This window comes from Cibotium barometz, chromosome 43, assembly GCF_041138505.1.
Source record: "Cibotium barometz isolate CiBa-2024 chromosome 43, ASM4113850v1, whole genome shotgun sequence".
In the NCBI taxonomy this organism is placed as follows: Eukaryota; Viridiplantae; Streptophyta; class Polypodiopsida; order Cyatheales; family Cibotiaceae; genus Cibotium; species Cibotium barometz.
In genome coordinates this window covers 26,852,850-26,924,938 of record NC_141088.1, presented here as the reverse complement: position 1 = coordinate 26,924,938, position 72,089 = coordinate 26,852,850, and the positions used below count along the sequence as shown (strand labels likewise).

Here is a 72,089-nt window from a genome sequence, read left to right as displayed (position 1 = left end):
GACAATCAGAGGACTCAGAGGAAGAGGAACGTTCTAAAAAGAAGAGGAATCATCTCACCCTACAGTAGCAGAAATAACCAAAGGATTTTCTTGGAGCAAAGATGAATCCCCACCCAGATTACCAGTCAAGGCAAAAGGGAAATTCCATAGCAACATGGAAGAAGTGAAAAAACTCAAAGTAGAATTGGCTAAACAATCAAAAGAACTAAGACATGTGACCTACTACTACAACCAGGCCATAATGGATAATCAATCATCTGCCCAAGATAATATGCAGCTGAAAGATGAACTTGAAAAGTACAAAAAGGCACTTGCCAGACAACAAGAAGATCTCAACTTTCTACTAGAAAAGAATGGTGAGCTCCTGACCAAAAAGGAGCTACTATAAATTCAATGCACAGAAGCACTGGCCGATTCCTTCGAATCCAGATGGTCAGTAGCCCTCTCGATCAAATAATTTTGGGAACAAGAATCAGAACATAGATCACCAACAATCAATCTTCTTTCCTTCCCCTTGACATGTTCATCAACACTGGTGCCACAATAAGCCTAATCAAGCCTAGGCTCATTCAACCCAAAAGGATGAATAAATGCAGAATAGATGTCACTTATGCAAATGGCACTAAAGGGCTAATCACAAAGACATTTGTCACGAACATCCTGATCAATAATCTAGCAGTTCCCATCATATTGTATGTCCATGAGAAGCATGACTACGATATCCTGATCGGCACTGACTTTCTGCACACCTTTGAAATGTATGCAGTATATCCCAAAAGGAATATCTTCATAATCAAGATTAAAAAGGGACATTATGAAGATCTGAAGATAAAAGGAGTAGCCGCCCTTAGAAGTAGCCCTATCAAGAAGGTAGTCAAGCTACCAAACAAAAAGGATTCTACAGACGCATTCTTTAACACTGAAAGGCAAAGGTATGCTGCAAAAATCGATGCTATGCATAAAAAGTATCTAACCCTTTGCTCTGAAGATCCCCTTGCCAGATGGGAGAAATCAAAATTTGAAGTCGAGCTACCACTTAAAGAAGGAGCCACTCTGACCAAAGCCTCTCATCCTGGAATGAATCCTGATGATGATCTTGAAGAATGCAAGAGCCTTATCCAAGAAATGCTAGCCAAATGATTAATCAAAGAAGCAGATTCTGACTGGTCCTCTCTCCTACTTTCTTCGTCAACAATCATAATGAAATCAAAAGAGGGAAAAAGAGAATGGTGATAGACTACAGAAAGCTGAACCAGCATCTGACAGATAAAAGGTATCCTATCCCCAACAAGGATAATCTGATCAGGTCAACCTCTACTACTAAATGGTTCTCGGCGACAGCTGGACATGAAGTCCGGTTTTCATCAAATCAGGATTGCCGAGAAAGTCAAACACAAAACGACCTTTGTAGTCCCACAAGGGCAATTTCAATGGAAAGTGATGCCATTTGGATTAAAGAATGAACCCTCAGAATTCCAAAGATGCATCGACTCGGTCTTCAGGGCGATTCAGGAAATTTGCAGCTCCTTACATCGACGACATTTTAATTTTCTCAAAATGTCTTAAAGAGGACCTCGAGCTTTTGGAACAGGTCTTTAATAAACTTTAGAAATCTAGATTTGTGATTTCTGAAACAAAGCTTCACATGTTCCTTCAGAAGATAAATTTTTTAGGAGTAACAATTTATTTGGCACAGATAATGCTCCAGGAACATGTTATACAAAAGATCTGCAATTTTTCCAAAAGATTTCCAGATGTCAAGGTTGCACAAAGGTTCCTTGGATGTCTCAACTATGTCTCTTGGATCTACCCCCTCAACCTCTCCAAAGATCGGCAACCTCTCCAAAAGTTCTTAACTCACAAGTCTGAATGGACTAGCAAACAAACAGAAGTGGTCAAGAAGATCAAAGAAAAATGTCTCTCTCTTCTAAAGATGTGTCTCCCCACGGATGGACATCTTACAGTCTATTCAAATGCATCTGTGAAATATTGGGGTAGCATTCTCACGGAATCGAAGGATGGGAAGGAAGAAATTTGCAAATATGCTGCAGAAAGATTTCATGATGCACAATTAAATTACCCTTCCATCCACAATTAAATTACCCTTCCATCCACAAGGAAATTCTATCCGCCAAAAATTGTTTTGAGAATTTCTGACTGTTTGTTCTTCCCGTGGAATTCACACTAAAGACAGATCTCAATAATTTCATGGGATTTCTCTCTTCAAAAAATGTGCAAAAAATTGGCAACGGTCGACTTCTCCAGTGGGCAAGATGGTTTGCCTGCTGGAAGTTCAAATGCGAACATGTCAAAGGCACAAATAAATGTGTTGCTGACATGCTAACTCGTGAAGGATCGGTGGAATCATTATACGCACATTGCTCAAAAATTGATGTAACGTAGCCCACGTGGCCATATTATTGATTAAGCTTAATAACATCTTTGACTATTAAAGTGGATTTGAAAATTGATGTAACGTAGCCCACGTGGCCATATTATTGATTAAGCTTAATAACATCTTTGACTATTAAAGTGGATTTGAAAATAATATCATTTAAATATTAAGGAGTGTCTTCTTGTAATAAAGAGGTGTGGAGGTGGTGGATATTGACTTGAGAGTTATCCCATTCACACTCTACTCCACTTCTATTTTCCACATGTATGAATTAGCTTCATCCGCGTCACCTTATCTCCTATGTGTGTATAGATGCCATAGCATCTATCCATGGGCTCTTGATGCCTCCATTTGCATATCCACCAAGTGTATGGATTAGCTTCATGCACTTCACCTTGTCTCCCCCATGTGTGCATAGGATGCCATGGCATGTACCCATGGGCTCATGATGCATGAATTGCTATATGAGGAGGACCATTTCTTTATATTAAATCATGTTGATTAACAGAGAAATAGGAAACCCTATTTTCTTCACGTTGATGTGTGTGTGTGTGTGTGTGTGTGTGTGTGTGTGTGTACATACATATATATGTGTTGTCACAAAAAAAAAATGACACAAGGTTTTTTTAAGTAAAAAGTTCCTGACACAGCGTCGAGATTTATCTTTGACTGTTCATTGCAACTTTCACAAACAATGCTCATATTTTTCATGTTGCCTCCCTTGTCTTAATCTTCTTTCTTCTCTAAGTACTTGCTCCTATCTCGCTCTCTGTTTCTCTCTCTCACACACACACATAGAAACACACGATGTGTGTGTGTGTGTGTGTGTGTGTGTGTGTGTGTGTAGAGAGAGAGAGAGAGAGAGAGAGAGAGAGAGAGAGAGAGAGAGAGAGATGGAGACTTATACACACAAGCCTTTGTGCAAGCACAACAAAATTAGCTAGAAATTGCTAATTTGTTAGGGAGGATTACCTATTTCAAGGTTCTTTGGAAGCAGAATCAAAGGCACCATTATAAATCTTAGCTTCCTTTACTGGTGTAATTGTTTTTTGTATGGGGACTAATTCAAGAACAAGAATTTCAATTCCTTATCAATAGCCTCTTGTCCCACAATATTCCAATCTCAACATCCCTTTCCACTAAATCAACCATTCGAGCTTTAGTGTTAGATCTCAATCAACATAATTCTAGACCATAAATTTCACTATCATCAAATGTTGGCTCTCTGGAGCACCAAGAATGGCAAAAGTAATGTAATAATATCTTGAACCACTCATCCTTCCCAGTTTAGAGTACAATCGCACTTGGGACATCACCATCCTCATTTTATTATAATGACCAAATGGTCGTTGCACTTTGATGGGGCTTAAAGATCAAAGGGGGTTTGGGGTAGCTCTTACATGTCTAGAAGGTGAAATCTTCACTTTTTTAGAGCTTCAAAATCCTCTACAACTTGCAACCAAGGAGAATACCAAGCCCTCATGTTTGGCATGGAGAAAGCTAAGGATTTAGAAAGTAGGAGATTAAATGTATTCGGTGATTTATAGCTAATTTGTAGACAAAAGAAGAGCGGAAAGTAAGAATCTCATCTCTTGGATCACAACTTGATTAACAAGCTTTGGAGCTCTCCTAGCAATTCGAAGCCGTACATATCAACCATATTCTTGAGATAGTTATAACATTGAGCAGTTAGGACCAATGAGATGTGGGCCACTTCCATGCTATGACAACAAAGGTACATTTACTTAAACTCACATACAGATAGTGGATTTGTGTTCATGAGGCCATGACTGATCCCATCGCATTATAATAGATAGTAGATTTGTGTTCATAAATAAACACAACATCATTCCTATCAAAGCACCATTATAGTAGACACTAAATGGTGATGTGTTCATAAATAAACATAGCACCATTCCTATCAAAGTTCCATAAACTTTCATATAGATAGCACATTTATATTCACAAGGCAAAAATATCACTTTAAAGTAAACTTATATGCAAAACTTGTCTTGCAAACAAATACATCACTTGAAATCAAATACATCATCATTCTACATCATCACTTGAAATCAAATACATCATTATTCTACATGAAAATTTTATAAATACTTAAATATAGATAGTCCACTTGTGTTGACATGGCAAAATTATCCCTTCAAAATAAACTTATATGCAAAAGGTCTATTGCAAATAAATTATTGAGTACACCATAATTGCAAAAGTTTCACGAACTACTTCTATTCAACTACCCACATGAGGACTCCTCATAACCAACATCAATCCAACCCATATGAAAACTCCTCACAACCCACACAAATCCTCCTCATAGGAGGACTCCTCACACTCACAATCTAGAAAAGGATATTGTGGAACATGCAAATCCTTTCTAATGACACCATAATGCATGTGATGACATCTTCAATGCCATAGACTCCTCATAACAAGGAAGCACACTACATACAAATTAACATAAATACAAATGTAAGATAATATGATATCTCAAGTCTATCCCAAAATGTAGCATGCTAACAAAAACAATGACCAAACAAGATAAAGTCTATCCCAAAATGTAGTGTAATAACAAAAATAATGACCAAGCAAGATAAAGTATCACAAGATGGTTACATGAGTAGTACTAGTCAAACGGGTTCCCTAGGGGTCATATAGCATCATCACATCACCCACATCCTCACATGAACACATGGCTCAACATCTATAGTTGATGATGTAAACACTTTATTCTTACATAAAGGTAAGATTTTTATTGTATCTACTATGTAGAATACTTCAACTTACAAATGGGCTAATGTTTACTTCTTTATACGTAATCAAATTGGCTATATCAAGAATTTAACATTGAGAAAAATTGGCCAAATGTTCTACACTTTCACCTAGTGTACCTCTTCTTGAATTTTCTAAGCCCATGTCTCTCTAGTTTAATTTGCCGCCACAGTTTGTTAATTGAGACTCGTTCCTAATGTGGATAAGAGGTTGTTCTCAATTGGATGAAGCTTATTCTCACCTAGACTAAGTTTAGTCCAAGTTCAAATTTTCATCTTAAGACTGTTCTAAGATCAAATTTGTATCTTAACGGGGTAATTTTGAGCATATTTTTCTGTACTTCCCACAATGCTCATTGCTTCTTATGGCATGCATGGTCCCAAGTAACCACTCAAAAGTCTAATTTTCATGTGTGTCGTGTACGGTTATTTGGGTTGGGTTCTAAATATCATGCTCTAGTTTAATGATGCTTACATGTTCTTTAGGCCCATATACCAAGTAGAGGTGTGGCACCAACCTAGTAGGCATGTAGTGAACTAATTTAATTAGACCATTCACTTGTGAATACATGAGATATGAACTAAGCCCCGTTCCAAATAAACAACATATTAATCACTAAAAAGGGAAACACTCTTTAATGCAATAAGTACTTCAAAAGGTAAGTGTGCCAATAAATCATAGATTAAACCATGCTTTAGCTTAACAATGCTACATAAAGACTACAATCTAGATAATTTCATTGGACCATTCACTTGTGGATGCATGAGAGATGAACTAGGCACCATTCGTACACACAAAGGAGCACAGATGGAGAAATGGGACCAACATGTTCTTGGAAATCCAGAGTCTATCATGCTCTGCACCCATAAGTGATTTTACAGATGTATATTTTTCCTAAAATTACGCACGGTCCTTTCTTGTAGCCTTCTATGTTTTGAAGTACCCCACTATACCTATAATTTTTATCCATTTGATCAAGTAATTTCTTCACTCTAGCTTAAAATTATCGGTGTATGGAAGAAAAAGAAAGTACAACGAACATGTATAATATAATGTCTATTTGAAGAGAATGTCTATTTGTCTCCTTGTTTAGTGTATGATATGAGTACCTCATCTGACAATGGAAAGGGTTCATGTGCCATTCCACTCTATGCTTTTGTGCACATTAAGAGGAACCTCTTTAAGCTTGAACTCACTTCCTCCTATGCATTGTTCACTCACAGTAGGCCCAAGAGGTTTTATGTGATTGTTATATTCTTATACTTGATCATGAAGAGGAAGAAGGGCGGCACATACCCCCTAGGACTTCATCTACAACAAAACAAAACCCACTCTTATTTTCTTTATTGTATTCTTGTTTTGCTTCTTCACCCCACCACCATCATCATCTTCTACTTCTTCCTCATTTTCTTCATCATCATCATCTTCATCTTCTTTGTTATCTTCATCTTTCTCTCTTTCACCCAAGCTATATTCCAAATAGAATCCTCCTCCATAGTCTATTCTAGATGAGTACTCGATGTGTATGATTGAAAATGTAAATGTTTACATACGCAAATTGGATAACACATATGGTATGTTCAAACAAACATGCCTAACAAGATTAAGGGTTAAAAAACAAAGTTGAATCTTTATCGATTATCCAACATATGGCTATAATTTTTTGATAGCTCTCTACCACAGAGCATAAGCTTTGGTCACTAGCATCTACTAACCCCCTTCAGGCCCTCCCCCCTCTCAAGACTCATTCCACTTCTCCACCCCTCTTGAGTCTCAGACTTTAGGTATGTGGATTCTTTGTTATGATCTATTCTTACACTAAGTGTATGGATTCTTTTTCAAAAGTCACGCCATGAGTTTTTCTTTTTCTTTTTTGGTCATGTTTCTTTCCAATTTTTGGGTTAATTGTCACGTTTTGGTTCAGGTTTGGTTTAGAATTTTTGCCAAGTTTATATAGTATGTAGTATGTAGGGTTTTTTTGACAATTAAGGGTCTCCTTTTTGTCTATAATCAGGTTTGAAAGGATTTTTTGTGTTAGGTCATGCTTGAACTTTGAAGCACTTACTATGTGCACACTTTTGAGTATTCTGGAATGTATGTGTATGTGATAGCATTTTGTGCTAAGCACAAATAAAACTGGGTTCTTGCTTATCTTTGTAGACTCTTTTTTTGTTGTCTTGCTAATACTTTTTTGTTGTCTTACTAATACTTTTTTGTTTGTCAATCCTGTTATGTCTTTCTTCAAAATGCACGTGCCCTTTTTGTGAGAATTCGCACGTATGGGATCTCCCGTCTCTCTTCTTGTATCATTTTTCTTGATCTAATTTTTACTTCTATGACTTCCATTTTCTGAAAATAGACTACGTAAAAGATGGAGAACATTTAAGGATCATTTGTGAGCTTGTGAGTGAGACAAACACTCACATGGTAACTACAATCTTGGTGGATTGTAGAGGCTTAGAGCATGTGTTGGATTCATTTAGTGAGCTAATAAGCTATCTTTGCATTGCGAGTGCATTACATGCTTCTATCTTCTTGGAATCTGACTCTACTCTCATCTTTGGTTTCTTTAAAGGAGGCATCTTGAGAATCTTGAGATGATAAATTGTGTTATTAGCCTAAATTGTAGAAAATGCTCACCGCAATTTCCAAAAAGCTCACCATAGCGAGCTCACCAAAAATATGCACCCCTCAGGGAGGCTGTACAACACTCTACAATTTTTGTTATAACTAATTATGATTTTTGTGGGGCAAACACCCTTGATGAATAGTGTGCACCATTGGGGTGGTGGTGTATCGACTAGATGTGGCGATTAATTATGTTGTTTTGTTTTATTTATTAATTGTCCATTCACACTCATACACCCCCTTCCATAAGTATCTGCAAGACGAGTGCATAATTTATGCTTTGCACAAGCCATCAGTTTGTTGAGGAAGTCGGCCCAATGTGTATGTATGTGTTAATGTGAGATATAGGGAGTTCTTGGAGGACACCCTCCGTGAGATGGAGGAACAGCTGGATGCAACAGAAGCCAAAGCCGCGCACAGCCACCACCACCGACACCCTCTAGTCCTTCCTCCAGCGCCACACAGAACGCAAGGTGGACCTGCTCATGATATGGCCATGGAGCTTCCCCTTCCAACTCCGTGACCTCCACTATAGGAGTGTCCGGCTCAACCTGCTCTAGCACAACGTTTTTTTGGACGAGCCCATCACCTGCCAAACCTATACCTATATCCTCATAAAAAGCTCCCCCTCGCCAACATCACCCTCATTCCCCATTTTTTCTTCCAAGGGCTCATCTCTTTCACCCACCCCCACACCTTCTATGAGCTGCCTCCCCATGCCACTCTGATCAGCTGGGGTCATCTACTCAGATTTGGCCAACCAGCAGACCCACCTGATCCTATCGACCTCTCCATCCCTGAAGGCATGTGTCTATACCCCTACTCCTCCCAAAGGATAGTTGGCACTCTGCAACATCTCCACAATAGGGGTTGGCACATGGTCGATGCCGCATACCGCTCCCTCCACAGCGACAAACTTCCTCCATACTCTACAGCTGGGCTCTACCCCCATAGATGCCATGTCCAAATGGAAGTCATAAAAGCCACGAATCTACCAACTCAATGACTCGCGCACCTGGCCTTCCCCTTGGACTTCAGACCCAAGGAAGCTGCAGACGCAAAGGAAATTTTCAGATCACATGGCCCATCAAACACTAAAGATGAAGCTCATGACCACGACGGGCATGACGGAGGCAATGACAGCTAAGGTGGCCTCCCACCTCCACCCCCACCATCCTCATATCCCCCACATCAACCTCCACCCCCTAGCTCCTCTCACCCAAGCACTAGCACACCCAACCACCACCCCCATCTGGTTCATCAACACTACCCCTCTTCCCTCGCCAATTCTCTTCCCCCATTCATTTTCCTACCCCACCCCAACCCCACCCTCACTGCCCTCTTTTTCCTTAAATTTAGGAATGCACACTGCATTCCGAGATATCCCTTCCACCTCAGCAAAGCCCCCACTACTCCTTGATGCCAACCTCACCACGGGAGCTTCTTCATCGACTACCCCTCCACCCTCGTCACCGACTCATCACCCCTCCCCCCCAACCCTAGAGGAAGGTGAAATTCCATCGCCCCTCCCCCCCAACCCTAGAGGAAGGTGAAATTCCATCGCCCCGCCACCACGAGAAGGTCAACCCTCGGCTTTTTAATCCTCTCAACTGGCGGGGCCCCCTCAACTGAACGAAGTTCGAGTAGGCAATATAAATCATGCTCGATCGAGAGCTCCAGGCCATGATGATCACCCACATCACGGATCCCATGGACATCAATGTCCTACATCCTTACATTCAGGCCAAGCATCGAACATGGCAGCGAGATAAACCACCCATACAGCGTTGAGGATACCACTCACCACCCATCGCTACTCACCCCATCACTTTCAAACTCATGGGCAAGCACTCGACCTAGAGGCGTCTTTTTCTATTGAAGCCATTCATCTAGGAGACATACTGCAAGGCACCGCGACCCCTCCGCATTAACCTAGAGTACCTGCCAATCAGAAGATGAGGGGCATGGAACGTCTTCCACGAGGAGCAACAAAAGAATCCCAATCTGCAGTTTAATTTTTCATGGTTTTCTCCTCCGACATCGTAGCAGCCCTACATGGAAGAGACAATGATCAAGCGCTTCCACGAGTTCATCCGCTCGCTATGATCAAGTACCAAACCCAACCGCGCTTCACATCGAGGAGTTAACCCTCATTAGGGTTGGCTAAGTGTACCTCTCTGGACTACACAATCCTTGCATGTTGTTTCTCTTCTCTTCTCTCTCTCTCTCTCGCTCCCTCTATTGTGTGCAAGGTAGTATGTTAGGATTGACATGTGAGAAAAATATTGGTCTTTGGGTTGAGGTGCAATGTACCAATCAACCTCTCAGTAGTCAACCTTCACAATTTTTTAGGTTGACGTGTTACTAAATTTATATATAAGACTCATAATGGTTTATTGGTGTACACTAGAAGAATTTTTAATTACCAAGTGCACAATATGTATATACATCTTCACAATTTGTAGAAGGCTTGTTGACCAAGTGCACACTATATGTATATATATCTTCTTAACATTTTTTCTTGAATAGTAAGGCAAGAGTTAGACAATCGTGTAGGGTGCATGAAGCTCTAAAAATCATCAAAAGATAAGGAAAGAGAGTGTGATAATATGCAAGATACATTTTCTCTTGAATAGTAAGGCAAGAGTTAGACAAGTTGTGTAGGGTACAAGCTCTCAAACTCATTAAAAGAGAAGGAAAGAGAGTGTGATTATCTATAAGATACGATTCATGAGGTGCAAATAAAAAAAAGCTCAATCATGAAAAGAAGCATCAAAGTTGCAAGCTAAAATAAATTATTACACATCATTGGGTCCACTAGTAGCTAAAGCCAATCAAAAGTCTCATTGAAGGTGGTCAACAAAAGCATCAAATTATGCATGCAGGTAATTTGTTATTCTTTCTTTATTCATCATCATTTTTGTGTTAAATCTAATGAAGATAGTGTGTGCTAAATAAAATCTTTTTTATCAAGAACAATTAGGCAAATGTTCACGAGTGTATAGTGTGGATATTACAACAATTGGAAGAAGATTGAAAAAAAATATGATAAAAACTAGATTCCAATGCCCTAAAGTCAAGTCAATGAATGAAGAGATTGTTTACACAAAGTAAGGCATTTACAATAATTTCAAGGTATATGAGATAAAGTAGGAATGAAATCTCAATCCTATGAAAGCAAATACTTGGAAATGCACACGGTACATTCAACAATGGTAAAATTCTACAACTTAACCCCAACAGAGTTTGGTGGTGTACTAAATTTTATTTTAAAGCTAGATGAAAGTGAAGTATTAAAAGGCCAAAATCTTAAAAGAGTTAGTTTGACATTGATGAATAGAGGACTAGATCCAAACATTTCTACAACAATTTATTCAAATAAGAGTGAATACGTCAATGTATAATTAGAGGATTAGATCCAAACATTTCTACAACTGATTCAAAGAAGAGTGAATACTTCAGCGTATAATTAGGGATGAAATATGGTGGCTTATTGCATTTGAGGTAACTAAAATACTAACACTGAAATCTTATCCTATTTTCAACCCCTAATTCCGCGCATGAAGGTACTTATCTCTTCAATTCTTATTGATATTGAAATCTTTATTTTGTTTTTAGACCTTGATGCTCAAAAGAATATCATGAGATTTTGAAGGGTTTTTTTTTTATCTGCAGATATCCTTGATGTGGTGAGATGCCAAAAAAAATGGAGAACTCCTTACAATTGAAGATTTTGGTGATTATTCAAATTGAATGGCATATAACAGATATCCTTGATGTGGTGAAATGCCAAACAAATGGAGAACTCCTTACAATTAAAGATTTAAGTGGTTTTTTTAATCTAACAAATTTCTTTGATGTGGTGAGATGCCAAACAAATGGAGAACTCTTTACAATTGAAGATTTTAGTGATTCCTCTAATTGAATGGCATCTTACAAGAGATATGAAATCAATGAAATATATGTTTTGTGTGTCAAACATAGCAAGTGCAAAATTTCCTTACTTATACTATATGCATTCACAAAGTAAACATAGCAATGGGAGGAAACATTACATGTATGTTCCCCAATTTGCACCAATGAGTGGATCCAAAATACTTAGCATACCCTTGTCAAGAGTTTATTTTTGTACTTTGCATGCTATATAGAAATTAGTATTTAAATATGTAAAAAAAATCATACAAGATGCAACATGCATCTAATGCCAAAGCCACATGATGCAAAAAATAGAACAAGTTGTTTATCATAGATTGGATTGCATCAAGGGCAAGTTGAGATCAAGAAGGATAAGAAAAAATTAGGGGCAAGTGAAAATTTATTGTGCAAACCTTACTTTGGTGGGGCAAAGTCAAGAAAAATCATTGTTAATGTTCAGCAAACCAGACAAGACTCCATGAAGCCGCCAATGCCTCCTCAAACTAATGTAACAGATAGCAAACGTACAAAATTGCATTAACCAGAAGCACCTCCTTTGAAACCCTACCTTTAGTACCAACTCACAAGAAGAGAAGACAGAGACTAGACATGGTTACCTTGCAAAAGAGATTAGAAGGTATCAAAAATCTATTGATTTGCCTTGCAAGAGATTAGAAGGTGTCAAAAATCTATTGACTTACTTATACCTACGGCAATTTTTGTAGGCATTATTAGAGAGATTTCACAATATATATGCAAGTCCCCACTTTTCTACTGATTCGAGTGTGATCAGGTGAATGGTCAAGTCAAGCAATGCTTGCTATTCAAATAGCAAGCATGCTAAAAGTAACTTACTGGGCATGATGTGTGGATGCTAAGGCAGTAGCCGTTCACAGAAAGTAGATCACTATCAACGTGAATTCAGGCTTGTGTGATGAAGATGCACGCCAGACCAATGATGTTTTCAATCTTAACCCCAACTTGAAATAAAGTCTTAAGTACTATCGATTTTAAAGTGTGATGGCTTGTTTTCACACTTGGCCCTTCTACTCAACTTTATGTATTTTTTTCCATATCTCGAGTATTCCTATCTTGTGATGGCTCTAATCTCTTGGAACTTGGCAGTTCCTACTATAATATATTCAATGTTTTATTTGTCATTACTTTCTCGTGTAAATCTTGTTCATGTGGTTCTATTGTAAGGGTTGTTGATTTTTTGTAAGTTTCCAAGTCAAAAATTTATGTTGGGGTGTAATAAAAATTTAAGCAATATTTCTTAGTTGAACAAAAAAAGTACATATAAAATTTTATAAATGGGTAATAATGATCAATTTTATAAGTTGGAACATAACAACAAAAAAAAATACATATGAGAAAAAAAATATAGAAAAGTTGACGTGCGACAAAACTTAGTGTGCAGACACGTAGGACCAATGCAAGTGCCCCAATAAATTTTGGCCAAAAAAAAACCCATATGAGACCCAACCGTAATAGCTAGTGTCTAGAGCCATTTTCCCTAGGCGAAGGTGACAACCTAATGGCTAGTGTCGTCTAAAGCCATTTCCCCTAGATGCTAGCCATTGGGCTAGGGCCCCATATCTGTTGTAGGTGTCTATCCCATATTGTGAGTGAGAAGCTAGACAAGAACACCTTCCAAGCATGGAACTTCATGATGACAAACTTCCTCATTTCATGAGATATTAGGAGTTTATTAACAAGTGACGAGAAGGAGCTCCAGCTTCCAAAAAGAAAATCCCACTTCACAACAGATACAAAAAAGTTAAGGCATGGCATGACAAGGCTAGCAATGGTTATGTATTGGCTCTCTATTAGTGTGTTCGATTCTATGATTGATAATATACAAGATGCAACGACACCTAAATATGTGTGGGATAGCGTAGTTAAGTTATTTGGCTAAGTTGCATAGTACAAGTACCAAGGCTAGGAAGAGTAGTTAAAAATGAGAGCTACATAATGTGTGCAAAGGAATAAACTATGTATCAATGATTACTCATTGAAGATTAAATAGCCTACAAATGCCATCACTTCCATTGGAGCACTAGTTGATGATTACTCATTGAATATTAAATAGCTTGCAGATGCCATCGCTTCTATTAGGGCGCACTAGTTGATGATGGCAACTTGGAGTCGATCACTTTAAATGGGCTTGGAAAAAAGTATGATTAATTTTTGACATCTATCGAAACTCAAGGAAATTTCCCAAACTATCAAGACCTTAAAGCCCATCTAATGAGGAGACAAATCTTGGGAATAAATCATCCTCCAATAATATACATGAGCAGGCCTTCTACACAAACACAAGTAGAGATAGAGGTAGATCTTCATTTAGTGGCCAAAGTGCACGCCGATATGAAAACATGAATCATGGAATAATAATAGGATTCCAATTCACAAATAGGTGGAAGAGGCCACCCTACTAGAGGTAGGGGAAGCCAGAGAAGCCGAAGTGGATGGCAAAGAAGTTAGAGTGAAAATAGCATAGAGTGCCATTGCTATGGCAAACCATGGTATATAGCAAAGAACTACTATAAAAAAGCAAAATGACAAGAATCCAATAGAGCACAACAAGCAAGAGTAGAGAAAAGAAGAGCTCACAACACAAGTATTCTATTACAAGGGAATGAATGGCTATTTACTCATATACAAGTGACTAGTTTTCACACTAGGTTGGCCAAACCTAAAAATGGCTCAGCCTCTATTAGTATAGTCTTAAGCAAGTATGTACACTTCATAGTCCTTAGACTTTCCCTATTTGACATTAAGCTAAAGGAAAGCCTGCTTTTTATGTTTGAGAATTGTCTTACAAAAGATAAGTGCCCATTCAACAGGATAAGATTGCAAGGTGCCTTATGGTAGGTCGGGTGAGTGAAACCATGTTATGACCTATGGAGTGGTTAACACCTTTGCATAATATTTTTTATTAAAATGCTAATGATATTTTCTAACCCAAAATGTGCTTGATAAAGTATTTAAAATAGTATGCATTTAATGAGGCATATTCTGAGGTCCTTATGTGGCTTTTCTCATGCAAATTTCTTCTTCAAATAACATTGTTTGTTTATGTACCATCTTGGGACTTTTCCATGCCATTTATTATATAGTATATGTGGTATAATAAAGTATGCATATCATAGTATGCCATGAATAGTGTGTAAATTTTTTATAATATACTATGTAAAGTAGTGTAGCATGTATTATAGTATTTAATATTGTACATATAGCATGTATATTCAAGTATAGCATGTATAAGTGGCTCTCTAGTAGGCCTTGTGCTAGATAGCTCTCTTTACCTAGTTACTCAATGCAAACGCATCTCCACCTCCTTCATAGTTCTTAGTACTATGTAAAAATTTCATAAATATTATTATTTTAAGTATAGTATATAGTATATGTATAAGTATATTATGGTGTGCATTATGTCATGCATTTAGATATGTATTCTAGTATCTATAATGTTAACCTTTTAAATATTATTGTAGTGATATAGGATTTGGTATTAGCTTATAACTCACTATCATGTCTTTGACCCTTTTTCAGCACCCTTGTTGTGTCTTGAAATTCATGTACTTTTTCAACACCCTTGTTGTGTCTTGAAATTCATGTACTTTTTCAACACCCTTCTTGTGTCTTGAAATTCATGTACTTTTGAGTGTTTTGACATGTGTTCTCATTGGTTATTTTATTCTTATTTTCTTTGTCTTTTTCCATGAGGTACTAGTCTCATTAAGATGTTTTATTTTTAATTTAGAAAGAAGTGGAAGGATAGGTGCAAATACAAGGCAAAGTGGAAAGGTGTAGATTGTAGCTCCACCAAAGAGAAGGTCATCAGGAAGACACATACTATAAAGTACATGATATCAAAACTTCCATGAGGAGATGGAAAACATGTTACCAAAACTTCCATGAGAGAGACAAACTACAAAAGAGAATGGTAAGGATAAGAAGTCGCGTGATCACCACTTAAAGTGGAGGAGAATGGTAAGGATAAGAAGTCTCGTGATGGCCACTCTATTGTTAAAGTGGAGGCTAATGTGGGAGGCTTGGGCATGTCTAGGTGGGGTAACATAATTGGGAGGTACAAGATTCTTGGTTCTCTTAGACATGGCATTTGCCTAGATTTGTGGTCTTAAGCACAATGTATGCGCATTCAAGATTGTTGGTTTTATGTTCCAAAGAAGAAAGCCTTGATAGATGGTATTGAGATGGATGTATTTGATAAGATCATGGTCTCTTTGTCACCATTATGGACAGAGATTGATGATAAGTTTGATGCCAAAATCTAGGCCAACCCTAGTTAGAAATTTATGTTTGGCAAGCTCTTTCTACCCTAAAAGGGAAATGATAGAACCATAGCATTGATGTTGTTCATTGCACATTGCACATGCACAATATCCACAATAGATCCCACTTCAATATCTGTACTTATAGTATTATAGTGGAGGAGCTTGTGAATAATCCCATTCACCTTATTTACTTGGGAAATGATTATTTACCAACACTATTCATTTCAAGCTTCATCTAATTACAAATTAAATGATGAATGAAATGAATAGTGTTTTTTAGGATTGATGAAAGAGCATGCAGTTGTACTTCTCAGCTTAAGGAAAAAATTTCTTGGTGCTCACTTACACATGGATGCATAGCTTGTTTCATGTTCTTTCACACAAGTCACATTATTCTTTTTCTGATATTGTCAATATTTTTGTGGGCATTTTCTTGACATTAACTCTCCTAATTGTATATGAATAATCAAATATGACTTGTGGTTCTAAGGTGGAGTAATTGACTAATCTAAATAAGAAACTTGAACTATGGAAAAAAAACATTCTAACTTGGGGGAAAAGAGAAAAACACCTAAGAGCACATCCAAAGAAAGTGGTTTAACAAGATGAGCAAGATAAATATTTCATAACTCAAAAGCTTCACATACTAAACAATTTAGGCCTCCTTATTTTCTAAATTTCTCATGTTAAAATCCATGCGTCTCCAAGGGCACGGGGCGACCAAGTCAACATGCACTTTTTTAACCCAACCACACAAAAAGCGAATGCTGATAATGTTGGTACCCTTAATCCCCAAGCTAGGGGGATGTGCGGAAGCGCAAAGGCTATGATCTCATATTTTATTAGCTTCTAAAATATTTGATATAAGGATAGCTTAGCAGCAATAAAGAAGCTCATTCTCATATCTATATGGCAAGTGTGAGCATTGAGTTGTACAACATATTAATGGTGGAGATGACTATTTACGACAGGTAGTTTTTTAATGTGTAGATGGATATGATAGAGATATTTGTTTGCAAGAAAGTGAGCGCACATGCTAGTCCCATGATTGAAGAGGTATCGACCAATGCCTTTATTCACCACCCCACCATTATCCACATCATTCCCAGTGTTAGTGTCATAAAAAAACATCCTTTGGTATAATTTTTACGACTCAAATTGAGAAAAACTGATTGTGATTTTGCCTAGCCTTGAATTTAAAAAGTCAAATTTTTTATTTTTTCATTGGTTAGGAAAAAAGTTTATTTTTGACACTGATCAGCACTTGTGGGCCCATTACAAAAGAAAACAAAGCTGACAAAGAATTTTATGGAGGTGGAGGAAAGTGTGCCTTGGCTTCCTTGTAGGGTGGTATCTAAAAATCCCTTGAAGTGTGTATCCATGTGTTTGCGATTGGTTGAATGGGTGAGTCTTATGTTGTTGGTCATTTTGTAGGTACCTCTTACATTTTCTCAAGGGAAAGCTAATCCATGAGATCCCACAACAATGAAGGGTTGGGTTAAGAGATCCAACCATGAACTATGCATGTATTTTGAGAGTGTGAATGCTCTTTTACCATGGAGTTTACATGACTAGTTTAAAATATCTTATTTGAGAGTGGAAAATGTATGAGAAGATACAACCAGCAAGATTCTATGAGAAGAATCAGCCTCTTTAAAGAGAGAGAGAGAGAGAGAGAGAGAGGGAGAGAGGGAGAGAAGGAAATTCACACAAAGAGATCAAAGGTAATTGTACTTTAGACAAGTACGATGGTGATCATGGGTGATATCAAAGCATGCATTGACTCTTTGATTTATGATTGCATTTTGGTTTTGTATAGGAATTGGTATTCCGCAACCTCTTCGTGTGGGCCTACCAGCCCCTGCTGCCCCTCTCTTGTTTTAAGGTGTAGTCAAGAGGTCACTACTCAAGATGACCGTGATGACAATCTAGGTGTGTTGTATTTGGCTTTGACTTGGATTTAAGATGATACATGATCGTATTCAATGATTTTAAGTGACAAATTTCATATATTAAACACGGTGTTAGTGGCAAAGATGAAGATAGATTTTGTGGTTCCAACCCTTATTCATGCTTGCATGATAGCCAACTACACTGCCATAGAGCAAGACTTTGCAAACACATTGACATGAAGGTCCATAAATTCTCCTTATCATCCAAGCTCGCAAATAGAGAAAAATGTTGTGGTGGGTTTTAAGACCGAGTGAGAAGCAGTCTTTAATTTTCTTAATCATCAAGTTGATGGCTTTGTGCACCGCTTTAGTGAAAGGTTGTGGTGGAACATGTTTGGTGAAGATCATGTGAAGCATGGGATGGTGGTTGTTACCACTTCTTTGGTGGATATATTAAAATTTTCCATAATGCACATTGTGTCATTCTGTGGGAGTATAGTCCTTGGTTTTTAAATGTAAGATCTGAACCTGATCTAAATCCCCTAACTGTGAAGGTTATTTGTGGTGTAATCACTGATATAAGACCATATTAGGGAGTTTAGGAAAATCCCATTACTTTGGAAATTTTCTTCTCAATCTAATCTTGAGTATACCAACTCGAAAGTTGTCAGAGAATCTGGATTTAGAACCTACTCTTCAAGAGCTTCCAACGATATGTCACATGAGGGGGTTTTGACAAATCTTAAAAGTGTTCACCATGCCCCCCATTTTTTGATCTAGCAAAATAGAAATTGGGATTTTACCAAACTCCCTAATATGGTCTTTGATCCATCTAAGGGTGTAGGAAGATAAAAGGAAATATCGATGAGTGAGATCATTGATGATGCATTGTGGTTCATGCCATAGTCATATTGTGTCTCACATGGATAGATCAACACAAGTTTGGTAACCTAACATGACATTAAAAAATGTCATTTTTAGGGGGTCACAAAATATTTTTTGCAATGTGATTATTTCATTAATGTTAATTTCCTTCAAGGCATGTAGCATACATTACTAAAAGTACATAGAAAAGATACTGGAAGAAAAAAGAAGGCTCAACGATAAGGCCTCATGTATCCTCTCAACAAATGAAGGGGTACCATGCTACCTATATTTTCTATAAATACTTAACATCTAGTGCTCACAAAAAAAAAAGATGCTACACTATAAAAAATTTTACAAGTCATTTAATATCATAATAAACAAAAGCTAGTTGAGTTAGAGATACTAAAAATCATTTAAGTTCTAATGAAAATCAATAAATGTGTACATGATCCTAGCATATGAAGTAAGCATTCCCACATCCACACAAAATTTACATTGGAGAACCAAGAACGCATGGGGATAGCATCAGTTCACACGTTAGAGCTTTCTTACGTACTAGTTCTAGTCAATGATATAGACCTTACAAATCTACATTTTTATAGATTTGGTAGTCACCTCTACAAAAGTATGGCCTACATAAAAAGATTGAATAATGCAATGACTTTAAAACCACATACATTGGAAAGAAAAACTTAAACTCCTACCAAGTCAAGCAGATACTTCACTCCATTTATGTAAATAGAACTCACTTTGAGGGTGTTGGTAGCAAGAAAATTTTCTTAGAATGGAGGTCACTATTGTATGAAAGAGCAACATAAGCAAAAAGTTGGGTTTTCGAACTCATTTCACTACCAAACCCTCCATGTTATAGGACAAATGAGAGCCCTTGAATCATGTAAGATTGATTTTCATTAAAGGGCTTTTAAAAGAACATTTGTACCTCTCATTTCTCCAAGCATGTTTTTGCTCTCTTTTGGGCCTTTTTATTACCAAGAAAGTAAGCCATATAGTTTTGCATAACTCTTCCTAGAAATTCAAATCTAACCATACTACATTGGATTTTGAGGCATAAGCAATAGCATGCAAAAGATAGGATGTGAAAATTCATTAAAGCTAACTCACAAAAAAATTTTGCAGCTAGCCACTCTACAAGACCCAAGACACTACTATAAGTCATATTGTCAAACTAGTGTTTTAAGGTGCAAAGTTAGAGATACTTAGTGATGATGTATGGAAATGCTCTTTGGTGCTATTATGTACTTGGGGGGTCGCACTTTTGTGAGTGATCTGCAATGGCATAAAACTTTGTGGTAGAAACTTTTTATTTGAACTCTACAGTATCCTTATAACCTCCCAATAGGATTTTGGGTTGCTTTTACCCGTCTGCTCAGCTCTTACACGTTTGTCCTAAATAAATCAACATTGGATAGCTTCAATGTAAATTAGATTGGCTTTCAAAACTTTAAGCATTGCAAAGAAGCTTGCCTACTTACTCCGCTCTAGCATTGGTGACATGAAAACGGAGGTGAGGGTTTCTGCTTCTCATTAAGTAGGTGTAAGGCTGTAAGACTTGTGTTTTGATTTTAGCATTTACATATCTTTTTTTGGTGTTTTGATTTTAGCATTTACATATCTTTTTTTGATATGGTGCTGCTAGCCCTATGTTTCATCTGCATGAGAGTACGCCATTATTATGGTGCATTAGGTAGATGCTAGCCCTATGTTTAATCTACATGAGAGCACGCCATTATTAGACTGCTACGAGATTGGACAAACTACAAACACAAACACCCACTACTTCATAGGCTCTCATCTAGATTTCACGTCTGTTCATGACACCTCTCCAGTTGACTTATCATTAAGGCACTCGGTAAATGCTATGTGAGAAAGAAACGAAGATCTATGGACTCCAAGCTCTTCAAGCGCCTGGCCTTCGACGACTGCATCATCAAGAACAGGATTACTATGTACAGATTCAATCACAGTAGGATGTCCTCCCTTTAAGAGCCCAACTATCAGCCTATCTGTAGGGTTATTAGAGCCCAACTACTAAACACAAATGGGTAAAGAATGGCTCCACACCTAAGGTGTGTGGAGTTGGCATCTAAATTGTGCACCCATTTTTCAAAATCTGCAAGCTGCTATTTAACTAGCTGTTACCACATTGAGTGAGATCACAAATGTGCTTTTTTCCTCGTTGGTTAGTACTCAAAAAACATTTGGCAGGCCCCGAGTGGCTACCAGGGCACACAGCTAAATATAATACATCTACTTTCACCCAAAAAAAAAAAAACCATGTGCACTATTATAGATATGTACAAGCTTGTCATTATGACACTTGAGTGTCTTCAATATACAGGTAGGACATCTATAGCCCTGACAATAGTAAACATGTGCCTACTTTTACCACGTTCCCCCGAATACAGAATATCCTGGAGGACTAAGTAGGAAAAGCACTCGAACCCCTGGTACATACAGAACCTTAACAGAAAGTTGCACCTCGTGATAAGGAGCCACATTGATCGATCTTGTACCTACAAATGCCCATTCTTGAGCAGCAAGGGTCCACCATCAACTCCGACATGTGCGTCACTTGAAGTGCCTACCTCGGGCCAGCCGTTGCTGCCGCAGTTTGAGGGCCTGCTCTGGCTCTTGAGGCCTTGGCCTGGGCAAGCATCTCATCATAATTCTGTAAAAAAGCACCCAATTACATCAGTCTGATCCATGAAAAAAGCAATACAGCCCCCCAAAAGGAACATTTTTTCTCATGAACTTGAATAGTTTAATGTTTAAATGCATACCCTTCTTTCCATGGCTACACCTCGGCTCTCAATGATCTTATCAGCTAGACCATAATCGATGGCCTCCTGAGCCCTAAAATACTTGGGCCTTTGGATGTCCTTACGAATCTCATCCAGGGACTTTCCAGTCCCTTTTGCAAGCAGTTCAACATAGTAATCGGTATTGGCATCCAATTCCTTTGCCTGTATGAAAATTATCATGGCCAAAAGAACACATGGCCACATTATGTAAAGAGCAGCTAACCTTTGCAGCTCTCTTAATCAACTACAGGAATGAATGCACTATTGATACCTTTATCCACATTTCAGTTGCTGCGCCACTTGACTGGTTTACTTTGGGAGAGTAAAGTTTGGCTGGAGCCAAACTATCAAAGTTAGTCAAGTTTTAATCATAGGTTGGGATGATCGACCGAGTCCAAAAAATAGCTTCAAAATCTAGCATTGCAGCTTGCAAATGTATGAGCACTGTTGAAAACTTACTAACACAGTTGGGCTGGACCGCACGAAAGCCTTTTTCACCTACAGAAAGCAGCATGGCTGCTTGCCCAAAGGCCATCCCACAATTTATCGTGTACACTTTGGATTTTACATACTGTATACAAGGCAGATCCAAGGTCACATTAAAGTATATCCAAAAGACAAGTAAACAGATTACATGCAAAGCCAGAGGCTCTTAGCTCTTATCAACCGTCAAGAAACAAAAGACTCTGAAAAACATGCTCACCGCAATCGTATCAGCAATAGCGTAAGCCTCAGTCTCGAACCCAATGCTCTCCCTTTTATCATTCTGAAGGCAACAACGAGAGAGCATCAAAAACTGCTATCTAACTGAAAACAGACCCTTATCACTACACACAAACAAGAAGAAACTAGAAACAACCGCCATAGCAATATGTATTAAAGGATAACTATTTACAAAAGACTCTTATACAAAGTTCTAAGCTTACATGCCAAACTTACTCTTCATGGGCCAAAAATGATAGGCATCATCCCTTTGCTTGTCACCTTTAATCCATGTGATGCAGCTTCACATGCTTGCTTAAATTTAAGGGCTGCTAGGACCCCATTAAGCATTTGAAACTAATAACACTACATTTTATGCCACTGCAGTAACCCCACAAAGAAAGAAGCGTCTTGAAGCTCGTGTTGGGTTTACAAAAGAACTCAAACCCTCCGTGTTAAGAGGAGCACTACCTTGTATGCAGCCTTCATGTGTATCCACACCTGATGCTCGCCTTGGTATACACATGCTGTCACGACTTTCTTGCTATTAATGCAAACAGTTGTGCTTGTCCTTGAAATTATACTTGTATATTAGTAGAATGACTTGTGTACTTGATGGTTTGCTGCTCTACTTGCTGGACATCCGATGCTTATCAGCTAGTACGCATACCTGGTGTTGTCACCAGCCTGGACATTTCCTAGTATGAAAGGGGTCTGGTGGACCCCATGACGTCTAAATATTGGGAAAGTACAAGCTTTGGGAATGGGGGATTCTCCAACACAAAAGATCTAGCACCTGAAGCTTGGTTTAGGCGCTCGAGATGGTTTCTTGGACACAAATGGGAAGTGTCAAGTGGAAAGCATGTATGGCGAGCTCCCGAGGATTTGGGAAAGATCTAGTATTGAAACATGGTTCTACGTGGTACCCACATACATTCCTAATAAGGTGGAATACAAAGGATCACACTCCTAAAATCTAGGATGGTTAACAATCCCCAATGGACATTCAATTCGCATCATTATCTCCACTAGGCAAATGGGGGGACTTGTTGAAGCATCTTTACCAGAATGTCTACGAGTTGAGAAATTTTTACAGATGAAGTTTATGGGTAGGAACAATCTCCTAAATTAGGACATGTGACAAGACAATGGATCAAAGTGAGACATCTCACACTTGTCACCTCATCTCTACACTTGTCATTACAGCTTTTACTTGCCATTCTAGCTCATGAAAGCCCCAAATCTATAAATTGGAGCCCTCTCTCTTTATTTGAGCAGACTCTATTGTTGCAAACCATGTTGGAAACTCATCTCTATTATTGGTGGTTCTCTACTCCATGGTTATGCCTCTCTACCACCGCTATAGCCTGCCCTAATGATGGTTGCTCTCTTTTCTCTCTCTTGAAGGTTGAAGGCAAGGGTATTTGATCATTATATTATAATTTTTAGCCATTGGGCAAGTGTCTTTTTAATTGGTTATATATGGACAGCCATTGAGCACTTGCTACAAAAATTGGGCACGTATTTGAGCCATTGGGCACTTGCTATTGCCAAAGGGAATTGTATCTCAACCATATTGTCGTATGGACAGCTTTATGGTCTTATGATTCAGCCATATGGATTTATGGACAGCTTTATGGGCTTACGATTCAGCCATATGGGTTTATGGACAGCTATGTGGGCTATTGGATAAGCTATGTTGGCCGGTATCCACATGGAATATACATATTCTTGGCATTTTCATGGGGCTTTTTGATAACAGCCCATGTTATTCATGGTTGTATGTGGATAAATTTGGAGCGTGTGCTCCCCCAAAGCTTGTACATGATAATATTCTCCTTGGATAATAAAATGCTCAAGCTAGGGGGCAGGGGAAAGGGGGGGCAATACCGGCCCCTACTTGGTGTCAGATGAGCCTTTATAGTTTTGTTGAATTAACTAGCCTATGTTTAAGGCTGTGGCCAATTTAAGTGTTTGATTGCATTAACGGTCAAGTGTTTTGAGAAAACCCTTTCTCTTGCCCCACTCGGAGTGTAGTTAAACACTACTTATGAGACAAACATGCATCATGAGCAACATCAGGAGAAGAATGTTTGGCTTATGGATATATGAGCACGTGTAATCTATTTTGGAAGCACAAACTTCGCTTTTGTGCCGAGACCAGTTTATTGGTATTCAGGTTATTCTATCGAAGCCCATAGCAATCTCTTCCAAACTCATGACAAACTTGACAAACAAGAGATATGTACTTTTCCATTATTGTTTGTTTTGTGTTTAGCAAATATGCATTTTGGATAAGTGCTTACCCTTGTATCAGTATGTGTGTAAAAGGAGAAGGGTGAATTGTTTGCCTTGAGTTGTTTCAAGGAAACATTTTCAATGGTTAAAAGCCTGGTATCTATGGTATACATGATTATCATATGGATTTATGGCTCACTTCACTGGGATGTATTGGATTCATGGAGTGCATGACAACTCATGAATCAAGGATTTTTCTATGGATTTCTATTGGTTGAAATGCCTATAAACTAAGACTTAAGGTAACAGAAAAACCCACCACAAAGTAAAACAACTGCACTATTGAGTCTTTTACATTACAATAGCCAAAAGACATTAAAACATTCAAACTCTTGCTTAGGAAAAGCTCGGTAGAAATTATGTGCAACTTGGGGCTTTTCTAATTTGGGGATTCTTGAGCTTCTCAGCATCGCCTATCTACAGAGTACTATTTCGATGTCAACAAACTACATCTATAAGTGCAAAATCAAGGCTTTTCTGACTCTTTCCTTCAGTTTCTTGCAATAGGTTTGCACAAGACAAGTACAAGTGACTACATTTGGTGGCAGTTTGTGCTCATTGTGCCTAGCAATGCACATAAGTGCATATTTGGGTTGTGTATGCCTCTTGTCAATTCTTGTGAGTTGTGCATTTTGCAAAATGGCAAAGAATGCAGCGTATGTATTTGATGTTTTGTCCCAAGAGGACAAACTTGATGAAGGCAATTACTCCTTGTATGGTCAAGAATTTGCTAGTGGCCAAGGAGTTATATAAACAACAATGATGCCCGTCCCGCAAACGTTGCACCTACCACACCTCAAAGGAGTGAGCAAGATGGTGCCGAGCAAGCTCCAGTACCTGCACCTACCACTCACAAACAAAAGACGTGGGATGCGCATGATACCCAAGCTATGGCTTGGATCTCTTTGTCTATCAAGAGGTTGATTATTCCACACATCGGGTCATGCAAGGCTTCACAGTGTACATGGGATGTATTGGAAACTATGTACCATGCAAAAAAAGAGGCCAGGGTAGCCTGCTACTTAATATTGAGAGGTCATTCCTGAAAAGAAACTTGTATCCAAGACGTTACTGTCATTGCTCTCTTACTTTGTCTCTTAAGGGTAGCCCACAACCCCTACAGTTTGACGAATTGGTGGGTTTGTTGTTGCAAGAGGAAGAAACGAGAAAGAATTAAGTCTTTGTCACATGTACACCCGTGGCATGTCTAATCTCCAGCATGAACAACCTAGCCCCTAATTACATCAAGCATTAATGCACATCCATAGGTGACCTGTGAACAGCAAAACACAGCCATACAGGGCAGCTAGGAGCAGCTTCAAGACAGCAAACGCATATCGAAGAGGCAACCCAAATCAAGTCGTGTTCTGATCCTAAGAGTCTCGTACAGGTGTAACTATTTGGCCCTCCTAGCTCTTTTCACATGATAGAACTCATGCACAGACATACGGACAAGTTGATGGACACATGGGAACAAGGTTCCTAAAGTCGCCATTGGAAAAAGCACCAGTCTTGGTCAAAAAGCAAGAAAAAGCAAAAAGTCAAGCAAGGTTGACCGCCGCGAGCCAAGGGCACCATTGGAAAGAGGAGACTGAGCCGGACCAAAAAGCTAAAAGGCGCTTTCTTAAAAGTAAAAAGAGCAAAAGCAAAGGCAAAAAGGGAAAAGCAAAGCATAAAAACGCAAAGCAAAAGCATGATGGCTTTTTGGCAAAAAGCCAGGCACTCCCCAAGTATAAAAGAAGCTAGAGCCCTCTTGTTTTCGGCATCAAGCTTGTGGACAGCAAGGAGACCCTCATCTTCATCCACCCACCACCGTCGCCCAGCTCAGCCCGGCCCCCGCTCAGCTCAGCCACCCCAGAGCCGCCGTTGCTCAGCTCAGCCACTCCAGAGTCACCGCCATGGCCCAGCTCTGCCCGGCCGCCACCCAACCTCTGCCTAGCTTTGGAAGCTCGAGCTTGGGCATGAAGCTTGGACATGAACATGGAACTTGGGTATATAGCTTGGGCATAAAGCTTGGGCATGAAGCATGGAACTTGGATATATAGCTTGGGCAAGAAGCATGGAACTTGGATATATAGCTTGGGCATAAAGCTTGGGCATGAAGCATAGAGCTTACACATGGAACTTGGATATATAGCTTGGGCATGAAGTTTGGGTATGAAACATGGAACTTGAACATGGAACTTAGACGTTGGACTTGGACTTGGATCTCGACTTGGATTTCGACTTGGATTTGGACTTCGATTTAGACTTGGATCTGGACTTGGACTTGGACTTGGATTTGGATTCATTGGATTTGGATTTGGATTTGAGATTTGGTACTAGACCGGTGAGAGATACTTGTGGGATCATTTCCCTGGTGTACTTGGCATCAAAGATCTCGTGCCTCGACATCGACATCGACATCGACCTGGATATCCTGCATTAGCATATCTATTTGTTTTGTATTCACTGATTGTATTGATCCTGGCTAGCGTGCCCGTGGATTGTTCCTGAATAAATTCCTAAAAGGGGGTGGGGCCTATTCCCCGCTCAATGTGGTGTACTGTGCAAGATCACTATTCCCTTCTATCTCTCCCTCCTCTCTATATATCTTTATCTCTTGAACACATGGTTGAGTCTGTCATTGCATGCCCGCTGGGGTTACAGTGGTATCAGAGCAGGATTTCTCTTGAAGAAACTTTCTTGGGGTGACAAAGCCATGTCAAGAGAAGAGGGAAACCAAGGATCTAATGAAGGGAACAACTTTCAGGCCGATCCAGGACTTCAGGATAAGAACCAGGGTCGTTGATCCATTATTCATGAGACCGCAGCCATGTCATCAAAAGAGTGCCATGACTTTCAACAGTTCAAACAATTTCTCAGAGACGAAGAATTCCTTGCTTGGAGAACCAAGAGGCAACGGAACCAAAGGACTCAGATGTTTGAAGATTTCATTAACTATCAAGCCACCAAAGCCGAAGGAGTTGAAGCTGCTAAAGCTTATCTCAGAAGGATTTAGAGCTACATGGTCTATTTCTCATGGAGGAGACAAGGAGCCTACTCATAGGCCTGCTATCTCAGATGCCGCTTCTTCGGAATAGGTAAGGAAAAGAAGGGACACTTGGCTGCAAATTGTCCCAACAAGCCAAAGTAAGAAACCAGAGAGATTGGAAGATCATCAGATTGACATCATGCCAAGAAACTCAATAAGAGGAGACCGTGAAGCAAATGATCGAGCTATTGTGTAAGATTCCTCCCCCACCCCCTTTTTGATGTCTAGTATCTTCCCCTGTAATCAATCCCTCTTCAGAAATATAAAGACCTTGTTTTTAACTATTTTAACTTAGAGAGAGAAAATATTTTAGAGAGAGAATATTTAGATTTTGAATATTTTTGGATAGAAAAATATCTATTATAATTAAGATGAATTCCCTTGAAACAGAAATTCAAAAAGAATTTTCCAATGTGCAATTGGAATTAAGTGGAAATGTGTATAAAGGACCTTAGCCTAAGGGTCTAGATTTTCAAAAATCTTTAGACTATGGTCCAATTAAGGTTCCTATGGGCCAATAGCATCAATCCATGTGTAGGGAAGAGATAAATCCAAATTTGTAAAAAGAAGATACCCAAAAATGAGTAAATGCTCACATAAGGTGAAGAGTTGAAAATGTACAAGGTTTATTAGTAAAAAACTATGAGCAATATTAAAATGATTCCATTATGACACATATGTAAGGAAGGGGAATTCTTTAAAGGAGGTGCATATTTCACATAAGATGAAGAGTTGAAAATGTACAAGGTTTATTAGTAAAAGACTATGAGCAATATTAAAATGATTCCATTATGACACATATGTAAGGAAGGGGAATATTTCACATAAGATGAAGAGTTGAAAATGTACAAGGTTTATTAGTAAAAAAAAACTATGAGCAATATTAAAATGATTCCATTATGACACATATGTAAGGAAGGGGAGTTCTTTAAAGGAGGTGCATATTTCACATGCTTGAATGAGTTTTAAACTCATAAAAATTGAGATATTTCATCTCTCCTCTCTCCTCATTCAAGTCTAGTTCCAAAAAGTTAGCTTAACTGACCTAAAAATGGTCAAATATTGACCAAACTGATTTAGAAAATTCTAGAATCAGTTTGTTTGGTTAGGAGCTCAATTTTTCCTATAAATAGAAGCCTCCTCCTTGTTGAAAAATAGTTAGTGTTTATGCATCGTTACTCTACTCCACCTAAGCCAAGAACTGTGAATTCATTTAATAATTCACTAGTTTTTGGAGCTTCCCTCTTTCTTCAATCCCCATTAGTGGCTCCATCAACATACTTAACCAATTGATTGGTTGAGGACCTCTACCGTGAACAAAGAATCAAGCAATTTGTAAGGTAATTAGTGAATATTGATCTTTCTATAATTTCTCAATGTTTCTCTCTTCTCAACCCCTCTCAAGCTTGAGAAGTTTAATTGGTATGGTTTTTTTAAATGCTATTGAAGTTTGAATAGTAGTGAAGAGTTACATAATTTAATAAATGCTATTGAAGTTAATTTTCATTTATGTTTAAATTCTAATGATTCTTATGTAAATTCTCTCTCTCACTCAAGAAATGGTCATACTCATGACCCATTCTCAATCCAAATCAAGCTTTTCCTTAACCCAAGATAAAGCTATGCTTGAGGCCAAATTAATGGCTTTTTCTTATGCTTTTAGTTTATGTATATTGATGATTCAATCCATTATGGATTAAGGATCCAATTAGAGAATCATTTTAATTATTTCCTTAATGATAAGCTTTATCCCTTAGAAAAATTGAGATTTATCAGTCATAGCAGCGGAGCTATGGCAAAATTTTTATAAAAATTATGCATAAAAAATTTTCATTCAAAGCATAAAAAGAGGACTTCCTACCATATTCTAGGAATCATCATCCTAGATTAATTGAAAGAATTTCATTATAATCATGGAAAAATTGAATTTTAATATTATGCATAAAGGATAAATTTTTATATCAAAAGTGTTATTTTTACCATTTTTATTTTCATGCATAGAAGTATGCATAATGGATAAATTTTTATATCAAAAGTGTTACTTTTATCATTTTTACTTTCATGCATAGAAGTATGCATAAAGGATAAATTTTTATATCAAAAGTGTTATTTTTACCATTTTTATTTTCATGCATAGAAGTATGCATAATGGATAAATTTTTATATCAAAAGTGTTACTTTTATCATTTTTATTTCATACATAAAAGTATGCATAAAAGAAAATTTTTATATCAAAAGTGTTACTTTTATCATTTTTAATTTTCATGCATAGAAGTATGCATAAAGGAAAATTTTTATATCAAAAGTGTTACTTTTATCATTTTTAATTTTCATGCATAGAAGTATGCATAAAGGAAAAATTTTTATATCAAAAGTGTTACTTTTATCATATTGGATTTCATGCATATAGGTATGCATAAAAGATATTCTTTTTATACTAAAAGTATGATTTTCCTCATAAATGGATTTTATGCTTAACTTAGATGCATAAGAGAAATTCTTTTATTCTAAAAGTATAATTCCCTACCAAATTGAAATCATGCATAAGAAGATGCATAAAAGATTGATTTTAATTTTGAAAGTGTTAGTCTCCTTAAATGGAATTTATGTATAAATAAATGTGTAGAGAAATCTTATATCAAATAAAAGAATTCTCTTTTTAAAAAAAGAAAAAAAAGATATGAAATGTGATAAGATGTGATAAGAGGTGTATGAGATGTGATAAGAATTGATAAGATGCGTATGGAAAGTGATAGGATGTGATAAGAGGTGTGATAAGAGGTGATAAGATGCTTATGAAATAAGTTAGGATGTGATAAGATGAATTAAGATGTGTATGGGGGGATGAGGTAAGAAGTGTATGTGATAGGATAAGATATATATGGGTTGTGATAGGGCGAGAATGGATGTGATGTAAAAGATTAGATGTGAAAGTATATGGGGTTATATAAATGGGAATGTGAAAATGGATGTATGTATGTGGATGTGTGGATATGGAGATGGGAGTGTGGATGTATGAACATGAAAATGGATATATGCATGAAGATGTATATGCATAGATGTAAATGTGGATGTAGATGTGGATGTAGATGTGAATGTGGAATGTGGATGTGGATGTATGTGAATGTGAATGTAGATGTGGATGTATAGATGTGAATGTGGAATGTGGATGTGGATGTATGTATGTATGTGGATGTAGATGTGGATATATGGATGTGTATGTATGAATGTGGATATGGGATGTGGATGTATAAATGAGGATGTGAAAATGGAGATAAGCATGTAGATGTGGATGTATGGATGTGAATGTGGATGTGGATGTGGATGTATGGATGTGGATATGGATGTGAATATATGATATGTGATGTGAAGGAATCTGAAGTGAAGAGATGGAAAAGGAGGTGATTGGATGAGTACACATATACATGGAATGTGGAATAAGTAATGTGGATTAATGAGGGATAATGTGGAAAAATGAGAGTTAATATAGAAACTGTATTTGTAAACTGTTTGTAAATGCTGTTTGTAAATGGCTGTTTTATGTCAAGAATGCTGGGGAAGCATTTTGACCGTCTTGTGATTAAGGTCGTGGAGACCTAACTGATAAAGTTGCAACTGCTGACGGAGAGTCAATGGAGGACGTCTCGCGTAGCAAGGTCGACCGAGGTCTTGACCAGCCTCGGTTCGATTAAAATGGTGAGCTTCCGGTACGGTGGATGAGGGACCAAGGAAGCGGCCTATGAGTGAAGCGCTAGGTCACCTGCGAAGGATCCTAGAGGGTGCTGACCATACGGTGCTCGGGCTCTGGGTCGCCTAGGATACCCACGCGTGCGTCGAGGAAGATATTGGAACAAGGAGTAAGAGTTGTTTTCTGGAACCGGGCATGGATCTGGTTGACTGACCTTGCTGGTCCTCAACGGATGAGTCCATGGCTCTTTTATATGGATCTGTTGGTTGATCTTGCTGATCTTCAACGAGAGTCCATCTTGATAAGTGATTATATTGTTGAGTATTATGGGCTAGGAACTATTGGAAACGGCCCCTGTGTGGACAGGTGGTGAGCGTTCTAGTTGCCAATGATGCCATAGATACTCTGATGAAGGAATGATGGGAAATTATGAATCAACTGGATAAATTGGGAGATTGTGATCACTGGTACTATGATTTCATTAAAGGATTGTTTTAAAGTTAGCTGATGCTAAGAAAAAGGCAATTTTCATATTGGGTGTGTAAGTGGTGTGGCTAGTTTTATGTTTGCATGAAATTCCGGCTAGGGGGCCTTGGAACTCTTTTCCTTGGTACCCGGGACAAAACCTAACCAAATTCCAAATTGGATCCCATCACTACAGTGGTTGGGCGGTTGGCTAACCCATGGGATCGGATGGGGTTAGGCTGGACTGATGGATCCGTAAATCGAGACTCAATTTCTGTTATTACGATAGATAAAGTAAATCCCGGATAGTAATTGTTCTATGGATAGGAATCAACGGCTGTGCCTCCTTGGTGGGGAAAAAAGCGTTGATCCCAATGATCCAAGTGCAAGTTTCTTCCTTGATCTGACCAAGTATCTTTATAGATGCAGTCGGATCTGTTTGATCAGTAAGGGTTTTGACTACGTTAGAGTAAAAATTATCCTGGTGGAATCGCCCGTGCTTTCCGGATAAGGGAAGTTTTTCCGGGTCTGGTTTTGGAAAAACCGACGGATTAGTCTTTTGTCCGGATATCCGTGGACGAGGCCCCGAGTGTGGGACCCTGCCTCGCGCTAGAAGTGCTACTCCCGCTGTTAGTACCCCGAATCCGTTGCGCGGTGGAAATAGGGATCTCACATATTGGAAAAGGGTTTGATTAGACCTAGCTCAACATCTTTTTGCTCCCCAGTCTTATTGGTTCAGAAATAGGATGGTTCTTGGCGTATGTGTATTGATTACAAGGCTCTTAACAAGATCACTGTGAAGAACAAGTTTCCTATTTCTAGGATTGATGATATCCGAGATAGATTGGATGGAGCCACTATCTTTAGCAAGATCGACTTGAAGAATGGTTACCATCAAGTCAGGATTGTTCCGGATGACATTCACAAGACCGCATTCAAGACTACCTTTCGACTCTACCCTTTTGGTCTTACCAATGCCCCAACTACTTTCAACCGAATGATGGAAAGAATATTTCGAGCACATAGAAAGTTTGCAGCTACTTTCTTTGATAACATTATCGTGCATTCAAAGAACGAAGAAGAGCAATGAAAGCACTTAGATATGGTATTTCAAGAATTGCGGAAGCACAAGTTGAATGTGAACGATAAGAAGAGTGAGTTCTTTTTGGCAAAAATTCACTACTTGGGCTACATAGTGTCCAAGGAAGGGGTCAAGATGGATCCAAACAAGGTCAAGGCTATTATGAAATGGCCAGAGTTGACTAGTGTACATACAGTTCGAAGTTTCCTTGGTTTATGCTCTTATTACAAGAAGTTCATCAAGTGATTTGTCGTGGTAGCAAGTCCACTACATGATTTGACAAAGAAAGCTGTGCAATTTCAATGGGCCAAAGCTGAAAAAGAATCCTTTGAAGCACTAAAGTTTTATGCTAGCAAAGGACCAGTATTGATTATTCCAGATTTACCAAAACCATTTATGGTAGAGTGTGATGTCTCAGGAGATTGCATTGGAGCAGTCTTGAACCAAGAAGGCCATGTCGTGGCCTATGAGAGTCGATGACTTGAAGAAGCTGAAAAGACCGCACCCACTTATGAGAAAGAATTGATGGCTATCATTCATGCTTTAGAGATTTGGAAGCACTATCTTATGGGTGTTGAGTTTGTTATTAAGACAGATCATCAAAGTCTTGGGTATTTTATTGTTAGAAGTCATCTCCTGTCTATACATATACACCACGGCCTGTGTTGTGGGTGTGCCAGCCCTTATTAGGTGTTTTCTCATTTTTCCCCACTCTCCGTATTTTTCCCCCATTTTTTCCTATTTTTCTGTGGCATGGGAGGCAGTCTTGTAGTGGCAGGAGGACCTTGAACTTGGCCGACTGCATCCGTGGAGACCCTGCTGCTAGCCGACTGCTCTGCACAGGTCGTGGACCTCCTTGATGCTGGCTGACCCCCCATGCTGCTGGCCAACTGTGCATTTCAGCAGTCGTGGGGTTTTTTGGTCCTGTCAGCTGCCCTACAGCAGGCCGACTGCTGTTGGGGGGCATATAAAATGGCCCCCAGTCCCCTTGTCACCATTGTATCATTTCTGGGATTCTTTTGTGTATATAGAGCAGAGTTACACGCCTCTACCTCTCTATCTCTTGTGCTGTTATTTTCTGCATTGCGTTTTGAGGACATGGCCATAACGTTGCTGTCACACTTGCCCTCTCAGTACTCAGCATTTTACTCGTCTCTGATTACCAGTGGTAGGCTCAGCACCATCACGTGGGAGAAGCTTGTGCCCATGGTCTTGGACCAGGAGGAACGATTCACGAACCCTCCACAGGGTGGAGGTTTGGAGGCCTTAACTCGCCAACGGTCAACAGGCCGTAACACGAGCAAAGGGAAGGCTTCATCGGAGAAGTCTTCTGAGAAGAAGTCCGTTACTGACCACGAGAAACTAAAGGCAGAGAGGACCTGTAATGATTGTGGCGAGAAAGGCCACTATTGGAGGTAGTGTCCCAAGCGGAAGACCAAGAAGAGTGAAGATTCCTTAATAGCAATCATGAAGACTCCGGCTTTTGTGCACCTGGAGGTGATGGACACCAATGTTTCATTTTCTTCAGGCAGGGAGGAGGTTGGAGGATTCTCCGCAACGGATACTCGGGAGTGGATTCTAGACAGTGGTGCTTCCAGGCACACGACTCCTTCCAGTTCAGATTTACAAGGTCTCTGCAAGTATTCTGGTCACATTCTTACTGGGGATACATCCACTATCCCAGTTCACAGTGAGGGCACGATGGAGATAGTTCCCGATGGCAGAGGGGGGAAGCATTCGTCCCAGGTGTTGTATGTTCCGTCACTTGGTTTTCATCTGTTGTCACTGCATCAGGTTTGCAAGACTGGCATACAGGTGGAGTTTGATGAGCATTTTGTTGCTCTCCGGGACAAAGCAACAGGCCAGGTGGTTTGGAAAGGCGGAGTGGAGAATGGAGTTTACAAGCTTTCAGCACTCTCTCTTCCAGGTCCTCAGGTTTGTGATGAGTGGCAGTCTAGTAATGGTCACTTAAGTGTGGATACGCTCCAGGTGCAAGCTTTCCGGGACCAGATGGTGGATAGCTTGCCAGTTGATGGCAGCAGTTGGCAGGAACTTTCCAGTACTGATGTTGGTGGTTCTTGTGTTCGTCAGTGAGAGGAAACTGAACAGGTAACTTATGCTCTGATGTCTCGTAGTATTCAGGACAAAGAAACTCCTATAGATGAGGATGTTCTTTCCACGGGGACCTTTCAGAAAGCCAGACAGGTGGCAATTGATTACTTGCAGAAGGAGGTGGTTTCTCCAGGCTTTGTGGTTCCGGATTCAGAGGGGGTGATTGACAAGTTTCAGAAGGCCTTGCGTGGTCTTCAACCGGTTTCCAAGACTTGGTTTTGCACCATAACAGGTATTGATCCTTGTGAGCAGTGTGATGCCTCTTTGACTCAAAAGCAGAATGGTTCATTGATCTAGTTGATGGACACCAGATTGGACGAAAGCTTCCTGATGAGACAATTGAGCTCATGGTTGCGGATGACTCTTTGGGAGGCAGGATTGTGTTTCCTGTGGTTTCTGTGGCATGCGAAGCATCATGGACTCTTGTACACAAGAGGGGGATTGATTGATAGAGTCCGACTCCACGGTTGGAGTGACTCAGTTTGAGGAGGAGATCCGGTGAAACCGATCCCGTCAAGTGGGAAAGACTCCGTATGACACCCACGTGTAATAGCACAACTTAATACCACAATTTGAAATGGACAACTTAATAACAACTTGAAATTGAAATGAAATGAAATGAGATGGATGGACACCAGCACTGGGGCTGGAACAAGCCGACCCCCCCTCAATATATGATATATTTATTGGGAGTATTTAACAAATACAATGCTCCATGGGTTCCAAGAACCACATGATGTCCATGTACAAATGAATACAGTACCAAACAAAAGGCTCGAAGTAGATATTCGAAGCAGAACGACCACTTGAGTGGTCCAATCTCTACGGTCCTGTGCTTTCATTGGACTCCGCGGAGAGCGCCCCACTGGTGTTCCAAGACCACGCACAAACAGGCGCTCTCGTACTAACGCCTGGCTCTCCCGATCTCAGCACCTTTGGACCGAGGTTCTCCAATAGCTTGGACTACCCGGCACCGAACGGGGTGTTGCCGTGGAGAGAGAGTCCCTTATCAGATTTATCACAAAATACTTTACTTAAATCTGAAAATTCACTTACTTGTGGATGGTGGATGGAAGACCAATACCCGGATGTATTTGTGTGTGTAGCTACTTGAGTGGGACACCAAGATGTAGCCACTTGAAGAAAGAAAACACCGCCTATGGAAAGGAGGTATAACCATCTGATGTGCAGGACACAGCCTGCGTTCTTGTGGAGGCGGCAGCGTAGCTTGTCTTGCTACAGCCGTCTAGTGATGCAGTCGCCTGGTGAAGAATACAACAGCCTGTATGTATGGAAGGAGAGGCTTGTGCAGTCGCCAGCTTTCGACAGGCGCAGCCACCTACTGAGAGCACAGCCGCCTATGAGAATAAAGGGGCACCTGGTTGCTGTACACGGACACCTGGCTGCAGCCTGCACAGCAGCCTACTGTGCAGTGGGCAGCCTACTGGAGGACAGGCGTAGCCTACTGAAGTTGAGGCGCAACGCCTGCTGGAGGTGGCCCACGACTGCCTGCAAGAGAAAAGGGCAGCGCAGCCTGCTGGTATGCTGCCGCCTGAGGAAGCAGCCGCCTGAGGAAGCAGAGGCAGCACGCTGAAGTTTTAACGCAACCATCTGCAGCAAAATCAGTCGCCAGCAGAGATGGTGGAGATGGCGTTGCTTGAGTACATGCACCGGAGATGGTCGCCGGCTGATTGTGGAAAACGATCGCGGCCTTCTCTTCTTTTTTTTTACGATGGAGGTGGTGGCGTCCTTTTGTAAGAGTTGGAGTGGAGATAACAAATTGATTTGGCTGGCTCCCCACGTATGCATGTGGGCAGCTCGTTCTATGGGGGTGTGGGTAGGTGACCATGCACCCACCCCCACACACACACAACTTAAGTGTGGCTCCCCACCTTGGCCCCTAAGTGGGTGCCCACTTTTAAGTGTATGTGAACATGCAACCTTATAAATCAAAAGGTTAGAGATTAAAGTATTAAACTAACATGTGCAATATACTTACCACCTGTTCACATGCAACAAAACTCGTCAGAAGACAGAGCAAACTTCACGACTCACTGGCAGGCGTCCCCGCTCAATAAGTAACTGTCACCATTTGGCCACCCAAATGGTTCACTCTTGCTTTCACACTATGTACATATTGGATTGGTGTCCATGGCTTATGGAATATGCCTATGCAGGTGATTGACACGTGTCATGCTGTATAGTTGGATATGATATTCCGCTGGGACTTGATGTTATCATGCCCGGAATATCTGGAGGACTTGGCTTTCCGCTGGGACTTGTGCCTTTGTGTACATGCCCGGAAACGCCTGGAGGACTTGGCTTTCCGCTGGGACTTGTGCCTTTGTGTACATGCCCGAAAACGCCTGGAGGATTGGCTTTCCACTGGGTCTGGTATCGCATATACTTGCCTGGAAACGCCTGGTCTTATATGGTTTCATGAACGGGAATTGCTCATGCCAATGCTGCATTGCATAGCATCTTTATGTGCTTGCCTGCAAATGAAATTGCATGCTGTTTTCATGCCTGCATGACCTATGTGTAGTTTCGGGCTAGGGGACGCCCGCCCGTGAACCGTGCGTGCGAAACTGTCTGCTGACATGGTTGTGTGGCATGTGAACAAGTGGTAAGTATTACCCAATCTAGGCTCAAATAGCCCTTAGGACTTAGCCAATATTTATAAGTGAGTGCGTTCCCATTTCATTAAAGTTTGGGCGCCCAAAAGTCACTTATAAATTATGACCGCTTCCAAGTTCACACTCACTGAAGTCCCGAGGCGGACAAGACTCAATGTCCAGGACCTGATCCTCCCTTTTTACTCATAAATGGGCATCTCCCCATGTCCCTTCACCTGATTGGATCCCAATTCACTTACTTATTAAGAGAAATTCGTGTTTTCTCTTCATGAGGATTTTTGGAGGCTGAAAACTCTGTTTTTCCACCATTTCTCTCCATTTCCAAGCTCTCCATAGCCATACCCAACTTGCTAGGGTGTTTTCCAAGCTTCCAAGAGTGTTTCCAAGTGCTAATCACTCTCCTACTCACTCCCAATGACTGAAATTCAGCAAAACAACTCTCATTTTTGCTGTAATTTCTGGTCTTTTTGCTGAAAACCCTAATTTCAGCCTTCCTTTCTCAAGTTGAACCATAGGGGAAGCTTTCCCAAGGTTCCCTTCATCCTCTTGAAGACTTTTGTCGCAAAGGATTGCGGCAAATCGAAGATATCAACACTTCTAAAGCTTCCAACGCGAAGGCTTCTGCTTGCAACAACTTCTATGAAGACTGGTAAGCTAATTGGACAATGTGTTGTCATTACTTACTCAGTAGAAGGGCAGGACTCCTTGTTTAGCCGCCCTGTGTAGTATTTCTCTTGTCCTATGTGCTCTTGAAGATGTTGCTACCTTGCTTGGTAGAACATAGAGCCAATGGTAGAGAATATGGGCACTGAAGTCGGGCCGGGCATCAAGGCAGCTCCTTGGTGATCTACATCGACATACCATTGTTTTCTAAATGCTGAATTTCATATGCATTGGCATGGAGGATTTGGCAATGGATGCCCGTGAAGCTATGTATTGAATTTCTCCAATAGTAATACAATTTACTCAAGGGAGGGGTCGGCCGTTCCGGCTCATTGTGTGCCTCTTGTCAATTCAGCAATTTACTTCTTGTATTTGAGCAAGTGTCCTTCAAATCTTAGTGTATTTAAGTGTATTGATTAGCATTGTGTTCAACCAAGTTACAGTAACACGTCAAGCAAACAAACACAAAAATACAAGTCATGCGAAAACAGTTTCAAACATGCAGAATATGAGTGCATGTGCAAATAGTATCATGGACATATCTCCCATTCATGGAACAAGTACAAAATATCTGTCGGCACAAAAATGGCACGACGTAAAACATAAATCTTGGTCTTCCTATGGAGTGACAGTCCCATAAGTAAGACACAGTTCCAGGCACGAGCCTCCCTATGTAGTGACATAGGCACGAGCCTCCCTATGTAGTGACACTGACTCTTCCATGGCGTGACAATCCCATGGATAGAGCACACTCCAGGTCATACACGGGTGGCACCAGTCTGGCTCCCGTCCATACGACACCTTCCTACTAACACACGGGTGGCACCAGTCTGGCTCACGTCCATGTCAGCAAGATACTGGTCTCTACACATGAGACACCGGCCTGGCCTCAAGTAAACGAGACACAAAAACTGGAGATGGACCAAATGGTCGGCCAATTGGTCACATCCGGACACAAGGAGATCTACTTCAGGCCTAGGAGCAGTTTTATGGAGCGGTAAGAGGCTGTCATCTCTTGCCTTGTCAACGACAGAGGTAGAGTACCGGGCTGCTTGTGATGCTGCTTATGAGGTGGTGACGTTGCAGAGGTTGCATTGCAGGATTGGGCTTCCACTGGAGAAACCCATGGTCATCGAGAGGCACTTTGTTCGTGAACAGATCGTTGATGATGACATCTTGCTAGAGTTATGTTCGACGGAGGACAATACGGTGGACCTCTTCACGAAGTCGCTATCTCAGGATTTGCTCAGGCAGCACCCCAACTCCCTGTGGTTGGTTTCACAGCCAGGAGCTGAGAGGGGGTGTTAGAAGTCATCTCCTGTCTATACATATACACCAGGGCCTGTGTTGTGGGTGTGCCCGCCCTTATTAGGTGTTTTCTCATTTTTCCCCACTCTCCGTATTTTTTCCCCATTTTTTCCTATTTTTTTGTGGCATGGGAGGCAGTCTTGTAGCTTGGCCGACTGCATCTGTGGAGACACTGGAGGTGGCCGACTGCTCTGCACAAGTTGTGGACCTCCTTGATGCTGGCCGACCCCCCCTGCTGCTTGCTGGCCGACTGTGCATTTCAGCAATCGTGGGGTTTTTTGGTCCCGTCGGCTGCCCTACAGCAGGCCGACTACTGTTGGGGAGCCATATAAAATGGCCCCCAGCCCCCTTGTATCATTTCCGGGATTCTTTTGTGTATATAGAGCAGAGTTACACGCCTTTACCTCTCTATCGCTTGTGCTGTTATTTTCTACATTGCGTTTTGCTCTTGTGTTCCCAGATTTGGTCATCATCTCCGCTGCGTATTCTGACAAGGGTGTTGGAAGGTTGGCGATTTCAATCTTGTGATCTATGGCTAGAAGGTGCCTTGGATTATCCCATAAGTAGAAGCATGGGAAGTCATATATAGGCTAGAGTTGCACCTTGTCATAGTCATCTCCTCTGGCCGATGTTTTGGGAGGCAGCTCACTGGGAGATGGGAGCCCGGTGGAGGGATGCTGCAGTGCCCGTTGGGGGTGTTCATGGAGCTCGATGGTGATGCATTTCCTGCGTGCGTTAGTCTTCCGCTACGCATTCTGACATGGTATCAAAGCCCGAGCGTGTGTGGTCCTCGGCGGCTCAAGCATGTGTGGTCCTGGGCGACCCCCTCGCGCCTCGATGGCTTGCGGAGCTCGAATCGAGGGAGGGTGTTGGAAGGTTGGCGATTTTGAGCTTGTGATCTATGGCTAGAAGGTGCCTTGGATTATCCCATAAGTGGAAGCATGGGTAGTTGAAGAGCCATATATAGGCTAGAGTGGCACCTTGTCATAGTCATCTCCTCCGCCCGGTGTTTTGGGAGGCAACTCACTGGGAGATGGGAGCCCGGTGGAGGGATGCTGCAGTGCCCGTTGGGGGTGTTCGCGGAGCTCGATGGTGATGCGTCTCCTACGTGCGTTAGTCTTCCGCTGCGCATTCTGACGTTTATGTCTCAACCTAATGTCACAAACATGGAAGCGTGTACACAAAAAACCATATCCCATACATAACATCATGGCATCATACATAGCATCTGACATCATCATCATCATCATACTTTGATACCACTGAAACAACAATATGAAAATTTGCACAAAGACACAAAACTAGGGGTTGAAGTTGGGCCAGCAGCCCCTGCCTCCCCGCCCCCCGAGGTATCTTTATTACCAACAGAGTGTTCCAGTACAAGAGAACGGGTGCCAAAGAGTAAACACTCTTCAAGCTGGCACCACATACATCCAGAATAAGATGAAAACAAATCAAACAGTAGCCTAAGTACTCAATCTCAAGCTTCCAAGAGTCTCTTGGGCACAGCCACACTCTAGTACATGATCACACCCTCTAGCAGTGATGTTGTCCCGAATAACCAGCCACGAAAACCTTCGCTCTGGCCACCCGAAGGTTCCACCCTTAGAGCCACAGGCTTCATGTAGGTTCAGAGACTGTTTACTGTTCAATTCTGTCACGAAGAATCTTGTTGAATTGGACTGCACAACCCTGTTTTCAGCCCACAAACATGTAAAAGTCACCCCAAGAGATCAGGTGAGTGCTATGTGGTTTGCCTTGAATCCCGAGCCTTCAGAGCATCAATAAACAGCCAAAAGACCTGTTGTACAGCAATCGACCATCCCTGTAGAGAAGCCAGGAATGGTCGCTTGCTTCAAGAGAGAGAGAGAGAGAGAGAGAGAGAGAGAGATAAGAATCGCTTTTTGTTGTAGCATCTATGGAGGCAGTCCCCACGCTATAAAACAGCTCTGTTCATGGTCGACCAGCTCTCTCTAGTTCCCTTGCATGCCCTCTTCACAACTGGCACCAACCCTGCATGTTCCACAGCCAAAAGTAGCTGGAAAGGGAGGCGCCTAGCTGATTTTGGCCCTCCTCCCCCCAAAATAGCAACTCGTGGAGCTTTTCTTGGCTTGAGGGCTGCCCACTTTGAGTGATAGCCAAGTTTTGTTAAAAATTCGTCCCTTTTGATGTGAACAACTTAAAAATTGTCCACCCGAACATAAGTGTATGTGAACACTTTATAATTTGTCCGCCCAAAATTAAGTGTATGTGAGCACCTGCACTCATAAACCTTAGTATAATAAAATATAAGATGTAAATTGAGTTTGGGGTCACTTACCACCTGCAAAACACACAAGACCACCGCCTTAGTCCCAAACAGGTGTGCACACACGCGTCCACAGGATTTCCAGGCGTCCCCGAAGCCGATGGACAATCACAAGCAAAAATACCAGGCATTGTCCAAGCAATCAAGACAAGTCATTCATGCATGTCAACACACACACAAATGCGTTATGCATAATATTCTAGATTCCATCTCCCAACTTATTCATCTTGTACCGAACCCTTCTCGGGCACCGCCCATACAGGTATAAAGAATGCTCACCAAGGTGTCCACCCTTCCATGAGACTTCATCAACATGCCAAGAACTCTCACCAGGGTATCCACCCTTCCATAAAGCCCTTCCACATGTATTGAGTCATGCCAAGAACTCACACCAGGATATCAATCCTTCCATGGAGCCCTTCCACATGTAACCAATCATGCCAGGAGCTCAAACCCGGATCTCAATCCTTCCATGGAGTCCCTCCACATGTACTACACCATGCCTAGAACACACACTAGGGTCTGTACCTACCCTTCCATGGTGTTCCTCCACATATGCATAGTCAGAAATATGACACCTAAGATGGGCTAGTTATTTGGCTCAATTTCATTTTCAGATTATGCATACCCATGGTAAAGACAACAAAGTAGCAGATGCTCCATCTCGAAGACCCTTGAGCCATGAGGTTTCTATGGGTTACCATATGGATTTCACTTTGATGAAGGATCCTTATGCTACCAAAGAGGATTTCAAAGATGTTTTGGAACAGATTGCAGAATCGAGATTTGGTGACTTTTTATGTTATCAAGTAGGGTTTTCTTATGATGCAAACCCAGCTTATGTGTGACACAAGGAATTGAGACCAAGGTAATGGAAGAGTGCCATGCTCCTTCTTACATGGGACATAGTGTAACTTGCTCGGGAAGCGTGAGAGTGGGTGTGCATCGCTTTGACCATGAGCACAATTAAACATTTCGACATTTAATCACAGCCATTAAACAATCCACAAAGCTGAAAATAAAAGTTGCACAACTCACACCGCATAGAGACCGGAATGGGCCGACCCCCCCCCCCTTGGAGTATTTTATTACCCAAGGAGAAAATATCATGTACAAGCTTTGAGGGCCTTACTCTCCCCATGGGAGATGCCAGATTATCCATATACAATCATAAACTTGTCCTTCATCCAATATGGCTATCCAATAGGTCATTCCATAGGCGCACAAACATGTATAGCAGCCCACATGGCTCTTCCATACGTGCATAAACTTATATGACAGCCCATATGGCTCTTCCACGAGCACATAAACCTATAAACCAACCATGTGGCTCATCCATAAACTCATAAACTTGTAAACCAGTCCATGTGGCTCATTCATGAGTTCATAAACTTGTAGAACAGCCTGTATGTTATCTGCGCCTGCGAGCTCCGCCTCTCCCCCTCCCGCTGCTTCTCGCCGTCGCGCCCCCCTCTCCCCCCCGCCTTCTCCTCCGTCCTCTCCCCCGCCTCCTTCCTCGCACCCTTCCTCGCCATCTCTCCCCCGCCTTCTGCCTCGCATCCTCCCCCGCCATCGCTCCCCCGCCTTCTTCCTCGCATCCTCCCCCGCCTCTTTCCTCACATCCTCCCCCGCCTTCTCCTCCTCCGCCTCCTTCCACGTTTCCTCCTCCGCCTTCTCCCCCCCCCCCTTCTTCCTCGCTTCCTTCCCCCGCCATCTCTTCCCCCGCCTCTCTACCCCCCACGCCTCCTCCTCCTCCGCCTCGCTTCTCTCCCCCGCCATCTCTACCCCCTCCGCCTTCTCCTCCGCTGCGCGGCTCTTCCCCCCCCCCGCCTTCTCCCTCCCCTCCCCTTCCGTCTCGCCCCTCCCCCCTCCGCTAGCTCCCCCGCCTCAGCTCCCCCCTCCCCCCCCCCCCGCCCCACCCCCGCTATCCTGCAACCTTCCGCCTCTCCTTTTCCTCGCAGGGCTGTGTCCCTCCCGTTGGTGACCCCGGTTTCTTGCCTTTTCCCTCTGGAGGACTCCATGGAAGCCGCTCCGACTACCCCTGCCGATTCCGGTCTCCGTCTGGAGTTCACAGCTGAAGTTCATCAGTTGTTTGTTTCCACAGTATCCGCTCTTGAGGCCTCCTCCTTGGTCTGCAAGATAGTGGGTAGCCGTCCGATGCGGAGAGAGCTTCGCGACCTTCTGCAAGGCAGCCTTGTTGGCGTGCCTGCCAAGATCGTCAGCGTAGATTTTTTGGGACGTGGCTACTACCAGGTGGATTTCGAGTCCTCCCAGGCAGCTCAGATGGTGCCGGCTCAGAGCCCCATTGCCCTCCGCTCATCCCGGGCGTTCCTGGCGCGATGGACTCACGGTTTCGACCCCGCTTCTGACCCGCTAGCAGGCACGACAGGTTTTCCCGTCACTATCTGCTTTCCTGGACTCCGTAGGGAGTACTTGCCCCTCTTGTCATCCATTGGCAAGGCGTTCGGGCAGGTGGTGGAGACGCCTCAGACAGCGGCTTCAGTGATAGCTCGGGCGGCAGGACTCCCGGCCATTCGTGTTGTGGTTCCGTCACCGGAGTCCCTCCCGAAGACGATCCTCCTCCCTTGTCTTTCTGGAGGACATCTGATACAACGCGTGGAGTATTCGGGCCTCCCCGGCCAGTGGAGATGGGCCATCTCGCACGCGCCTGTCCCCGCAAGGGGGTTCATCCCTCACGCTATGCCGCCTCTGGACCCCCTGCAAGAGACCCGAGGGGTGGCCATCCACCTCAGAGACCGGACATCCCTGGCTCGCCTCAGCAGGCGCCATCATCTGACGAGCAGGCCCCGACGGAGGATGCCGCGCAGACCCAAGAGGCTGGCGGATGGGGAAACGCCCGGCCCGCAGGGACCGTCGCAGACGCCAGCAGGCAGCACAGGCTGGCGGACAGGCGACTCCGGCTGGCGTCCAGGCACCTACCCGCACTTATGCTCCAGTCAGGGATAGGCGGCCAGCAGGTCCCACCTCGATGGACGAGGATTCAGACTCAGTGCCCGTTGAGGCCGCCGGTGGAGCCTCCCACGTGGAGACCCCGCCCCCGCCTTCCCCCTGCGGGGGGCCCCGCCCCCTCCATGGAGCAGATTCCCGAGGATCCCGGGCCGCACTCTGCGACCCCCGGCTCCTCTTCCCCTCACCCGGAGAGCACTCCTTCCACCCCCCCCTCTCCCCCCCCAGCCCCCCCCTCCCGCCTCCCATAGGGGGCCCCCCCTGACACCTATCCTCTGGCAGATGCCTCTCCATCCTCTCCTCGCTCTCCCCCCTCCTCTCCGCGAGCCCCCATCCCTCCCTCGGCCTCTCCAGGATACTTCGCCAGACCACCCACTGCCCCGAGGCAGCGCAGCTGGGTAGGCCAGAGTTCAGTCCAGCGGCTGTTCCACCGCCACTCCAGGCCGGTGGAGATGGCGATCCTAGCTTCGCCCACCACAGAGTTCTCTCCAGCCTCCCCTGGGGGGCCCCCGCGAGTGATGGGGCTCCCAGTGGATTACGATTTTTTCAGGTGCCTCCAGCTGGATGCTGGCCCGTTCGAGACACTGGTCGCGCCCTTGCGAGTTTGCGTGGTGTGCCATCCCTCTCGTTCTCCTTCGGTGGTGAGCAGCATGGTGGCATTCTCCTTTCCTCTCAGTGTTGCCCCAGACACAGCATGGGATTGCAACTCTGTAGAGGAAGTTTTGCGTGATCAGATACTGGAGTTTTCTCACCACTTCAGTGACTTGGGGCTCACAGACCTATTGCAGACCCGATTACACTCAGCCTGCATGAGCTTGTTTGGTATAGGAGATTGGGGGCAGATCCGGTCCACACCTCAGTTGAGGCGGTGCTACTGATTCTCCTCCATGCCGCCCCGAGGGTGCAGCCTACCTTTAGATACATATATGCAGAGGATTGGTCTCACGCCTATGCCCTGGACAGGGCGAAGGCGGAGTGGGGCTGGACAAAGAGACAGGTCACCCTCTTTTTGGAGAGACTCCGCACCCGGACAGACAGTGACTATTCTCCCTCCAAGCCGGCGCCCAAGACTCACAGAGTGGAGGGCAGATCATCCGGGCCGGCTGAGAGGGGTGAGCCAGTGTGGCGGCTGCTTCACTTGCAATGCTCATCCATGAGGATCCTCTCATGGAACATCCAGGGTCTCGGTGGACATCGCTGCTACATTGGTCGGGGTAGACTTTGCCAGGAGATCCAGAGGGCTCTCGTTGGAGGACCCATAGATATCCTTTTCATCCAAGAGCACCACCTTTCTGCCGGGCGTACCCGCACCTGCGGGAAGATCTTGCCAGGCAGGAGTCACACTTTTTGGTCACCGGCATATGGCTCCCAGGGGAACCAGGGTGGAGTATGCATCTCAGTCAGCGAGCAGCTTCTATCCGAGGTTGTGGATTTTGGCACTCTGGTCCAGGGTCGAGCGCAGTGGATCATCCTTCGGGTTGGGGAAGACCGCATTGGCTTCCTCAACTTCTACGCCCCTAATGGGGCGACCGGGAGAGCCGAGTTTTGGAGCACCATTAGGCAGTCCCTCCCCTTGGCAGACCACTGTCGCCTAGGGGGGGATTGCAACATGCTGGAGGATGCAGAGGACAGGATGGGGGGCAGCCAGGAGACCATTCATGGGCCGGAGCTCGCTGCCTGGGAGGAACTAGTGCTGCAGGTGAGAGGCCAGGATCCGTGGACTCTCCCGGAGTTTGGCAGGTTGCAGGGGAGTTTATCTTTCTCGCGCTCGGATAGACGGGCCACAGGAGTTAACCTTTCCCGCATCGACAGGTTTTACATTGATGAGTGGGCTTGTGATAGAGGTGGCACTGTGGACATACTTGCAGGCTCCTCGTTTTCAGACCACTTTCCAGTGCTTCTCCAGATCGAGGACCCTACGAGAGGAGAGCGAGGCCAGAGCGTCCGGATTCCAGATTGTCTCATAGAGGAGCCCGAGATTGCGACCAGTGTTGAGCAGGTCTGGCAGGAGCTGCAGTTCAGGAGAGGATCGGCAGCCAGCGATCTTGCCAGGGGCTTGCAGGAGATCAGTCGGATGCTCAGACAGGCTGGCCTGGACCGTCTGGAGGCCTTCAAAGAGCAGGAGAGGAGCCTGCGGAGGAGTCTAGCGTCCCTTCAAAGACTCCAGGAGAGGGATCCTACGAGCCCTTGGATCTCAGAGCAGATGGAGTCAGCTCGCACAGAGATCAGATCCATCGAGGAGAGGAGGGTGGAGTTCCGATTCCATGCTCGGGCTTCTTTTTGGACACAGGCTGGAGACAGAGTGACTCGAGATTTCTTTGAGGCGACAGGGCCTCGCTTCAGACGAGAGGGTCTTAGGCGTCTTCGGCAGGCTGATGGCCAGGTTGTGGTGGATCCCCCCAGGGTTCGGGCGATAGCCACAGATTTTTACAGGAATCTGCTCTCTGCTGAGCCAGCAGATGACAGGGTGAGAGAGGCTCGGGAGGCAGTCTGGAGCTTCACGAGACCGGTTGTGCCGGCCCATTTGCAGCACTCCCTTCTCTCCCCCTTCTCGGATACGGAACTGGAGGAGGCTCTTCAGGCACTTCCTCGGGGCAAATGCCCAGGAGAGGACGGTCTCTCAGTGGCTTTCTTCCAGAGGTACCGGGGTCTCTTACATAGGGGTTTCAGATTGGCATTCCAGGAGATTATGGAGTCGGGAGTCATGCCGGACAGCATGGCTGAGGGGTTGATTCACTTGATCCCCAACGAGGGAGGAGACAGACTGGAGATTAGACAGTGGAGACCGATCAACCTTGCTAGGCACGGCCTACAAGGTCCTAGCTAAGGCGATCAGCAGGCGGCTTCAGCCTCACCTTCCGGACATCATCCACTCCACGCAGACAAGCTTCATCCAGGATAGGAGCATCCTGGATAACATCTTCTCTTTCTGGGAGGCTACGGCTTTGGCTAGGTTTCGGCAGGAGGATCTGGCAGTGCTCCTTCTCGACTTCGAGAAGGCATATGATCGGGTGGACTGGGCCTTCTTGGAAGGCACTATGGAGAGGATGGGCTTCCCCCCTCAGTGGATCCGTGGGGTCTCTGCACTCTACACATCGGCTCATAGCCAGGTGCTGATACAGGGCGTGCGCGGAGAGAGGTTCCAGCTCTCGCGCTCAGTGCGGCAGGGGTGCCCCTTGGCGCCCTTTCTTTTTCTTTTCGTAGCGGAGGCCATGAGCACTTTTTTGACGGCACAGGATACAGGTTTGCGGGGCCTCCAGCTCCCCATCCGCACCTCGGAGGAGCTCCTAGACTCGGAGTTTGCGGATGACACTGCTGTCTATCTTCAGGGAGGAGAGGAGAACCTCCGCCGCTTCGCCTCAGCCATGGACAGGTTTTGCAGAGCTTCGGGCGCTTTGATCAACTGGCACAAGTCGTGTGGGTTGTGGGTCAGTTCTATGCTCCCCCCGACTTGGAGGCCAGTTGATGGTTTTCAGTGGCTGCCCCCCCCCCCCCCCCCCCGGCACTACAGTGCGCTATTTGGATGCTATGTGGGCATTGACATATCTCCGGAGCAGCAGATAGCCCCCCTTCTTCTGAGCATTCGGAAGAAGCTTCTGTATTGGAGTACCGCTCGTTTATCTCTAGCTGGCCGAGTAGTTGTGGCCAACCAGGTTCTGCTTGCTACCATGTGGTACATCACTTCTTGCTGGGCCTTCTCTCGGGCGTGCATTGGCCAGGTGCAGAGGCTCATCAGGAACTTTCTTTGGTCCGGTGGCGACGGGCGGCCCGCCAAGGCCAAGGTGGCATGGGCTGTGATCACTCAGCCGAGGGAGAGAGGCGGCCTGGGCATTGTTGATCCTATTTGCCAAAGCCGAGCTTTGCTTGGCAAGTTGGTGGTTCGTGGCCTCCTACCAGGCGCTGAGCCGTGGAAGGAGTTTCTTGTTTCCAGGATGCTCAGCCGCACTCCTTCTCTTAGCGGCCCTTGGACCCCCAGCATCAAGTGGATCTTTACAGAGCAGCGATCCAGAGGAGTGAGCCTTGGCTTCGAGGAGCGTTTTGCAGCTAGCCTTCTGAGGGCTTGGGCGCATCTGAGGCCGTCACTCTTCCAGACTCCCCCGGGCACCGATGAGGAGCGCCTGAGGCAGCCATTGATCTGGAACCCCTTGATCCGTCTTCCCGGTGGCCATATGGTTGGATCGCGGTCTCACGTGTCGTGGGGCCCGTTGAGCTCCGGCCCAGCCCAATCCCTAGACGACTGGATTTGTTTTCAGCAGCTGCCTCTAGAGGCTCAGGAGAGGAGACTCAGTGGGATGAGGGCAGAGAGTTGATGAGACAGGACATTGAGGCGGCCATCCCCCGGGAGTGGCGGACCCCAGTACAGGACCCTCCACCTCCATAGTGGATGGGCGTCTTTACTCGGCATGAGATCCTTCTAGCGGTCTGCGGCACAGCAAAGAGAGTCGCCCCACTCACTTTCGAGGTGGGAGAGGGTGGCCAGCTTCAGAGGACACGACTAGATTTGGATGAGCTCCAGGGTTGTATTTTTTAGAGGGTGCGGGTGGTCGGCTTTCATCAGAGACAGTGGCATGTAGACCCCTCACCGGCCTCGATAGGGGAGGACTGTTCTTGGAGATTATGGGCTTGGGACAGCAGGCCTCTTATTCGCCTTCAGTGGGATCCAGGTGAGTGGTTTTGGCGAGATCCCTACTCGGCCCCTACCAGCCCAGGCATCCCCTTTTTTCAGTACACAACGAGGCTGGGGCGGTGGATTCAGAGGCACAGGATAGCGAGCACCCCGGCGGCGGCCGAGCATTGGCGGCGACAGGGGCTCTCCCCTGCCTTTCTTAGGGACTTCTAGCAGCGCCTTTGGGCCAGCTTCCGGCCCCGGAAGGTGACGCTTTTTCTCTGGCTCACAGCGCATAGAGGACTGGCTGTGGGAGCCTGGCTAGCTTTTGGCAGACACCCAGCGTCCTGCCCTCGGTACGGCCATGCACAGGAGTCGCAGCGGCACTGCTTATGGGATTGCCCACAGGCACAGCAGGTCTGGCAGCGCGCTCTCAGGATGGTTTTTGCAGGCTCGCCAGGTGAGATGCTGGTGACGTGGGGTGCGGTGGCTTGGGCCACGGACAGCGGCCCGGCCCTTGGATATGAGGACGTCCCTGGCAGTGCGACCATCCAGGTCTCTGACAGGGCGATGGCGGTGGTTCCGACGCCAGACTTCTCTTCGGCAGTCCCTCAGGAGGGGGACGGGCACAGATGGGAGATGATCAACAGCATGACGGCTTGGCACATATGGAGAGCCCAATGCAGGGAGGCCATTGACCGCCAGGCGACTCCACCGGCGGAGGTCATACAGGCCCTCTGGGTGGACATCATTCACACCTTGAGAGGACACTGGGGGAAACTTCAGGGCGACTCGGATCGCATAAGAGGTCGCCGCAAGGCTTTCCTCCGCACTTGGCAGCCTGGCCCTTTCCTCATCGTGAGGGGCAAGGATGTCACTTGGCACTATAGGCCTCCAGTTTGGCTTTTCTCACCTCCCACATGTACTACTAGGTAGCCCCCCCCCCCCCCCCCCCCCCCCCCCCCAGAGAGCGGCCAGCCACGGGGGTGGAGCTCAGGTGTTCACTGTGTGTTTTTTATCCCTCCTTGTGAGGTGAGCTTTGTAGCCTTATGGCGTTTTCTCATTAACTAATAGAAGGATCGTTTTTCCGGAAAAAAAAAAAAAAAAAGAACAGCCTGTATGTTGCATCCATGAGCGCCAAAACTTGTAAACCAGTCCATGTGGCTCATCCATGAGCACATAAACTAGTATAACAACCTATATGTTGCATCCATGAATGCCGAAACCTGGAAAAACAGCCTGTATATTGCATAAAACCAGAAATTTCAACAAGCTTTAGGACTGTTTTGCTGAAAAACAGCCATCCGGGATGTGCAAGACGGTGTAGAGTAGTGAAAATCATTTTCCCCAAGTTGGATATGGCTATGGTGGCCTTGGAAATGAAGAGAAATGCTGAAAAATCAAAGTTTTCAGCCTCCAAAAACTTGCTTGAAGCTCGAATTCGCCCAAGAGAGAACTCTTTCATGTTCAAATAAGCAAGAAAATGCTACAATGCCATGTGTAGAGCTGAATTAACAAGTGTGAAGACACTTCTCTCACTTTTATCCTCTTATCTGCCACATGTCCCAAATCCAAAGGCCAAAAATTCCACAATCTTCAGCTCTAAAAGTATCCCGGATGATAGCTAATTTCACATCGGCGCTTTGGCAATACTCGATCTCTGTTGAATTTCGGAGGTAATGACGCGAACAGAAATTCCATCGCAGATTGCCAAAAATAGCAACTTTCCCTATAATTTAGGAGATGATCTCTTTGTGTTCCACCACATGAGAAATACATGTAAGTAAGCACAATGTAGAAACCTGTTTCATTGCTCGATCTCCCCCAAATCCTCAAGAGTTCGCCATACATACTTTCCACTTGACGCTTGAGCTCCAAAACCCATTTTTGTGTCGAAACTGTCTCGAGTGCCTGGACCATGCTACGAACACTTGGTCCTTTGTACTGGATAATCCCCCATTCCCAAAGCTTGTACATTCTTGATCTTTTGGACATCCAAAGCCTATCCACACACATGAATTCTGGAGATGTCCAAAATGGTGACACAGACACCTTGACTACACTTCAAGATTTGGAGAACCATGTCTTGAATGGGTAGAATGAGGAAGGACATTGAACTTTATGATTCGAGAATGTTTGGTTTGTCAAAAGGTCAAGTTTGATCGACAAACACCAACAGGATTATTGCACCCATTGAATGTTCTATGGGAGAATATTGCTATGGATTTTATCTTTGGATTGCCAAAGTCGAGGAATGATGGTATATGGACCTTTCTCAAGATACCAAGAAGATCAACCATGTTTTTTTAATCGATTGGACCTTTCAGATCATTGAAGGACACATTATGCCTTCCATGACAGTTTATTGAAACCAGGTACAGGTTACCCTCAAAGGAGCCTGTTTTGGAGGATCCACCAAGGGTGGAAGAGCCAGAAGAGATTGTGTTTCATTCTATGAGAAAAAGAGGAAAGACAATGGTCAGAAAGATCCTCTTGGAATTCAAGAATTATTCGCTATTGAATGCAAAATGGATACCAAAGAAGTACTTCTAGGACTATCCAGATTTACTTTGAGCTTATGAAGAAATGGTTGGTCTAGATGTATTTGAAGTACAGATATGGACGTCTTGCGATTAAGACACATTCAAGAGGAAGGGATTGTGCCTCTAGCTCTCTTCATTGCATATATATATATATATTCGACTGGAACTGACCATTATTCTGCTTATAATGGTTACTTGGACATGCTCTAGTTGGGTGGCAACAATGCTGGATAGCCCAAGGAGCAAGATTTGTATATGGGAGGCAACGATGCCAGATGACCCATTGGACAGCAACGATGCCAGATATCTTGGACTTAGCAATCGGGCGGTCATTGTGACCAAATGTCGGCGGTCATTGCGACCAGATGGCCCAGATGTCTCTATTGGATTTCGCAGTCAAGCAACCATTGCAACTAGATGGCCTAGATGGCTATTGGATTTTGCAGTCGGGCGGTCATTGTTTGCGACCAAATGACCCAGATAATTGTATTGGATTTCGCAGAGTTAGGTGGTCATTGCGACCAAATGATTGTATTGGATTTCATAGTCGGGCAGTCAATGTGACCAGATACCCCAAATGACTATTGATGAACTCTTGGGCAGTCCTAGTGACCAGATGGTTGAGGATACTCTGAGCGGTCCTAGTGGCAAGATGGCTCAGCACGGTTTCGATGAAACCAAACAAGACAATCCATAAACGACAATCCATGAACAAGAGGATCATTACTTGTGCATTGCATACTAATGTATGTTTGAATTTCGTTGACTTTCTGTGCTGTTTTTGATGTATGGACAATGCTTGGATTTCTGGCATGTGATAGTCCACTGGGCTCCAGACTTCCTGGCCAGTACTACCTAGAATACCCAGTAGACGCGAATGATGCATACTTGTTTGTTGACTAGCTTGTGTCTAGTTTTTGAGGAGATAAGTGAGCATTTATGACATGCCATGAAGATGTACCATCAAGAACAAGGACATCAGTCAAAGAAAAGGCATTGAGATGTTACCAAATGAGCAGATGACACCACGAATATGGGAAAGACCAAATACACAAGCTCACTAGATGGGGCTAGTACCTTGACATATATGGATGTACTTGATGTACCTTGAAACATATGGATATACCAAGGACATATGGATGTACTTGGAAGATATGGACATGCTTGGAACACTTGCGGTCCGCAGTTGAGGATAACGGCGATGTAAGAGGGAGGGAATGCAACTATTTGGTCCTCCTAGCTCTTTTCACATGATAGAACTCATGCTTGGACACATGAACAAGTTGATGGACACATGGGAAAAGGGTTTCTAAAGTCGCCATTGTAAAAAGCGCCAATCTTGGTCAAAAAGCAGGAAAAAGAAAAAAGCCAAACAAGGTTGACCGCGAGCCAAGGACAGCATTGAAAAGAGGAGACTGAGACGGACCAAAAAGCTAAAAGATGCTTTCTCAAAAAGTAGCTCTAAGGCCAAAAAGCAAGGCCTTAAAGCCAGAAAAGCAAAGCACTAAAAGTTGAGTAATATTTAATTAATAAAAGTAAAAAGAGCAAAAGCAAAGGCAAAAAGAGAAAAGCAAAGCATAAAAAGACAAAGCAAAAGCATGATGGCTTTTTGGCAAAAAGCAAGGCCCGCCCCAGGTATAAAAGAGCTACTGCCCTCTTGTTTTGGACATCAAGCTTGTGGAGAGCAAGGAAACCCTCATCTTCATCCACCTGTCACTGCCGCCCAGCTCAGCCACCCCGGAGCGGCCGCAGCTCAACTCAACCACCCCAGAGCCGCCATTGCTCAGCTCAGCTAAGCTCAGCTTGGCCGCCGCCCAACTCAGCCAGCTCAGAGCCGTCGTCGCTCAGCTCAGTCCGGCCGCCGCCGAGCTCAACCCAACCGCCACCCAGCTCAACCACTCCAGAGCCGCCACCCGACCGCCCCTCAGCTCCGCCCGGCCACCGCCCAACTTTGGAAGCTTGAACTTGGGCATGAAGCTTGGACATGAACATGGAACTTGGGTATATAGCTTGGGCATAAAGCATGAAACTTACACATCGAACTTAGATATATAGCTTGGGCATGAAGCATGGAACTTACACATGGAACTTGGATATATAGCTTGGGCATAAATTTTGGGCATGAAGCATGGAACTTGGATATATAGCTTGGGCATGAAGTTTGGGTATGAAACATGGAACTTAGACGTTGGACTTGGACTTGGATCTGGACTTGGACTTGGACTTGGATCTAGACTTGGACTTGGACTTGGACTTGCATTCGATGGACTTGGATTTGGGTTTGGATTTGGATATTAGATTTGGTACTAGCCCAGTGAGAGATACTTGTGGGTCATTCCCGTGGTGTGCTCGGCATCAGAGATCTCGTGCCTCGACATCGACATCGACTTGGATATCCTACATCGCCATATCTATTTGTTTTGTATCCATTGATTGTATTGATCCTGGCCAGCATGCCCTTGGATTGTTCCTGAATAAATTCTTGAAAGGGGGCGGGGCGTGGTGTACTGTGCAAGATCCCTATTCCCTTCTATCTCTCCCCTCTCTCTCTCTATCTTTATCTCTTGGACACATGGTTGAGTCTATCACTGCATGCCTCGATGGGCTTACAACAGTCCAAGTCAAGTGCAGTCCAGTGGACAGCAGTTTTCAACATTGTACTTCCTGATTCTCACAAGCAAATACACCGGCCAGCGGTGAGGGCCCTTGCGAGGGTAGTTGGGACCCAATATTGTGTCCTTGCCTATCTTCTAAACTCTAATCTCTGTGCATTCAGCTTTCAGCAAGTGTTAAGCATCAATATCTTATCATTAAAACGCTTCCACAAGCAAATGCGTGTTCCGTTCAAGGACCTGAAGCAAATGCGTGTTCTGTTCAAGGACCTGAAGTTGCACGGGAGTTAGAACGAGTGGAAGACTAAGATCAAAGGGATTTCAAAAACTCGCATGTGAATTTGGATGTCGTAGATAAGTGTTGATGTCAGATTTTCCGGAGTCAATGCAAGGTATCAGAATTAATCTCCAAGGACCAGTAAAGCTGGGAGTTGGTGCAGCACGGATAGTCCGGAGTCATCAAATTTCATTCTGCAAGTTTACTCAAGTGGCAAATGAGCTGTTACACATGTCCGCAGTTCCAGTGGAATTAATAGAGCTGGATCAACAATTGGAAAAAGAGCCAGAAGATATCATGGAGTGTCTAAAGTATTACGTCAGGGGGTGGTTTTTTCCATTTTGTCATATTGGTGTCACGTGTACCTGCTGCACTAGGGTGCCACATGGCCATGCTGCTACAAAGTGCACATTAGATACCTTTTAGATGAGCATTGAGCATATTGTGAGCCCCATTCCAGGGACGTGCGCGAGTTGCCACAAGGCTAGGACACTTGGTGCATTGTCTCGCAGAGTTCTTGCATTATGCCACACACAAAAACAACCAGTTGTACAAGTGTTTGGATAGCTTAATTAGGCCTAAAAGCCAGGCATTGAGAGAGAGAGAGAGAGAGAGAGAGAGAGAGATGAGAGTTATAACTTTAAAAACATTAGCTTTTCATGGCTTTATTACCATTGAGGAAGCTCGAATTATATGTAGAGTTATAAACACACACACAGTTATATATCTATAATTCTATGGAGTTAACCATATAACTATATAAAGTTAAATAACTATAGCTATATAATCTTTAGTTAAAGCATGCTAATTTTGTGCTGCAATTAAGCTAGATTATCCCTAACACCTATGCATAGCAAACCTAAGCCACTGCATGTATGACTCCCTAGGAAAAAAAATCCTCTAATATTAATGTAACATGCTAAGCAAAAGCATGCTAACACTAATTAACGCACAAACTAGACGCACAAAGGTGGGAGAGAGATTTGCCTAAAAAATTAAAAGTTTTAACTACATGAACAAATATTTCTGCTCCATCTGAACTCCCAAATGCTCTGTGACTCCAATGATTGTACAATGATGAAACCTATTGTGCTAGGGCTTTTCTTATCCAGCACTGCAGTTCAAATTAAAGAGGAGGGATGTCACATCCATGCATGACACCTCTAGATAACAGTACGCAAGGCTAAATGGGCTGAGATAAAAAGATCTTGATGAGAATCCTGTTTATGGGAGGAAAGATGGCCACACAAGTTGAGGTAGTTTTTTTGGTGGGTTGCATGCGAAGGTACGGAAATGTACACCATGCTAAGGCAGCATGCACCCGCAATAAGGCACAACATAATGTAGAGCAAGAAAAATCAGTAGGAATCACGAAATGAGAAGTAGTGCAAATGAGCCAGAAAGAGGGTAGACCTACACAATAAAAAAATGGATAGGCTGAGAGATACGACACCTCCTCAACAGATGTATTAAAAATAATACTTTTGCACCAAATATGGAATGCGATTTACAGGCAACAGCCAAACCCCTAAAAAAAGGGAAAAAAACACCGACCTGGGTCCCAGAAGAGTTGATGTACAAGTAGATTGGTTTGCTGGGGTTATCATAATCCAACCATAAGAGCTCCGCGACCACAAGCTCCGTGACTGCTGGTACAATCTAAAGTTCATTCAGCATAGTCAATATAAAGGGTATATTCAGAATAAAAAATGACTGGCAAATGCAGAATCAATCTAATGATGATTTTTGTACCGGCATTCCAAGATAACAAATTCTAGCATCCAGTAAAAGAGAAGGCAAATCTGGAGGTGCTGTTTTCGGCCTTCCATATCCGCCTCCTCCACGATACATGCTCACACTCATGCTCAGCCGAGAAGGCCCATTTTGCAAGGTCGTGAGACTCCACATACCCGTACCCTCTGTATAATGGTGTGCTGATGATATTGTTTTCTGCACTCAGCAAAAGTTTTGTTCCAGTCTCTCTTTGTTGACAAGACAAATAAAGGTAAAAGCCATGGTGATGCTAGCCTACCTCGGTAACCCGTTCTGCCTGGCGCTTGATTGGGCTGTCTTCCGTCATGAACATGTCCATTTGAGACGGAGACAGGCCATAAAGACCACTAGGCACATTTTTGAAATTTTCTATCACTGCAAAACAATAAGGACCCTGGGGATAAGGCACAAGGACTCGTGAAACATACCTGTACAGGTTTGCACTTGATTAAGTACACTAGAGATTAAGTGGATCCTGCAAAGTGAACTCTGTATTTTGTTTATAAAACGCTTCAAGGCTACAGCACTAGGCATTTCTGGGACAGTTCTGGAAGTCAATATCCCTACTTTTATTGTATAGTAATATGTTCTCCACATCAACAAGCATCACAAAAAAACACCATAATCTACAGGTAATGCTAAAGTTTCTTCTCTTAAGATAGTGGTCTGTGTGATGACATGTCACCTTACTTAGATTTGCCTTTCATATCCCTGGCCTATTTTGGCAATTGAATTCTAAATGAATGATTTGTGTACCTGATCGATCTAAAGAGCTGATCATTGACACGTGTCATGTACTGATGAGTTAAAGACAAAAACAACACCTAAGGTTTCAACCTCCTAATACTGCCTATGGCTGCTATTGGTGTGAGTCATGTAATGAAACTCCAAAGATAAGTTGACACTGCTATTGGTGTGATTCATGTAATGAAACTCCAAAGATAAGTTGACATTCCATTATTTCAGTCAATCCTAGTCATATTTGAATTTAACACTACTGTCTATCGTCCCTGGTGAGTTCTGCATAGTCACAGGAAACAGCCGTTTCAGACCCTGGAAATGCATTTCTCCATTTCAAGACCCCATCCGTTTCCATGGCCGTTTCTCATTTCCCAAGCGATATTGTCACATGAAACGGCCAATTCCACCCCTAAAAACTAGTTCCCCGTTTCCATTCCTCGAACGTTTCCGTTCCCATTTCTAGCGACTATGGAGTTATGCCACTTCAACTGGTGTGAGCTACAGCCGTTGGTGACTTTTTAGGACCAAAGTAATTGTCATGTCCAATGGGCTTATATTAATCTATGGAGGCTGGATTTCTCCTTCCCACCGCCTTTGTTACATATACATATAATAATGGAAAATTCAGGTTATCTCCCACATGTCCAATGGACTTATATTCATCTCTGGAGATGGATTTCTCCTTCCCACCGCCTTTGTTACATATACATATACCAATGGAAAATTCAGGTTATCTCCCACATACATACATAAACATATAAATGTATGCATACATGCACAGACAACACACACACACGCACAAATATGCATATACATGCACAATCATTCATATATTCATTTGCACGGATGGCTGCTGCGCAGAGGCATGCATAGTCCATAAACAGGAATACAAGAAAATCTACTCAATCAAAAGGATTAAAGATTGATTAATGTAAGAACTACAAAGAATGGAGCTTACGTCCATCTTTGAGATTCTCCTGCCGGAACTGCTTGGGGATGTGCTGGTGGGATGCAGAGGCTCGGGCTCGCCAATAGGGTTCACGGCTTGGATGATCGGATTTCCGGCCTCCGGAGTTGGCTTTAAAGAGGCGAATATCGCCGGAGAAGGGCGAGGCCTTGAAGGCCAACAAAGATCTGGACGGCAATAGACGGCAAGTATCCCCTGATGCTAAAGCACCTTGTGCAGGCAGCGCCATAGCTAACAGCTTCTCACAAAAATTTGTAAGAGAAGTCGTACCCAGCTTGTTTTTTTCGGCAACCCTATTTAATTTTCCACGAATATATTCTTTTTTTACGTGTTTCATAATCGTGATTCATAAGGTTTAAGCTAGGGAAAAATCTTTCGGAATCTGTCTATTTTGGCAACTTTAACTAGGCCACTTTATCTCCATCTGATCCAACTTCCTCTCTCTTTCTTTCTCTATTTGCCCCTGTGTGTGTGCAAGTGACAATACAGGGCAAGGAATGGTCCTTAGGAAGCTTTTCTCGGTAGGAGGATGCCAACTGGTGAACCAAGCGGTAGGTCCCTAGGGAGCCATTGGCATTTCTTGATCAGAAAAAAGCTTTTCAAGGACCATTCCACGATTGACCATCCTCTGGTCTATGGGAATGTTTTAAAATTCCAAGTTTTGGTGTGATGTCACTATCTGAAGGCCTTCACACATCCAGGAAGCAGAATGAACCCTCCCACCTTTCACGTTGCAAAACCCAAATTTTACACTCTGGATTCGAAAAAACTCCCCACTATAAGTTCAAAAAAACTTGCTGAATATTCAAATTTATGTGGACGAGGACCCGTGTCCAATGCCCTTGTCCACCTTCTTCACCCGGATTTCACATTGACAAGTTGGATTCAATGTTTTCCTTTCCCCCACCCGTCATAGATGTGTACAGGCCCAAGAAGGGTTGCAGCCCCTTTTATGGTAATCTACTATGCCATCGACTTAAGTTCTTAAAAGGATATATCATCTTAAGATATCCAAGGATACAACACCCTAAGTTAACCATGGGGGGAGAGAGAGAGAGAGAGAGATGTTCTGATGCCCAAGATTGCATGTGGCATCTAATTAGGTAAGCATGTATCTATACAAGAAAGCTATATGTGAGAGAAACCTATTATATAGCTATGTGGATGTCCTATTGTGTGAGTACTCCTTGAACATGAAAGCTATATGCGAGAGAAGCCTAGTGTATAGCTATGTGGATGTCCTACTATGTGAGCATGTACTCCTTGATTGAGAAAAATCCCCTCTCAATAATCTTTCCCTTTTTCCCTAGTGTATAGCTATGTGGATGTCCTACTATGTGAGCATGTACTCCTTGATTACGAAAAATCCCCTCTCAATAATCTTTCCCTTTTGTAAAGAAAATTAATGTCAACATACTTCTAGAAGATGTGAGGGAAGTGTGCACATATCATTAAAAAATATGGGCATTCACAAAATTATGCAACTTAGTCACCCCTATGAACATATCAAGATCCACTATCCTAAAAACCATCCATGCCTCTACTCTGCCATGGTAAAAAAATAGATATGGTCGAAATGTCTCACCAAGGCTACTCTCTCTTAACGTCTAACTAACAAAAAAAAGATGCTCAAAGGCAAACACTATCATGTTGTCCACAATCGAAAGTCCATGCTTTCTCTAACTCGAATCTAGATCTTAAAGAATGAAAGCCTAGTGTGATGGTAGCATTGTGCAAATTTCACACTTGGCACTTGCTTAACCAAATAGTGAGGCACTCTACATCCTAGAGAGAGAGTGGGGAAGAGGATGAGGTATGCTCGTCACATACTCATTAGATACAAAATTGAGATGATGCCAATAACTTCAAAGCTAAGCATTGTTCATGTAGTCCAATTGGTTAAGGCTCTAGGAATGTACTTGGGTTTAAATCTTGATGGCTTCATATGTGTGATGTGTTGTTGCCTATAACTAATATCTCAAAAAAAAGATAATAAAATATTCATTTGGTCTACAAAACTCGAAATACCATGGTATTGGCATAATATATAGACTCTCATGCTAGGCTCCTCAATGAACATCATGGAGGTGACACCTTTCATTGGCTCTTCAACACCATTTTTTAATGATAGGTAGATATCAAGATTTGTGAAATAGACAAAGAGGTCGTGTTGTAGTGTATATGGTGTTCTATAGCCATTCTAATATTCACTTCGTTTTTGTGGCTTAAGTAGATCACCCTAGCACTTGTAATTCAAAGGGCATAACCAACCTTGTCTAGATTATATATTCTAAAATAGAGGATTAAAATTCTAATTAGATGAGAGACATGAGTGGATTATTATGGTGGAATTGTTATCACTAATTTTGTTAAGGCAATTGGATAGAACATTATCTTACAAAAGAAGGCCATTTTAAATAAAGTGGGTTTCAAAGTTCATTCCAGATAGTTAAATTTGCAACCCTTTTTACCACTACAAGCATGCTTTTGTACCTTCCACATAAAGGTTTTCAAAAAATTTAACAACCTTACACACCCTCCACTTAGAAATGTGGGGTGTATATGAGCCCTTAAATGAATTGTTGGGGGCAATCTTTAAACATGAGGCTTGCACACAAGTTAAACATTTTTACCCTCTTATAGTGTGGACATCCCCTTAAGTTCTTTTTAAAGATCATCTTAAGATCTCCAGGGATACAAATCCTAAGACAACCATGGTGGAGAGAGAGAGAGAGATTATACCTAAAGAGGCTTTTATTGGTGTAAAACCTAATGTTTCACATATCCAAGTGTTTGGATGTAGCCTATGCTCATATTCTAGATGTTGAAAGAAAGAAGCTTGATGATAAATGTATATTTATTGGATATGGTGTTGAATGCAAGGCTTATAAAATGTATCATCCTGACACCCAAGAGTGCAATCTTCTTAAAACACTAATTTAGGAATTTTGGGATTTATTCAAGTCCCATTTTTACAAGGCTCGCTTGTAACCACATATATTTTAACCATTTTGTCTCTACATACAATGGGGGTATAGCTTATTCCATGTAGCCATATAAGGTGCTAGCATGTGACTCAGATGAAGAAATTAACATTTTCTCATGAGTATAATGGGAGTTTATAGGGATTTTGGGATTTATTGAAGTTCCATATTTTAAAATGGGACTTGCAATCGCAATGTTTTTTTATCATATAACCTCCAATTGTGTAAGGGCACTAGTGATCCCATGTAGGAATGATGCACTAGCATGTGGTTGGGATGAACAAAATTACATTTGCTCATCACCTACTTGTCATGTGTAGAATACAGACATGAGGATATAGCTTAAGTTTGATGCTCACGTGGCTCACCTTAGCTCACAAGTGGGCATGAGCCTAGAACATGCAAGTCCCCATTGTTTCCTAATTCTATCAAACTTAAGTTTGAGCCTTTGTTACTTCATGTGACTCAACAAGTGACTTAGGACACTATTGGGAGCATGGGTTTAAGGTTTTTCATATGTGAGAACAATTTTGATAACAGATTTATCCACTATCAATATTTCTTGACATTTGAAATAGATTTTTGGAATTGAGAGGATCTCATAAGAGTGTGTTGTTGAGAAACACCGGGATAACAAATGAAGACCAAGAAATCATTGTTGACAGGACCTCTATATTGGTAGTATGGACCTTTATAAATTGAGCTGACAATACATCATGTGTAAAGCCCAAGGTATTTTAAATAAGAAAGTTGGAAATGAGTCTAGCAAAACACCAAGATAAGAATGAAAAAATTAGATTTTGGAACATGGGAATAAGTGAGTCTAGCACTCATAAAATATTACAGGCTCAATGTTGGTGTTATATTGGTAGTATGGACCTTTATAAATTGAGCAGACAATACATCAACATGTGTAAAACCCAAGGTATTTTAAATAAGAATGTTGGAAACGAGTCTAGCAAAACACTAAGATAAGAATGAAAAAATTAGATTTTCGAACATGGAAATAAGTAATTCTAGCACTCATAAAATATTCTAGGCTCAATGTTGGAGTTTTATCCATCCCAGCATTGTGAGGCTAGGATTAGGTAAACACCTTGCAATGCTAGGATGGAGGTTGATTTGTGGTGTCAAGTAAGGACCCCCCAGACTTTGCAAGCAGGTCTAATGAGATGGCATCCAACATATGGGACTTATTATCAAGAGATAAGATGGCTATTTTAATCAAAAAAGTGCATTCACACCATCAAAAATATACTTAGGCAAACTTATTTGTATGGGTGCTAGACTCACTGATCAAACATTTACTCCCTCCAAGCATTGTGAGGCTCAAAACTTAAGTTTAAGCCTTATATAGCTGAATAAGTCTAGCACTCATAAAATATTCTAGGCTCAATGCTGGCGTTGGAGTTTGATGTTTGGTGTCAACAAGAAAGGATCCCAAAATTTAAAAACGAGTATAATGGATGGCATCCAACATATGGACTTAATTAGCAAGATATAAAATGGCTCTTTTAATCTAAAAAATGCATTCACATCATCAAAACTATGCTTAGACTCAAACTTAATTTTATGGGAGCTATCATACGTTTACTCCCTTCGAGCATTGTGAGGCTCGATCAAGCCTCACAATGCTCAGATGGAGTAAGTCTAGCACTCACAAAATATTCTAAGCTCAATGCTGGAATTAACTCTATCCTCTCATTGTGAGGCTAGGATGGAGTTTGATGTGTGGTATCAAACACACCGAACTTTGCGAGGCTAGGATGGAGTTTGATGTGTGGTATCAAACACACCGAACTTTGCAAACATGTCTTATGAGATGGTAGCCAACATATGGACTTAATTAGCAAGAAATAAAATTGCTCTTTTAATCTAAAAAATGCAATCTCACCATAAAAATATGCTTAGGCTCAATATTAATTTTAAGGGAGCTAGACTCAGTGATCAAACGTTTTCTCCCTCCAAGCATTGTGAGACGCAAACTTAAGTTCAAGCCTCACAATGCTTATAGATGGAGTAAGTCTAGCACACATAAAATATTTTAGGCTCAATGTTGGCGTTTACTCCATCCTAGCATTGTGAGGCTAATGATGGAGTAAATGCCTCACAATGCTAGGATGGAGTTTAATGTCTGGTGTCAAGCAAGGACCTCAAACTTTTTGGAAACACGTCTAATGAATGGCATCCAACATATAGACTTAATTAGCGAGAAATAAAATGGCTCTTTTAATCTAAAAATGCATTCACACCCTCAAAAAAATGCTTAGGCTCAAACTTAATTTTATGGGAGCTAGTCTCAATGATCAGACGTTTACTTGTTTTGAGCATTGTAAGGCTTGAACTTAAGTTCGAGCCTCACAATTCTTAGATGGAGTAAGTCTAGCACTCATAAAATATTCTAGGCTCAACGTTGGCGTTTACTTTATCCTAGCATTGTGAGGCTAGGATGAAGTTTGATGTGTGGTCTCAAGAAAAGACTTGTAACTTTGTAAATGCGTCTAATGAGATGGCTTTCAACATATAGATTTAGTTATCAAGAAGTAAAATGGATCTTATTATCTAAAAAATGCATTCACTCCATCAAAAATGTGGCTAGTCTCAAACTTATCTTTATGAGAGCTAGACTCAGTGATCAAACATTCTCTTCCTCCGAGCATTTTGAGGCTCAAACTTAGGTTCAAGCCTCAAAATGCTCAGATGGAGTGAGTCTAGCACTCATATAATATTCTGGTGTAAAGCAAGGACCCGAAAATTTGCAAACATGTCTAATGAGATAGCATCCACCATATGGGCTTAATTGGCAAGAAATAAAATTGGTCTTTCATTCTAAAAAATACATTTAGACCATTAGAAATATGCTTAGGCTAAAACTTAATTTTATGGGGGCTAGATTCAATGATAACGTTTACTCCCTCCGAGCATTGTGAGGCTCGAACTTAAGTTTGAGCCTCACAATGCTTAGATAAAGTAAGTCTAGCACTTATAAAATATTCTAGGCTCAATGATGGCATTTACTCCTTCTTCGCATTGTAGGCTAGGATGGAGTAAACGCCTCGCAATTCTAGGATGGAGTTTGATGTGTGGTGTCAAGCAAGAATTCCAAACTTTGCAAGCATGTCTAATGAGATGACATCCAACATATGGACTTATTAGCAAGAGATATAATGGCTCTTTTTATTTAAAAAATGCATTCACACCATCAAAAATATACTTAGGCTCAAATTTAATTTTATGGGAGACTAGAGTCAATGATGACGTTTACTCCCTCCTCCGAGGATTGTGAGGGTCAAACTTAAGTTCAAGCATTACAATGCTGAGATGGAGTAAGTCTAGCAATCATAAAATATTCTATGCTCAGTGCTGGTGTTTACTCCTTTCTAGCATTGAGAGGCTAGGATGAAGTAAATGCCTATCAATGCTAGGATGGAGTTTGGCGTCAAGCAAGGACCCCAAACTTTGGAAACACGTCTAATGAGGTGGCATCCAACATATAATCTTAATTGGCAAGAAATAAAATGGCTCCTTTAATCTAGAAAATGCATTCACACCATCAGAATTATGATTAGACTCAAATTTAATTTTATGGGAGTTAGACTCAATGATCAAACGCTTACTCCCTCCAAAAATTGTAAGGCTCAAACTTAAGTTTGATCCTCACAATGCTCAGATGGAGTAATTCTAACACTCATAAAATATTCTAGGCTCAATGTTGGCGTTTACTCCATCCTCGAAGTGTGAGGCTAGGATGGAGTTTGATGTGTGGTGTTAAGAAAAGACCTTGAACTTTGCAAACATGTCTAATGAAATGGAATCTAGAATATGGACTTAATCAACGAGAAATAAATTGCCTCTTTTAATCTAAAAAATGTATTCTCACTGTCAAAAATATGCTTAGCCTTAAGCTTAATTTTATGGAAGCTAGACTTAGTGATCAGACATTTACTCCCTCGCATTGTGAGGCTCAAAAACTTAAGTTTGAGCCTTAGAATGCTAGGATGGAGTAAATCTAGCACTCATAAAATATTTAGGTTCAATTTATGGGAGCTAGACTCAGTGATAATACGTTTACTCGCTCCGACCGTTGTGAGGCTCGAACTTAAGTTCGAGCCTCACAATGGTCAAATGGAGTAAGTTTAACACTCATTAAATATTCTAGGCTCAATGCTAGCATTTACTCCATCATAGCATTGTGAAGGTAGGATGGAGTAAACGCCTCACATTGCTAGCATGAAGCTTGAAGTCCGGTGTCAGCAAGCAAGGACCCTAAACTTTGCAAACGCGTCTAATGAGATGGCTTCCAACATAGGAACTTAATTAGCAAGAAATAAAATGGCTCTTCATATTTAAAAAACGCATTCACTCCATCAAAAATAGTCTTAGGCTCGAACTTAATTTTATGGCAGTCAGACTCAGTGATCATATGTTTTCTCCCTTCGAGCATTGTGAGGCTCGAACTTAAGTTCGAGCCTCAGAATGCTCAAATGGAGTAAGTCTAGCACTCACAAAATATTTTAGGCCCAATGTTGGCATTTACCTCATCCCACCATTGTGAGGGTAGGATGAAGTAAACGCCTCACAATGCTAGAATGGAGCTTGATGTCTCGTGTCAAGCAAGGACCCAAAACTTCAAAAACACATCTAGTAAGATGACATCCAACACATGGACTTAATTAGCAAGAAATAAAATGGCTTTTTTAATCTAAGAATTGCATTCACGCCATTAGAAATATGCTTAGGCTCAAACTTAGTGCTATGGGAGCTAGACTCAGTAATCAGACATTTGGTCCCTTGGAGCATTGTGAGGTTCGAACTTAAGTTCAAGCCTCACAATGCTCGCATGGAGAGTAACTCTAGCACTCATAAAATATTCTACGCTTAATGTTGACATTTTCTCCATTCTAGCAGTTTGAGGGTAGGATGGAGTAAACACCTCACAATGCTAGGATAATGGAGCTTGATGTCTGGTGTCAAGCAAGGACCCTAAATTTTTGCAAACACGTCTAATGAGATGGCTTCCAACATATGGACTCTATCAGCAAGAAATAAAATGTCTCTTTTTATCTAAAAAATGCATTCACTCCATCAAAAATATTCTTAGGCTCGAACTTAATTTTATGAGAGCTAGACTCAATGATCATATGTTTTCTCCCTTCAAGTATTGTGAGGCTCGAACTTAAGTTCGAGCCTCAGAATGCTCAGATGGAGTAAGTCTAGCACTCTTGAAATATTCTAGGCTAATTGTTAGAATTATGCGCGTAGGATGAAGTAAACGTCTGACAATGCTAGGATGGAGCTTGACATCTGGTGCTAAGCAAGAACCCTACACTTTGAAAACACGTCTAATAAGATGACATCCAACACATTGACTTAATTAGCAAGAAATAAAATGACTCTTTTAATCTAAGAAATGCAGTCACACCATTAGAAATATACTTAGGCTCAAGCTGAGTTTTATGGGAGCTAGACTCAATGATCAGACGTTTACTCCATGCGCGCATTGTAAGGCTCGAACTTAAGTTTGAGCCTCACAATGCGCATATGGAGTAAGTGTAGCACTCACAAAATATTCTAGGCTCAATGTTGGCATTTACCTCATCCTAGCATTATGAGGGCAGGATGGAGTAAATGCCTCTTATTGCTAAGATAATGGAGCTTGATGTCTGGTGTCAAGCAAGGAACCTAAACTTTGCAAACACGTCTAATGAGATGACTTCGAGCATATGGACTTTCTTAGCAAGAAATAAAATGGCTCTTCTTATCTAAAAAATGCATTCACTTCATTAAAAATATGCATAGACTCGAACTTAGTTTTAGGGGAGCTAGACTCAGTGATCGTATATTTTCTCCCTTCGAGCATTGTCAAGCTCGAACTTAAGTTCGAGCCTCACAATACTCAAATGGAGTAAGTTTAGCACTCATTAAATATTCTAGCCTCAACACTGGCGTTTACGCCATCCTAGCATTGTGAGGATAGGATGGAGTAAACGCCTCACAATGCTAGGATAAAGTAAACGCCTCCACAATGCTAGGATGGACGTAATTATGAGAAGGCTTCCAACATATGGACGTAAATAGCAAGAAACAAAATAACTTTTTTTATTTAAAAAATGCATTCACTCCATAAAAAATATGCATAGGCTCGAACTTAATTTATGGCAACTAGACTCAATGATCATATGTTTTCTTCCTATGAGCATTGTGAGGCTCGAACTTAAGTTCGAGCCTCAGAATGCTCACATTGAGTAAGTCTAGCACTCATAAAATATTAAAAGCTCAATGTTGGCATTTACCTCATCCTAGCATTGTGAGGGTAGGATGGAGTAAACGCCTCACAATGCTAGGATGGAGCTTGATGTCTCGTGTCAACAAGCAAGGATCCTAAACTTTGGAAACACGTATAATAAGATGACATCCAACACATGGACTTAATTAGCAAGAAATTTTAAATTGCTCTTTTAATCTAGGAAATGCATTCACACCATTAGAAATATGCTTAGGCTCAATTTAGTTTTATGGGAGCTAGACCCAGTGATCAGACGTTTACTCCCTTGCGAGCATTGTGAGGCTCCAACTTAAGTTCGAGCCTCACAATGCTCATATGGAGTAAGTCTAGCACTCGTAAAATATTCTAGACTCAATGCTAGCATTTTCTCCATCCTAGCATTCTGAGGGTAGGATGGAGTAAACACCTCACAATGCTAGGAGAATGGAGCTTGATGTCTAGTGTCAAGCAAGGACCCTAAATTTTGCGAACACATCTAATGAGATGGCTTCCAGCATATGGACTCTCTTAGCAAGAAATAAAATGGCTCTTTTTATCTAAAAAATGCATTCACTCCATCAAAAATATGCTTAGGCTCAACTTAATTTTATGGCATCTAGACTCAGTGATCATATGTTTTCTCCCTTCGAGCATTGTGAGGCTCGAACTTAAGTTCGAGCCTTGTTTTCTCCCTTCGAGCATTGTGAGGCTCGAACTTAAGTTCGAGCCTTAGAATGCTCAGATGGAGTAAGTCTAGCACTCTTTAAATATTCTAGGCTAAATGTTGACATTTGCCTCATCCTAGCATTGTGAGGGTAGGATGGAGTAAACGCCTCACAGGCAGCTCTTGCATTGTTATTTGGGTAGCACAAGAGCAAGTTGCAAACAAGTACATTGTTTGAGCATTGTGAGGCTCGAACTTAAGTTCGAGCCTTGTTTTCTCCCTTCGAGCATTGTGAGGCTCGAACTTAAGTTCGAGCCTTAGAATGCTCAGATGGAGTAAGTCTAGCACTCTTTAAATATTCTAGGCTAAATGTTGACATTTGCCTCATCCTAGCATTGTGAGGGTAGGATGGAGTAAACGCCTCACAGGCAGCTCTTGCGTTGTTATTTGGGTAGCACAAGAGCAAGTTGCAAACAAGTACATTGTTTGAGATGCTCACCATAGGGAGGACTTGGGGCTCGGGTGTAGCCTATGCACAGGCTTGCATGGCACGATTACACCTCGTAGACTAGGATCTGCCATAGAAAAATGACAAAAAGGAATTAGCTCATTATAGCCACCAGCCCCTTGAAATGACTTCAAATTAGCTATGTGCACTCTCCTCTAGCTAGCAAGAGTATCGATGGATGGCACTACTCAGAACTTCAATGCCAACTTGAGGGCATTGCTGAACATCCATGCATCGTGATCTTGAGGGTGTTGCTGAGCACGCATGCAACGCGAGCCTCGTAAGAAGCTTCTAACAGCACTACTTGCAGAAGGACAAACCTGCACAAAACCCTCTCTTTTTTGGTATGGATTGCATCCTTGGCAAAGAAAGGTCATCAATAGAGCATGTCAAGTAATCAGCACGGTAATCTTCATATAGTAGAGCTCTCAATATTGAGGCCAATGAGGTAATATAGTCAAGCGCAGGAGGTTGTTCTGATTATCGACAACAAATGGAGGAATACAGCATCACAGAAACAAGCAGGCTATGGAAAAGAGAGCATGGTAATCTTCATGTAGTAGAGCTTTCAGCTCAGTGTAAATTGAGGCCAATGAGGTAATATTGTGAAGCGTAGGAGGTTGTTCTGATTGTAGACAGCAAATGGAGCAATACAGCATCGCTATGGCAAGCAGAAAAGAAGCAAGGCTATGGAAAGGAGGTGTGGACTACTGTACACAGAGGGTGCCATCGATTTCAAATTTCAAATTTGACGGGCGGTCTCCTGCGCCGTCAGTTTCAAATTTCAGCAAGTGCCAAGCTGGACAAAAGTTAGTGTGGCCAGTCTGGGGCCCAATGGTGGCCCGGCTGTTTATAATAAATTTTGTATGCATTGCAACTTGCATGGCCACGTTGCAGCACCTGACAGTAGATTCGCCGATTCATTAGGGCGATAGACATCACCGGCGGTCCGGTGGTCACGCCTAAGCTGGCAGCAGGTGGCAGGTGCCCTCCTGACTCCTGAGTCCTCGCCGGCCAGTTGCCGCAAATCTCCTGTCTGTCCCCGTCACTGATTACAGTCACACAACATGGCGGCGCACATTAGCTGTTGCGCAGCTTTTGCAGGCTGCTCACAATTTTTAATTGGTTGTTTTGAAGCCAAACAATGCTTCCAAGTTGCCATTGCTTGGGCATCGATGCCAGATGGGCGGTCTTTCCCCCTGGAGTCTGGACCGATTTCGAGGGACCTATAGGCCGTGGCCATTACGTGGATAGACAGCTCAGCAATGGAGGTATGTCCGCCGGCTGCATGTGACTCTGAGTAGGAAAGGTGCCTTTTCCTATTGGATCCACGTCAGCATGAGTGTGACAGGAACCTTAGTGTACATGCAGCGTTGGCAGGCTGCAGCTCGTGAGTCATGAGTCATGGAGTCATCCGCTAAGAGGAAACAACTTTCAGCTTTGGGAAGCGTCATGGGCTATACTTGTAAGTTGTAGCTGGCCTTGTGAGTTGTAGGACACTTTCTCCTATTCTATTGTTGTGTTGTTGTGGCTCGAACTCAAGTTCGAGCCACAACAATTATCACAAGCCAATTCTTATTATGCACAAACTACAATCATGTATGCAACGATTTCAACATTTACCATGTAGGGAGAAGATCTCTTCCCCCATTGATGTGTTCAAGATCAATTGACACTCCTCACGAGGGAACACATGTAGCTAGGTGCAGGTGGGGGTAGGGTAGTGTTGGTGGGCTTCTGTAATGCTAGGGTTTAACTAGACCTCATTTGAAATTCAAGGTTATAGTTGTTCAGAATGGTGTTAGTCTACCAATTCTATATGTTCACTCTAACATTCAAGTGGACATCATTTGAACACATGCAAAATGTCATTTGTCTACCTAGATGGAGGTACGGTTTCTCTATGGAGCTATGTTTGATGTGTGCTACAATATAGGTGTTGTCCTTCTTATGTCATTTCCTTGTGTATGGTTTGCTCCACATTTTGCATCCTTGACTTACAATGGCACTCAATTATGTGTTGAACATCATCTACTTTTACTCACTACCTCATTGATGATTGCGAACAATACGCATGACCGAGTGGTCCTGTTTTCTACTCCCCTTCACATTTCAATGTGTTGACTACATGCATATATCCACACCATGAGCTACTAGTAAATGCAACACTCCTTGCTAGTGAGACCATGTATATGATTGATACAAAAACTTTAACACAATTTCCAAATCTAGCAATGTGTTCAGAAATAATTATGGGTGTAAGCTATAAAGAGAGAAAGGAAGCTCTCTCTAAATTAGTTTTAATATTTTCTTTATCAAGCAATGCTAATGTTCTATAAAGCTATGAGACCCTACCTCAACTTCAAGACTAAATTTAAGGAAAGCTTAGAGCTTTGAGGAAGTTGTGTGCTAAGAGACCCAACCTCAACTTTGAGAGAAAAGGGAAAGCTTAGAATTTTGAGGAACATGTGTGAGATGTGCACAAGAATATGCTTCACATCTTGAGTTTGAACAAGAGTTTTTAGCCTTGACTAGCATTCTAAGTGGTAGTCGACTATAAATATGTCATATTTGTCTTAGTGAAGTCTACCTTTTCTTTGTCTCACTATAGGACAAGTGCATTGAGTAGCCCAACTTAGAGGGGTTCCTATCGTGCATGAGGCTTCATTATTATAAGCTCATGTTGTTGGTCAACATTTGAGTACAGACGTTGCATTGACAGCTACATAGACTTGGCCTCAGCGTCTTGTGTGCCCAACAATAATCTTGGGAGCCAACTTGACCAATTTTGGCCAACATGGTGCCAAAGATTTGCTTTTTTCAAGACAAAATAAATCCGATTCATAATATTTAGCCTTTGTTGGACTAATGCATATAGAAGTCGTGTCCTCATCTTCATAAGGACTTTCCCTATGCATGAAGCCCTTATTTTAAGCAATGAATTTTGGGCATGCATCTATGTAAGGATTTATTAGATTGTTGTAGAGATACATTGTGGAAAGAAAAGATCTTAAGACAAAATAGTACGTTAGTTAACCTTTCATACATATGATGTCATGAGACACAAACCCTCACCATCTAAAAAAATAACATGTTAGGTCCATTACAAGCATATCACACTTGCAACTCTCTATTATGTGAAGAACAACATGTTACGCTCTCTCCTTGCCTCTCATACATATGATGTCATCAGACACAACCCCTCACCACCTAAAAAAATTACATGCTAGGTCCATTACAAGCATATCACACTTGCAACTCTCTATTATGTGAAGAACAA

At 42.5% G+C, this 72,089-nt stretch overlaps 1 protein-coding gene across 1 annotated transcript; it reads right to left on the bottom strand.

Annotated features, from left to right (window-relative positions):
• Positions 1-21,070: 21,070 nt before the first annotated feature.
• LOC147613738 (ATP-dependent Clp protease proteolytic subunit-related protein 1, chloroplastic-like) lies at positions 21,071-58,690 on the bottom strand. Its single transcript, XM_086781717.1, has 9 exons — positions 58,380-58,690; positions 56,940-57,055; positions 56,660-56,857; positions 56,462-56,566; positions 22,311-22,373; positions 22,067-22,178; positions 21,879-21,940; positions 21,587-21,769; positions 21,071-21,474 (listed from the first exon to the last, which is right to left on the bottom strand). Exons 1-9 carry the CDS (start codon positions 58,615-58,617, stop codon positions 21,388-21,390), a joined length of 1,164 nt encoding a protein of 387 aa, XP_086637843.1. The 5' UTR covers positions 58,618-58,690; the 3' UTR covers positions 21,071-21,387.
• Positions 58,691-72,089: the final 13,399 nt, after the last annotated feature.

Bases quoted from the DNA above. Each gene is read 5' to 3' on its own strand.
- LOC147613738 (XM_086781717.1), bottom strand. From the start codon at position 58,617: ATGGCGCTGCCTGCACAAGGTGCTTTAGCATCAGGGGATACTTGCCGT. The intron at 56,858-56,939 runs GTAGGCTAGCAT...TGCTGAGTGCAG, and splicing joins AGGCAGAACGGGTTACCGAG to AAAACAATATCATCAGCACA. The intron at 21,475-21,586 runs GTATGCATTTAA...GCTTTTTTACAG, and splicing joins GTGTAGCCATGGAAAGAAGG to AATTATGATGAGATGCTTGC.